Source organism: Amblyomma americanum, chromosome 1, assembly GCF_052857255.1.
Source record: "Amblyomma americanum isolate KBUSLIRL-KWMA chromosome 1, ASM5285725v1, whole genome shotgun sequence".
NCBI classification, from domain to species: Eukaryota; Metazoa; Arthropoda; class Arachnida; order Ixodida; family Ixodidae; genus Amblyomma; species Amblyomma americanum.
This window is the reverse complement of record NC_135497.1, coordinates 183,535,371-183,607,459: the sequence shown is the minus strand read 5'-3', so window position 1 is coordinate 183,607,459 and position 72,089 is coordinate 183,535,371. Positions and strand designations below refer to the sequence as shown.

General features: G+C 48.5%; 1 protein-coding gene and 1 pseudogene across 1 annotated transcript; one reads left to right on the top strand and one right to left on the bottom strand.

Moving 5' to 3' along the window:
• Positions 1-33,631: 33,631 nt before the first annotated feature.
• Positions 33,632-33,729, bottom strand: LOC144116701 (U2 spliceosomal RNA; annotated as a pseudogene).
• Positions 33,730-38,591: 4,862 nt separating this feature from the next.
• LOC144094045 (uncharacterized) lies at positions 38,592-62,821 on the top strand. The gene is made up of 4 exons (XM_077627905.1): positions 38,592-38,747; positions 47,109-47,244; positions 58,914-58,961; positions 60,983-62,821. The coding sequence occupies exons 2-4, from the start codon at positions 47,133-47,135 to the stop codon at positions 62,788-62,790; spliced, it is 1,968 nt and encodes a 655-aa protein (XP_077484031.1). The 5' UTR covers positions 38,592-38,747; positions 47,109-47,132; the 3' UTR covers positions 62,791-62,821.
• The last annotated feature ends 9,268 nt before the right edge of the window (positions 62,822-72,089 follow it).

Below are 72,089 nucleotides of genomic sequence, written 5' to 3'. Positions count from 1 at the left end.
TTGCATCCCAGTTTAACCCTTTGAAAATTCATACTTTTATAAAAGAATGCCCCAATTCCATCCCCATTTCTGTTGCCCTCTGTTCTATTGCAATATTGCAAACTCCATTGAAAGGAACGACTCTGGCGGCTACGACTGGCCTAACCTTTATTAAAACTGCGAATGTGTAGTGGGTGCCACAAGATACACAACACGCCCCTTTCTGAGTGACAACACTCCAATACAAAAATAAAACACGCACTTCATAACGTTCAGTTCTGGAATCTGGCCGGTGGCCGTATGGCTCTTCCAGCCCTTGTCCCGTATGTCGCCGCATGTCTTGCTTCTTCAGGATAGTTGTGAGGTGTAGCATTGTTGGCACTTGTTGGCCGCGATTCGTCCAGGGTGTAGTCTTCTGCTGTTGGAGTGGCTTCCCGGACCACCTGAGTGCATGGCCTCAGGTGCCCACAGTTACGCACATAAATTGCTCCACTTGTGGATTGCACTGTATAGCGCCTTGGTTGAGGACCAACCTGTGTGACAACTGCTTTTTTCCAGTCATTCATGTGCCTCACCCATACAGGTTGATGTTTCTTCAGAGGTGCAAGTTGCGAGGGTGGTTGTCTCCATATCTGTGCTGTGCACTCTGTCTGCGTTTGAGGAGCCTCTGATGTGCACCTGTCGGGTAGTGTGGTTTCAGGTCATGGGGCAAGGTCGGTATGAACGCTCTCAATTTTGTTCCCAATAACAACTCTTCTGGGGAACATGCTCCAATGGTAGGGGTGGCGCGGTAGTTGAGGAGAACCAAGCAGATCTTTGCCATCGCTGTGCGACTTGATCAGCATGGACTTAACAGTCTGTATTGTTCTCTCGACCTGCCCATTGGACCTCGGGTAGTGGGGTGATGACGGTTCATGAGTAATATCCCATTCTTGCAGGAATGCTCTGAATGCCTGTGAGTCAAACGGTGGTCCCTGATCAGAGATAAGCACATTGGGGAGTCCAAAACGTGAAAAGATGTCCTTCAGGACCAAAATCACTGAAATTGCCATAGTGGTTTTCATGCGTTTCACTTCAACATGCTTCGAAAAGTTGTCAACAACAAGGATATATGTATTGTCTTTACAGTGAAAGAAATCGACGGCCAACTTTTCCCATGGTCGAACTGGCAGATCTCTGTCAAGCAATGGTTGCTGAGGATTTGCCTTCTGGGTGGATTAGCAGGTGTCGCAGCTTTAGACAAGGGTGGCAATGTCCTTGTTGAGTGTGGGCCAATAAACACTCTGGCTTGCTAGTCCTTTACAAGCCACAATGTGCCTGATGGAGTTTCTCAAGAACATCAGCCTGGAGAACTGCTGGAATGACAAGCCGTTGACCACAGCAAATGAAGCCGTCTGTGGTATACAGTTCACTCCGTATGTGAAAGTATAGTCTAGCCATTGGATGAACATCACTAAGGCGATCAGGCCAACCTTGTTGAATGTACTTGGTTAGTTGCTGCAAGACTGGATCCCGACCTGTTGCTTCTTGGATCTGCTTGAGCTTGGTGTGCGACGCTTGAACCAGACTGGACACCAACAGTCCTGGATCACTGTCTGTAGTTTCCATCTTGGATTCGGGGTTTGGGGATCTTGACAGTGCATCAGCCACAGTAAGTTGTTTCCTCGGTACATGCACAGGTTTAGTGCTGTAGCACTGTAGCCGGAGCAAAAGTCTTTGCAGTCTTGGTGACATTTTTCTTAGGTCCTTTGTCTGGAGTCCAACAAGAGGTTTGTGGTCTGTTTCCGCTGTAACAGTGCGGCCAAAGGTGTAATAGTGGAACCACTCACATGCGAACACTAAAGCTAAACTTTCTTTCTCTATTTGTGCATAATGTTGTTAAGGGTGCGTAAGAGCTGCAGAAGCGTATGCGATTGGTCTGCCTTCCTGCAAGAGAACTGATCCCAGGCCATATGAGCTGGCATATGTTGAAAGTGTGATTGGCTTGGATGGGTCAAAGTAACGCAACACAGGTGCTGTTGTGAGCTTCTGTTTGATGAACTTGAAAGTCTCTGTGTGCTGGCTTGTCCAGTGCCACGCTACATCTTCCTTGAGAAGCTCACGCAGAGGACTGGAAGTTGCCGAAAAATTAGGGATGAACTTCGTGAGATACGTCACCATTCCTAAGAATCTTTGCAGTTCTGACTTGTTTGATGGAAGTGACATGGCCTCAATCGATCTGACCTTGCCAGGGTCTGGGGACAGCCCATCTGAGGAGAGCTGGTGACGCAGATATTTAATGGCTGCAAGTCCTAACTTCAGTTTTGATTTGTTAAGCTTCAGGTTGTTTTGTCTACCTATGATCAGAACAGTTGTGAGATGTTCTTCCGAAGTCCTTGAGGCAACCAGTATGTCATCAAAATGCGGCTTCACAATGGCCTGTCTTCCAAATACCTTGTCAATGGCCTGCTGGAACAGCTCGGGGGCTGTTCTAAGCCCAAACGGTACTCGAAAAAAAACGGTAACGGCCCCATGGCGTTGTGAATGAACAAAGCCGTGACATTGGTTCATCCAAAGTAAGTTGCCAAAAGGCACTCTTGGCATCAAGGACAGAGAAAACTGTTAAGCCATTCAGGCTTGCTAAAAGCTCTTCTGGTACTAGTATGCGGTAGTGTTGCCTTTTTATTGCAGCATTGAGGTTCCGTGTATCAAGGCACAAACGAACAGTTTCGTCTTTTTTAGTTAACACCACTGTGAGACGGACCCATTCACTATGTTCTGCCTCTTGCGTGATTACGCCATTCTCCTTCATGCGCTTCAGCTCTTCTTTCACCTTATCCTCGAGCGCACTTGGTACTCTGCGAGGAGCACAAACTGCCGGCACTGTATCTTCGCGCAGCTTTATGCTATAATATCCCGGAAGCTGGCCAATTCCTTCAAATATGTCAGGGAAATCATTCAGTACCTCCTGAAACTGTTCTTGCAGCACTGTGTCATTTGACTTTGTCGTTGCTTGAAGGGTCTTCACACGGGAAAGCAAGAGCAGGGTTGTGCATGCAGCAGCTCCTAGTATCGGCTTGAGTGACTCCTTCACCAGCAGAAATCTCAGTCGGCACTCCGTGTTGTTCGCCGCACAAGACAGTTCACATTCACTGTCTATAGGGAGCTGGTGGCCACTGTACGTAGTCACTTTAGCTTTGGATGGTTTGGTTGCTGGTCTGCATGGCCACTGCTTGAACATCTGTTCTGGAATTATGTTGACGTCCGAGCCGGTGTCTAACTTGAATGTCACCTCGTGTCCATTAGCACTGACAGTTTCGTTCAAGTCTGTTGCGTTGGCACTGACACTACCCTTAGTCACGCCACCCAAGTATAATTCCTCCTGCGAGTCTTGTGGTGGATGCTCATGAAGCTGTCCGACTCGCAGCCGATGCGCTGCTGTATGCTGACGTGGCAGCTTGCACAGGTGCGCGAAATGGCCAAGTTTGTCACAGTTGTAACAGTTTTTGCCAAATGCTGGGCATTGTTGTGGAGCGTGCAAGGTTCCACAGCGAGAACATTCGCGATTAGACCTTTGAGACGAGCAATGATGCTGAGGCTTGTTGATACCTAGCGGAAGACCAGCTGTCTTCGTGTGTTTCCGATTTTATGTGTGAACGGCATTCTCATCTGGCTATTGATCACTGGTTACAATCTCTTGCACGTTTCTTTGATATTTCCGCTGCCTTACACGCTGAGACGATTTTTTCCAGAGTGAGGTCGCGCTCCCGAAAGAGCCGTTCGCGGAGAGCTCCATCGCGGATTCCAACCGCCACGCGGTCACCGATGAGTCTGTCGCACTTGTCACCGAAGTCGCATTTCTGGACCTGTCGTCGAAGGTCAGTAACAAAATCGTCAATTGACTGACCTGGCTTTTGTACCATAGAGTTGAACACTGCCGCTGCTTGTAGGACGTTCTTGTACGGGCAATATAACTCGTCAAACTTGCCAAGTATGTATTTCACTGGGTCTGCGTCTTCGTTTACGGCGGCAGGGTGGAACGTCTGTGCGATACGACAAGCATCCAGGCCAAGTACATGAAGCAACAATGCCTTCCGCGCTTTTTTAGGCTTAGTGTTGCACTCACAAGCCAGTTCATATACAGTATTGTGCGCTTTTATCGTGAACACTTAAAAAAATTTCCCCGCCTCGACCGCTCGCTCATTTGCGGTGAACCTGCATCACAGAGCTTACGTATTATGGTAACTTTTGTATCGTAGCAAGTTTGACAACGGTACTTACTTAGCTGAGCCGTGCATGATGCAAAAAAGTAACCGCCTACGTAGGGATCGGCGAACCAAAACCCGCAAACATTTTTTCGCTGAAGGGCGGCAGTGGCGCCATCTGTTTTCGGCAGTGCAAAGCGTCACAACAAGGCCGTCGAGGCGAGCATTGCAAACAATATTCTTTGAAAGGTAAAGCCTTGTTAAATCAGTTGTGAAATTTCTTTCCGCTCAATTAGCAGAAAATGTTGTAAGCGCTTCAGTTGAAGCAGACGAAACGGCCGGAACGGCATATTCAAAGGGCCTGCGCTTCTTCCAAAGCTCGCCTCGGCAGCCTTGTCGTGACGTTTTCCATTTCAAAAACAGATAGCGCAATTGCCGCCCTTCAGCAATAAAAACGTCGTTTGCGGGTTTTGGTTCGCCGATCTTGACGTAGGCGATTACGTCTGGAGCCCGCACCATTTTTGTACCCAAAAAGACAAATGCGGCCGACCTGGGAGACTTTGGACCGATCACAGTGTCTTCTGTATTGGTCCGACAGTTCCACAAGGTCTTGGCGAACCGTCTCCCCTCAATGATTGATCTTGACTTCAGACAACGTGCATTATATCCAGCGGATGGATGCGCGGAAAATGTCTTCTCACTGGCAGGTGTCCTCCACGAAGCGCGTCGTCATTATCGGCAGCTGCACATGGCCACACTAGATGTGGCGAAGGCCTTTGATAGCGTCACGCTCGACGCTATTCTTGAGGGCCTCCGAAGAAAAGGTGTTGCCGATGACTTTGTGTCCTATGCGGAGGGATTCCACAGATTGGCCACTACAGTTCTGAACTTTGACGGACGCATGCATATTGTCCACCCCTCCCGTGGAGCCAGGCAGGGAGACCCCCTGTCCCCTCTGCTATTTAATTTGGTTCTAGATCACTGGTTGAAAAATTGTCAGGAGGGGATCGCTTTTTCCAGTCGGGAGTTGAAAGTCAATGCGATGGCCTTTGCCAACGATCTGGTTCTGTTTGCGACGACACCACATGGCCTCCAGAGGCAGCTCTATACCCTGGAGACGTACCTGGCCGAGAGAGGTTTACGTCTAAACCCGAAGAAGTGCCTGGTTGTGTCAGTGGTTGTCGACGCCAAGAACAAGATATCGAAAATCCCGGTGGACCAGCAGTTCTTCATCGCTGGAGAGCGGATTCCCCAGGCCTCCGCAACAACATCTTGGAGGTACCTGGGGCTCTTATTCACTCCGACTGGAATGGAGACGCCCCAACTGATCCCGGTAATAAAAGTCTATATCTCCAAATTAACAAAAGCACCATTGAAGCCCCAGCAACGACTAGTTGCTGTGAGGTAGTATGTAATCCCTCGCCTGCTTCATCAGCTAGTGTTGGGACCAATCTCGGCAAAGCTCCTCCTCAAGTGCGACAAACTCTTCTGGTCGGCCATCCGTCAATGGCTTCGCCTTCCCCACGACTTCCCTTTGGGGGCATTTTATGCCTCTGTTAAGTACGGGGGTTTGGGCATTCCGTGCCTCCGAACTTCTGTGCCGGCTCAGCGCATCAAGCGCATCATCAAACTTGAATCCTCATCAAGTGAACCATGCCGCATCATTGCACGGATGGACTACATTAAATTCATGAGTGGCAGATCATGAGTAGCAGTTTAAAAATTTCCCTCATGAGGAAAGTGTACAATAGCTTAATCTTACCGGTACTCACCTACGGGGCAGAAACGTGGAGGCTAACGAAAAGAGTTCAGCTTAACTTAAGGACAACGCAGCGAGCCATGGAAAGAAAAATGATAGGTGTAACGTTAAGAGACCGGAAGCGGGCAGAGTGGGTGAGGGAACAAACACGGGTTAATGACATCCTAGTAGAAATCAAGAGAAAGAAATGGGCTTGGGCAAGGCATGTAATGCGAAGGCAAGATAACCGCTGGTCCTTGAGGGTAACGGAGTGGATTCCAAGAGAAAGTAAGCGTAGCAGGGGGCGGCAGACAGTTAGGTGGGCGGATGAGATTAAGAAGTTCGCAGGCAAAAGGTGGATGCAGCTGGCAAAAGAAAGGGTTAATTGGAGAGACATGGGAGAGGCATTTGCCCTGAAGTGGGTGTAGTAAGGCTGATGATGATGATGAAATCCATGAGACAACATGCGGAGAAGATGTGCAACTTCCGCAGCTTCACTATCGACTCGACGGCAGCTAATAACTTCTGGAAAACATCTCTTCACAATAGTAATGATGGCTCCCCTTGCAGGGGGTCTCCTCAGCTCCTAGTTCATCAGCGTGGATCGCCGAAGAGACGAAACTTCTCCGAGGACACGCCTTCATCGATGCAGATAAAGTTCGGTACAACGCAATGACCAATCTCACCCGAACGAAAAGGAGTCAGGATGTACCCAAGCAGTGTAGAGGGGGCTGCAACTCCCGAGAAACACTGACTCATGTTCTTCAGAAATGCCACCGTACCTACGGGGCTAGAATTCATAGACAGAACGTTTTGGCAGCATACCTGGCCGGTAGCCTCCGAAAGAGGGGCTACAAAGTCCTGGAAGAACCGATCTACGCCACCTCACTCGGGGACCGAAAACCAGACTTGGTAATCAAAAGGGATGATCAGTTGGTGGTCCTCGATGTGCAGGTGGTGGGTAGTGGTATAACGATGTCCCAGGCACACCAGTGCAAGGTCTCCTTACATGATGCACGACCTGTTGCGCCAAATTTTTCAAGATCATGATAGCCTCAAACCTATAGTGACTTCTTTGACAATAAGCTATGGGGAGGTTTGGGGTAGAGAATCTGTAAAATCTCTAAAATTTCTAGGTTGCCAAAAGGACTATTTTAAAGTACTAACAGTACGATGTCTCGAGGGTGGGGTCCGGTGCTTCAGGATGCACCAGCGTATGACGGGCACGCTGGTGTCCTGAGGTTCGGGCCCTCCGGCTGCAGCACCGCGCCACTATTAACCCTGTACCACTGCGTTACAGTGGGAATCCGCTCTTCCTTGTAATCTCGCGCGCTAAATTAGTAGAACAATATTCGGCTAACGCGGCCCAGTTGTCACTCCGAAGTCCCCCAATGATCACAAGCTGATAAGGCCAGCCTGGCCTAGGGGGTTTCGTGAGTGACCGCGTCGGGAGGTGGGGAGGACCGCAAAAAAAGGCGATTACGTTTTCGCATCATGCACGACTCAACTAAGTGTCGTTGTAAAACTTTATACGATGCAAAAGTTACCATAATACGCAAGCTCTGTGTGCAGTTTCACGGCAAATGAGCAAACGATTGAGGCGGGGAAATTTTTTATAGTCTTCACGATAAAAACGTACAATACTATGGTGAATGCTTCCCGCCCTTCTTTCCATGCGGCCTGAGTGTGACCAGGTTCGAAGTGAGCCGGGGGCCGGATGAAAACGGCCATTTTGTTGATTTCAGGCGTTGCGGGGACGATCTGCTTACACTTCTGACACCATGTTATGTCGTTTGTGTTAGTTGCGTCAGGTTTAAAGATGCGGCGGCACGAAGCCGCGAGTTAGACTCCATTGAGAGGAACGACTGTCGCGTCTACGACTGGCCTAGCCATTAATAACTGTTAATAACAGTTTTAATAACTGTCGAATGTGTAGGAGGCGCTAGAAGATATACAACAACGCAGTGAAAAGGACCAGGCCCACATGGCTTGGCCTTTGTGACTTTTTGTGAAAAAAAATTGGGGGTCAGCATGGTTTACCTATGCAAAATTTCTTGCGTGGCTTGGGGATGACCGGTTCCTCTGCACGTCCCCACCGCTACCCTCCAAAAAAAACCGCCCTGGAAGCTATTTATGTCATAAAAAATATTTCTTGCAAAAGCATGCCTTCAGTATGTCCTTTTGATGAAAAAAATTCTTATTCACCCTCCCCATGTTTTGTGACTTTTTTCTATTCATGTTTTGTTTTTAATAAAGGAATGCATTTAACATCTATTCTTCTGCTTATGGCATCTGTCATGCCAGTGGTTTTCTCTCTAAGCACAAGTTTCCAGGCTCAGATTGGCATTTAATAATTGCCAAAGAACACATGGAATGAATTTATAAGCATGCACAGTATGCATGGCCGCATACACTGCATGCATGATCGCGATGGCAGCGATGGTAAGTGGACTGGACGCCCATGCTATCCGAGTAGACTTTGAAGAAAGTAAAGAAGGGAAGCACAACAGAAAAATGTTCGACAGAATGCATTGTTTTCTACAATAGCTCTGATGTGAAGGAGAACAGTACTCGCAAAGTTTGATGAGCAGCCAAACGACATAGTAACTACGGTCAGTGGTAATGACACTTCCTGTGAAAACGCCTGCGAAATCATCCTACTATGCAGCCAACTGAAATAACGACTGAGCCACTGCAGCAGGTCATGATGGGAGAAGGGTATATGAAGAGGGCAGGCGCATGCATTCCTGGAGCAGTCCCACCCAAATTCACGTTTAAGACTGCAAACATTTAGTTCAGATTACCCAGCCAGTAAAAGGCTGCCATCAATAAGTTTACGAAAAAGGTATTGCATTTTATGTTTCCTAAAAGTGCATCTTGATTTGCCACTTTTCATCAAAGTGCACAACCAACTTTGTTATTGTAGTATGGTGCGAACAATGATCCAACCTCTGTCCTCCCTTCCTGCCAGTACTTTTTAGTTTGATAGTGTTAAGGGTTCCGTGTCACAGAAAAGCCAGCATTATCGTTGTTGGTGGTGAGCAAAAAATACTGATAGACGCAAAGAATTAATAAACTCAGGCATAGGTCAAAGAATGTTCAGACTGATGCCAAGCTTCTTAGGGAGGTTCCTGTAACCGAAGGAAAGTAATTGAGCTGAAAAGAATATTGGTTTAGCTTAAGTTTGGATGCGAATCGAACCCAGGACCTTCGGATTGCGAGAAGGGCATGCTAATCAAGATGCACTTTTAGGAAACATAAAATGCAATACCTTTTTCGTAAACTTATTGATAGCAGCCTTTTACTGGCTGGGTAATCTGAACTAAATGTTTGCAGTCTTAAACGTGAATTTGGGTGGGACGGCTCCAGGAATGCATGCGCCTGCCCTCTTCATATAACCTTCTCCCATCATGACCTGCTGCAGTGGCTCAGTCGTTATTTCAGTCGGCTGCATAGTAGAATGATTTCACAGGCGTTTTCACGGGAAGTGTCATGACCACCGACCGCAGTTACTATGTCGTTTGGCTGCTCAACAAACTTTGCGGGTACTTTTCTCCTTCACATCAGAGCTATTGTAGAAGCCCATGCATTCTGCCGAACATTTTTCTGTTGTGCCTCCCTTCTTTACCTTCTTCAAAGCCTACCCGGATAGCATGGGGATCCAGTCCACTTACCATCGCTTCCATCGCGATCATGCATGCAGTGTATGCGGCCATGCATACTGTGCATGCTTATAAATTTATTCCATGTGTTCTTTGGCAATTATTAAATGCCAATCTGAGCCTAGAAACTTGTGCTTAGAGAGAAAACCACTGGCATGATAGATGCCATAAACACAAGTATAGATGTTAAATGCATTCCTTTATTAAAAACAAAACATGAAAAGAAAAAAAAGTCACTAAACACGGAAAGGGTGAATAAGAATTTTTTTTATCAAAAAGACATACTGAAGGCATGCTTTTGCAAGAAATATTTTTTTATAATATAAATAGCTTCCAGGGCGGTTTTTTTTGGGGGGTAGCGGTGGGGACGTGCAGAGGAACCGGTCATCCCCAATCCACGCAAGAAATTTTACTTAGGTAAAACATGCTGACCCCCAATTTTTTTTTCACAAAAAGTCACAAAGGCTAAGCCATGTGGGCCTGGTCCTTTTTTCTGCGTTGTTGTATATCTTCTAGCGCCTCCTACACATTCGACAGTTTTAATAAAGGCTTGGCCAGTCGTGGACGCGACAGTCGTTCATCTCAATGGAGTCTAACTCGCGGCTTCGTGCCGCCGCATCTTTAAACCTGACGCAACTAACACAAACGACATAACATGGTGTCAGAAGTGTAAGCAGATCGTCCCCGCAACGCCTGAAATCAACAAAATGGCCTTTTCATCCGGCCCCCGGCTCACTTCGATCCTGGTCACACTCAGGCCGCATGGGAAGAATGGCGGGAAGTATTCACCATAGTATTGTACGTTTCTATCGTGAAGACTTTCAAAAATTTCCCCGCCTCAATCGTTTGCTCATTTGCCGTGTAACTGCACACAGAGCTTGCGTATTATGGTAACTTTTGTATCGTATAAAGTTTTACAACGACACTTAGTTGAGTCGTGCAAGATGCGAAAACGTAATCGCCTTTTTTTTGCGGTCCTCCCCACCTCCCGACGCGGTCACTCACGAAACCCCCTAGGCCAGGCTGGCCTTATCAGCTTGTGATCATTTGGGGACTTCGGAGTGACAACTGGGCCGCGTTAGCCGAATAGTGTTCTACTAATTTAGCGCGCGAGATTACAAGGAAGAGCGGATTCCCACTGTAACGCAGTGGTACAGGGTTAATAGTGGCGCGGGGCTGCAGCCGGAGGGCCCGAACCTCAGGACACCAGCGTGCCCGTCATACGCTGGTGCATCCTGAAGCACCGGACCCCACCCTCGAGACATCGTACTGTTAGTACCTTAAAATAGTTCTTTTGGCAACCTAGAAATTTTAGAGATTTTACAGATTCCCTAGCCCAAACCATCCGATAGCTTATTGTCAATGAAGTCACTATAGGTTTTGAGGTTATCATTATCTTGAGAAATTTGGCGCAACAATCGTGCATCATGTACAGAGACCTTGCACTGGTGTGCCTGGGACATCGTTATACCACTACCCACCACCTGCACATCGAGGACCACCAACTGATCATCCCTTTTGATTACCAAGTCTGGTTTTCGGTCCCCGAGTGAGGTGGCGTAGATCGGTTCTTCCAAGACTGTAGCCCCTCTTTCGGAGGCTACCGGCCAGGTATGCTGCCAAAACGTTGTGTCTATGAATTCTGGCCCCGTAGGTACGGTGGCATTTCTGAAGAACATGAGTCAGTGTTTCTGGGGAGTTGCAGCCCCCTCTACACTGCTTGGGTACATCCTGACCCCTTTTCGTTCGGGTGAGATTGGTCATTGCGTTGTACCGAACTTTAACTGCATCGATGAAGGCGTGTCCTCGGAGAAGTTTCGTCTCTTCGGCGATCCACGCTGATGAACTAGGAGCTGAGGAGACCCCCTGCAAGGGGAGCCATCATTACTATTGTGAAGAGATGTTTTCCAGAAGTTATTAGCTGCCGTCGAGTCGATAGTGAAGCTGCGGAAGTTGCACATCTTCTCCGCATGTTGTCTCATGGATTTCATCATCATCATCAGCCTTACTACACCCACTGCAGGGCAAAGGCCTCTCCCATGTCTCTCCAATTAACCCTATCCTTTGCCAGCTGCATCCACCCTTTGCCTGCAAACTTCTTAATCTCATCCGCCCACCTAACCTTCTGCCGCCCCCTGCTACGCTTACTTTCTCTTGGAATCCACTCCGTTACCCTTAAGGACCAGGGATTATCTTGCCTTCGCATTACATGCCCTGCCCAAGCCCATTTCTTTCTCTTGATTTCGACTAAGATGTCATTAACCCGTGTTTGTTCCCTCACCCACTCTGCCTCCTTCCGATCTCTTAACGTTACACCTAGCATTTTTCTTTCCATGGCTCACTGCGTTGTCCTTAACTTAAACTGAACTCTTTTTCGTTAGCCTCCACGTTTCTGCCCCGTAGGTGAGTACCGGTAAGATTATGCTGTTGTACACTTTCCTCTTGAGGGAAATTGGTGAACTGCCACTCATGATCTGCGAGAATTTGCCATATGCGCTCCACCCCATTCTTATCCTTCTAGTTATCTCCCTCTCATGATCCGGATCAGCTGTCACTACTTGCCCTAAGTAGACGTATTCCGTCACAATTTCTAGGTTCTCGCTGCCAATTGTGAACTGCTGTTCCCTTGCTAGGCTGTTGAACATTACCTTGGTTTTCTGCATGTTAATTTTAGACCCATGGATCTGCTCTGCCTGTCTAACTCATTGATCATGATTTGCAGTTCACCTCCTGAGTGACTCAGCAAGGCAATGTCATCAGCAAATCGCAGATTATTTAGGTATTCTCTATTTATTCTTATTCCCAACTGTTCCCAATTCAGGCCTCGAAATACCTCCAGTAAACATGCGGTGAACAGCATTGGCGAGATCGTGTCTCCTTGCCTGACGCCCTTCCTTATTGGAATTTTATTGCTGACTTTATGGAGGACTATAGTAGCTGTGCAGTTGCTATATATATCTTCCAGTATTTTGACATAAGGCTCTTTTACCCCCTGATTACGCAATGCCTGTATGACTGCTGAGGTTTCCACTGAGTCGAATGCTTTCTCGTAATCAATGAAAGCTATATATAGAGGTTGGTTATATTCTGCGCATTTCTCTAGCACCTGATTGATAGTGTGAATATGATCTATTGTGGAATATCCTTTGCGAAAGCCTGCCTGATCATTTGGTTGATTAAAGTCTAACGTTGCCCTGACTCTATTAGCGATTACCTTAGTAAATACTTTGTAGGCAACGGATAGTAAGCTGATCGGCCTGTAATTTTTCGAGTCCTTGGCGTCTCCCTTCTTATGAATTAAGATAATGTTTGCATTCTTCCATGCTTCTGGTACAGTCGAGGTCATAAGGCATTGCGTATACAGGGTGGCTAGTTTTTCTAGCACGATGTCCCATCCATCCTTCAACAGATCTGTTGTTACCTGATCCTCCCCAGCTGCGTTTCCCCTTTTCATTGCTTCTAAGGCCTTCTTTACTTCATCTTTCGTTACTGGCGGGATGACGCATTGCTGTGCACTGCTGTCTTTCTCATTAACGCTCTGATTACATTGGCTGCTGTACAGGTCTGTGTAGAACTCTTCGGCTACGTTAACTATCTTATCAATATTGCTAATGACATTGCCCTGCTTGTGTCTTCATGCATACATCTGGTTTTTACCTATGCCTAGTTTCCTCTTCACTGCTTTTAGGCTACCTCCGTTCTTTAGAGCATGCTCGATTCTCTCCATATTAAACTTCCTTATGTCGGCTACCTTGCGCTTATTTATTAACTTTGATAGCTCCGTTAGTTCTATTCTATCGGTAGGGTTAGATGCCCTCATGTTTTGGCGCTTCTTAATCAGATCTTTCGTCACCTGAGATAGCTTCCCGGTATCTTTTCGAACTATCCTACCGCCTACTTCTACTGCGCACTCCGTAATTATTGATGTCAGATTATCGTGCATTGAATGAACATCAAGATCATCTTCCTCAGTTAAAGCCGAATATCTGTTTTGCAGCGCTATCCTAAACTCCTGTGCTTTCCCTCTTAAGGCTAACTCGTTAATAGTCTTCTTCACTAGCTTCTTCCGTTCCCTCTTCAAGTCTAAGCTAATTCTAGACCTTACCATTCTGTGGTCGCTACAACGCACCTTTCCGAGGACGGCCACATCCTGAATGATGTCAGGTTTAGCGCATAGTATAAAGTCGATTTCATTTTTAATCTCACCATTGGGGATCTTTTAGGTCCACTTCCTGTTTTCTCGTTTGCGGAAGAAGGTATTCATGATCCGTAAATTATTTCTATCCGCGAATTCGACTAATAACTCTCCCCTGATATTTCTAGAGTTTATCCCATAGTCACCTACCGCTTGGTCGTCAGCCTGCTTCTTGCCCACCTTTGCATTGAAGTCGCCCATCAGTACAGTGTACTGCGATTTTACTTTATTCGTTGCCGATTCTACGTCCGCATAGAAACTTTCAACGGTCTGGTCATCATGGCTGGATGTGGGTGCGTAGGCCTGCACCACTTTCAGCTTGTACCTCCTATTCAGCCTAATTACTATAGCTGCTACCCTCTCGTTAATACTGTAGAGCTCCTCTACGTTGCCAGCTATATCCTTATTAATGAGGAATCCAACACCTAGTTCTCGTCTATCCTCTAACCCACGATAGCACACTATGTGCCCGTCCTTTAGTACTGTATACGCCTCACCTGCCCTCCTGACTTCGCTAAGCCCTATCACATCCCATTTAATTCCCGCAAGTTTCTCAAACAGCACTGCCAGGCTAGCCTCACTAGCTAAAGTTCTAGCGTTAAACGTTGCTAGGTTCAGATTCAAATGGCGGCCTGTCCGGAGCCAGAGATTCTTAGCACCCTCCGCTGCGTCACAGGTCTGACCGCCGCCGTGGTCAGTGGCTCTGCAGCCGCTAGGGACTGAGGGCCGAGGGCTAATTGGTTTGATCATAGAAGGTTGTGGCCAAGTACTACACCAGGGTGGCCAAATCCTGGTCTGGTGAGAGAGTGCGTTGTCGGTTCTGGTCACCGAGATCAGGCCGCACTCCAGGCCTGGTTATGCAATTCCATCGACACGCGGATTTTTTTTTTAACCCGGTGGAGAATTGCGCGGCACCAGGATTTGAACCCCGGTACTCTTGCACGCGAGGCGGATGTTCTACCTCTACGCCATCGCTGCATCATTGCGTTGTACCGAACTATAATTGCATCGATGAAGGCGTGTCCTCGGAGAAGTTTCGTCTCTTCAGCGATCCACGCTGATGCACTAGGAGCTGAGGAGACCCCCTGCAAGGGGGATCCATCATTACTATTGTGAACAGATGTTTTCCAGAAGTTATTAGCTGCCGTCGAGTCGATAGTGAAGCTGCGGAAGTTGCACATCTTCTCCGCATGTTGTCTCATGGATTTAATGTAGTCCATCCGTGCAATGATGCGGCATGGTTCACTTGATGAGGATTCAAGTTTGATGATGCGCTTGATGCGCTGAGCCGGCACAGAAGTTCGGAGGCACGGAATGCCCAAACCCCCGTACTTAACAGGGGCATAAAATGCCCATAAAGGGAAGTCTTGGGGAAGGCGAAGCCATTGACGGATGGCCGACCAGAAGAGTTTGTCGCAATTGAGGAGGAGCTTGGCCGAGAATGGTCCCGACACTAGCTGATGAAGCAGGCGAGGGATTACATAGTACCTCACAGCAACTAGTCGTTGCTGGGGCTTCAATGGCGCTTTTGTTAATTTGGAGATATAGTCTTTTATTACCGGGATCAGTTGGGGCGTCTCCATTCCAGTCGGAGTGAATAAGAGCCCCAGGTACCTCCAAGATGTTGTTGCGGAGGCCTGGGGAATCCGCTCTCCAGCGATGAAGAACTGCTGGCCCACCGGGATTTTCGATATCTTGTTCTTGGCGTCGACAACCACTGACACAGCCAGGCACTTATTCGGGTTTAGACGTAACCCTCTGTCGGCCAGGTACGTCTCCAGGGTATAGAGCTGTCTCTTGAGGCGATGTGGTGTCGTCGCAAACAGAACCAGATCGTCGGCAAAGGCCATCACATTGACTTTCAACTCCCCACTGGAAAAAGCGATCCCCTTCTGACAATTTTTCAACCAGTGATCTAGAACCAAATTAAATAGCAGAGGGGACAGGGGGTCTCCCTGCCTGACTCCACGGGAGGGGTGGACAACATGCGTGTGTCCGTCAAAGTTCAGAACTGTAGTGGCCGATCTGTAGAATCCCTCCACATAGGACTCAAAGTCATCGCCAACACCTTTTCTTCGGAGGCCCTCAAGAATAACGTCGAGCGTGACGCTATCAAAGGCCTTCGCCACATCTAGTGTGGCCATGCGCAGCTGCCGATAATGACGACGCGCCTCGTGGAGGACACCTGCCAGTGAGAAGACAATTTCCGCGCATCCATCCACTGGAAGGGATGCACGTTGTCTGAAGTCAAGATCAATCTTTGAGAGGAGACGGTTCGCCAAGACCTTGTGGAACAGTCGGACCAATACAGAAGACACTGGGATTGGTCTAAAGTCTCCCGAGTCGGCCGCATTTGTCTTTTTGGCTACAAAAATGGTGCGGGCTCCAGACGTAATCGCCTACGTCAAGATCGGCGAACCAAAACCCGCAAACGACGTTTTTATTGCTGAAGGGCGGCAATGGCGCTATCTGTTTTTGCAGTGGAAAACGTCACGACAAGGCCGCCGAGGCGAGCTTTGGAAGAAGCGCAGGCCCTTTGAATATGCCGTTCCGGCTGTTTCGTCTGCTTCAACTGAAGCGCTTACAACATTTTCTGCTAATTGAGCGGAAAGAAATTTCACAACTGATTTAACAAGGCTTTACCTTTCAAAGAATATTGTTTGCAATGCTCGCCTTGACGGCCTTGTTGTGACGCTTTCCACTGCCGAAAACAGATGGCGCCACTGCCGCCCTTCAGCGAAAAAATGTTTGCGGGTATTGGTTCGCCGATCCCTACGTAGGCGATTACGTTTTTGCATCATGCACGGCTCAGCTAAGTAAGTACCGTTGTCAAAGTTGCTACGATACAAAAGTTACCATAATACGTAAGCTCTGTGTGCAGTTTCACCGCAAATGAGCCAGCGGTTTAGGCGGGAAATTTTTTTTAAGTGTTCACGATAAAAGCGCACAATACTGTATATGAACTGGATTTTGAGTACAACACTAAGCCTAAAAAGCGCGGAAGGCATTGTTGCTTCATGTACTTGGCCTGCATGCTTGTCGCATCGCACAGACGTTCCGGAACCTCCAGACCCTGCCGCCGAAAACGAAGACGCAGAGACGCAGACAAAGCGAAATACATACTTGGCAAGTTTGACGAGTTATATCGCCCGTACAAGAACGTCATACAAGCAGCGGCAGTGTTCAACTCTACGGTACAAAAGCCAGGTCAGTCAATTGACGATTTTGTTACTGACCTTCGACGACAGGCCCAGAAATGCGACTTCAGAGACAAGTGCGACAGACTCATCGGCGACCGCGTGGCAGTTGGCATCCGCGATGGAGCTCTCCGCGAACGGCTCTTTCGGGAGCGCGACCTCACTCTGAAAAAAATCGTCTCAGCGTGTAAGGCAGCGGAAATATCAAAGAAACGTGCAAGAGATTGTAACCAGTGATCAATAGCCAGAAGTGAATGCCGTTCACACATATAATCGGAAACACAAGAAGACAGGTGGTCTTCCGCTAGGTATCCACAAGCCTCAGCATCATTGCTCGTCTCAAAGGTCTAATCGCAAATGTTCTCGCTGTGGAACCTTGCACGCTCCACAACAATGCCCAGCATTTGGCAAAAACTGTTACAACTGTGACAAACTTGGCCATTTCGCGCACCTGTGGAAGCTGCCACGTCAGCAGACAGCAGCGCATCGACTGCGAGTCGGACAGCTTCATGAGCATCCACCACAAGACTCGCAGGAGGAATTATACTTGGGTGGCGTGACTAAGGGTAGTGTCAGTGCCAACGCAACAGACTTGAACGAAACTGTCAGTGCTAATGGACACGAGGTGACATTCAAGTTAGACACCGGCTCGGACGTCAACATAATTCCAGAACAGATGTTCAAGCAGTGGCCATGCAGACCAGCAACCAAACCATCCACAGCTAAAGTGACTACGTACAGTGGCCACCAGCTCCTAATAGACAGTGAATGTGAACTGTCTTGTGCGGTGAACAACACGGAGTGCCGACTGAGATTTCTGCTGGTGAAGGAGTCACTCAAGCCGATACTAGGAGCTGCTGCATGCACAACCCTGCTCTTGCTTTCCCGTGTGAAGACCCTTCAAGCAACGACAAAGTCAAATGACACAGTGCTGGAAGAACAGTTTCAGGAGGTACTGAATGATTTCCCTGACATATTTGAAGGAACTGGCCAGCATCCGGGACATTATAGCATAAAGCTGCGCGAAGATACAGTGCCGGCAGTTTGTGCTCCTCGCAGAGTACCAAGTGCTCTCGAGGATAAGGTGAAAGAAGAGCTGAAGCGCATGAAGGAGAATGGCGTAATCACGCGAGAGGCAGAACATAGTGAATGGGTCCGTCCCATAGTGGTGATAACTAAAAAAGACGAAACTGTTCGTTTGTGCCTTGATACACGGAACCTCAATGCTGCAATAAAAAGGCAACACTACCGCATACTAGTACCAGAAGAGCTTTTAGCAAGCCTGAATGGCTTAACAGTCTTCTGTGTCCTTGATGCCAAGAGTGCCTTTTGGCAACTTACTTTGGATGAACCAATGTCACGGCTTTGTTCATTCACAACGCCATGGGGCCGCTACCGTTTTCTTCGAGTACCGTTTGGGCTTAGACCAGCCCCCGAGCTGTTCCAGCAGGCCATTGACAAGGTATTTGGAAGACAGGCCATTGTGAAGCCGCATTTTGATGACATACTGGTTGCCTCAAGGACTTCGGAAGAACATCTCACAACTGTTCTGATCATAGCTAGACAAAACAACCTGAAGCTTAACAAATGAAAACTGAAGTTAGGACTTTCAGCCATTAAATATCTGCGTCACCAGCTCTCCTCAGATGGGCTGTCCCCAGACCCTGACAAGGTCAGATCGATTGAGGCCATGTCACTTCCATCAAACAAGTCAGAACTGCAAAGATTCTTAGGAATGGTGACATATCTCACGAAGTTCATCCCTAATTTTTCGGCAACTACCAGTCCTCTGCGTGAGCTTCTCAAGGAAGATGTAGCGTGGCACTGGACAAGCCAGCACACAGAGACTTTCAAGTTCATCAAACAGAAGCTCACAACAGCACCTGTGTTGCGTTACTTTGACCCATCCAAGCCAATCACACTTTCAACATATGCCAGCTCATATGGCCTGGGATCAGTTCTCTTGCAGGAAGGCAGACCAATCGCATACGCTTCTGCAGCCCTTACGCACCCTTAACAACATTATGCACAAATAGAGAAAGAACGTTTAGCTTTAGTGTTCGCATGTGAGTGGTTCCACTATTACACTTTTGGCCGCACTGTAACAGCGGAAACAGACCACAAACCTCTTGTTGGACTCCAGACAAAGGACCTAAGAAAAATGTCACCAAGACTGCAAAGACTTTTGCTCCGGCTACAGTGCTACAGCACTAAACCTGTGTATGTACCGAGGAAACAACTGACTGTGGCTGATGCACTGTCAAGATCCCCAAACACCGAATCCAAGATGGAAACTGCAGACAGTGTTCCAGGACTGTTGGTGTCCAGTCTGGTTCAAGCGTCGCACACCAAGCTCAAGCAGATCCAAGAAGCAACAGGTCGGGATCCAGTCTTGCAGCAACTAACCAAGTACATTCAACAAGGTTGGCCTGATCGCCTTAGTGATGTTCATCCAATGGCTAGACTATACTTTCACATACGGAGTGAACTGTATACCACAGACGGCTTCATTTGCTGTGGTCAACGGCTTGTCATTCCAGCAGTTCTCCAGGCTGATGTTCTTGAGAAACTCCTTTAGGCACATTGTGGCTTGTAAAGGACTAGCAAGCCAGAGTGTTTATTGGCCCACACTCAACAAGGACATTGCCACCCTTGTCTAAAGCTGCGACACCTGCTAATCCACCCAGAAGGCAAACCCTCAGCAACCATTGCTTGACAGAGATCTGCCAGCTCGACCATGGGAAAAGTTGGCCGTCGATTTCTTTCACTGTAAAGACAATACATATATCCTTGTTGTTGACTACTTTTCGAAGTATGTTGAAGTGAAACGCATGAAAACCACTATGGCAATTTCAGTGATTTTGGTCCTGAAGGACATCTTTTCACGTTTTGGACTCCCCAATGTGCTTATATCTGATAAGGGACCACCGTTTGACTTACAGGCATTCAGAGCATTCCTGCAGGAATGGGATATTACTCATGAACCGTCATCACCCCACTACCCAGGTCCAATGGGCAGGTCGAGATAACAATACAGACTGTTAAGTCCATGCTGATCAAGTCGCACAGCGATGGCAAAGATCTGCCTGGTTCTCCTCAACTACCGCGCCACCCCTACCATTGGAGCATGTTCCCCAGAAGAGTTGTTAACGGGCAGAAAATTGAGAGCGTTCATACCGACCTTGCCCCATGACCTGAAACCACACTACCCGACAGGTGCACATCAGAGGCTCCTCAAACGCAGACAGAGTGCACAGCACAGATACGGAGACAACCACACTCGCAACATGCACCTCTGAAGAAACATCAACCTGTATGGGTGAGGCACATGAATGACTGAAAAAAAGCAGTTGTCACACAGGTTGGTCCTCAACCAAGGCGCTATACAGTGCAATCCACAAGTGGAGCAATTTATGTGCGTAACTGTGGGCACCTGAGGCCATGCACTCAGGTGGTCCAGGAAGCCACTCCAACAGCAGAAGACTACACCCTGGACGAATCGCGGCCAACAAGTGCCAACAATGCTACACCTCACAACTATCCTGAAGAAGCAAGACATGCTGCGACATACGGGACAAGGGCTAGAAGAGCCATACGGCCACCGGCCAGATTCCAGAACTGAACGTTATGAAGTCTGTGTTTTATTTTTGTATTGGAGTGTTGTCACTCAGAAAGGGGCGTGTTGTGTATCTTGTAGCGCCCACTACACATTCGCAGCTTTAATAAAGGTTAGGCCAGTCGTAGCCGCCAGAGTCGTTCCTCTCAATGGAGTTTGCAATATTGCAATAGAACAGAGGGCAACAGAAATGGAGATGGAATTGGGGCATTCTTTCATAAAAGTGTGAATTTTCAAAGGGTTAAACTGGGATGCAAGGAACATTTATGGCTAAAAGGAACAGTGACAGCAAGCAAACACACCTTGGCTTTGTATACCTGTGGACAGGAGCTAATGCCAAAGAGGAAAACAGGAAAATGTTAGAATGTATTGCAAGCGACATTGATGAGCTAGGACAGGGCGGAGATAATTATATTAGGCGACATGAACGCACATATAGAAACCTGGATGGGTACACGGATTCGACAGGAAGCATGCTGCAGGACGTGTGACAGGCATGATTTAGTTGTATGCAACAGTACCGAGAAGTGTGAAGGACTCATAACATGGGAGGCGAGGAGTGTGCACTCGACGATAGATTATGCACTAATGTCACAGGATGTATAATAGATTAGGGGTAATGAGCATAGATGAACGTGGTTCCAGAAGTTTAGGTAGTGACCACAAGCGTATCAAGTTGAGCTTCAGAAGAGAAACCAATGTAGGACTGAAGCGAGATGAACAGAGGGGAATTCTTACTCAGAAAAGCAATTGGAAGCAGCAGCCAAACAACTTGAGAAAGTAATTTTTGAGGATAGTGAAACAGAATGGTCTTATACCAAATTAACTCGATTACTGGGGCTAGAGCTAGCTAAGGTGCAAGTAAAGCTAAAAGGAAAAAGACGCAAACCCAAGAGTTGGTGGGATGAGGAGGTCTAGAGGGCGATAGAGAAACGTCAGGAAGCGTCCAGGGAACACAGATATTCCAAGAAGAGGGGGGAACCAAAATTTGATGTAGACAGAAAGTGGGATACCTTCATAAAATGTAGAAGGGAAGTATCCTATTTGATTAATGAGAAAATTGGAAGAAATGGTGCCCAATGGATGTCAAAAGTAAATAAGGATAGAAAAGCAGCTCAAAAATTCTAGAAACTTCGAATTGCAATGAGTAATAAGACTAGGCTAGAACAAAGGTTTATTGTTACAGATGAAGGTATTCAACTAGAAGGGGATGAAACAATAAAACACATAGGAACAAAGATGAAAGAAAAATTTAAAGAAAGGAATGTCGTACATAATATATCGAAGGAGGATAGACCGGTTACTGCAATAGCTTCACTTGAGCAAGGAGAGTGGGAAAGGGCAGAGAACAAGGTTCCCAGTGGCACATCAACAGGACCAGATGGTATCCCGATTATGTTGATAAAGAAGCTAGGACCAAAATCCAAGCAAACATTAATACAGGTAGTGAACAAAATGATAGTGGATGAGGAAGTCCCCGATGAATGGCGATTAAGTAGACTGAACGTGATACATAAGGGAAAGGGGGACAAAGCTGACGTAAGTAACTATCGTCCCATAACAGTGACATCTGTGGTTTACAGGGTTGTGATGCAGATTATAAAGGATAGATTGCAGGCTTGGGTGGAGAACGACGGGGTGCTAGGGGAACTGCAAAATGGGTTCTGGTAAAAAGGAGGTTGGAGGACAATCTGTTTTCATTAACGCAGAGTATAGAGATTGCTGAAAAGGAACACAGGCCCCTATGGCTAGCATTTATGGATATTAGGGGAGCCTATGACGTTACTAAGGAGTATTTGTAGGACATACTGGGCACATTGGATGTGGAAGATGGAGTAATTAATCTTTTAAAAGATATATATATATATATGTAAAGGTAACAGAGTGCTCATAAAATGAAAAAAAAAATGTGTCAGGGCCTGTAAGAATACAGCGGGGGCTTAGACAAGGATGTGCTCTGTCACCTTTGTTGTTCATGTTGTACCTGCAAGGGTTGGAGACCAAGCTACAGGGGAGCGGAATAGGCTTCAACCTTTCTTTTTTCAAGCAAGGGGAATGGATTAAACAGTCATTACTGGGACTAATATGCGCGGATGATATAGTGCTAATGGCTGACAACAAGGAAGACTTGCAGAAGTTGATAGACATATGTGGTACAGAGGGAGATACATTAGGACTCAAGTATAGTAAGGAAAAATCTGCAGTCATGATATTTAATGAAGAGGGTGGCGAGCATAGAATACAGGAGTTCATGCTAGAAGTAGTGGAGGAGTACAAGTATCTTGGGGTGTGGATAAATAACAGTGCTGAGTATCTGACATAGCATGAAAATTATGTAATGAATAAAGCTAGTAGGAATGCAGCTGTCATGAAAAATAGGGCACTGTGGAATTACAATAGGTATGAAGTACGTGGTAAGAGGGATCTGGTAAGGGTTGATGGTCCCTAGCCTGACTTTCGGTAATGCGGTCCTGTGCATGAAACCAGATGTTCAAGCAAGGTTAGAAATTAAACAACGGGGTATAGGGAGGTTAGCTTTGGGAGCACATGACAATACACCAAATCTGGGGGTACAGGGTGATATGGGATGGGTGTCTTTCGAGAGCAGAGATGCTAGCAGTAAGATAACCGTTGAGGAACGATTGAGAAAGATGGAGGAAAAGCAGTGGGCTAGGAAAGTTTTCAGATACCTGTATTTAAAGAATGTTGACACGAAATGGAGAAAGCGAACTAGAAAATTGACAACCAATTATCTGGACAGCAGTAAGGGGGCAAATCAGCAATAATCGGTCAAGAAAACGGTTAAAGGAAAAGAGAGAGCTCTGTGGAAAACAGGGATGCTGACGAAACCGGCACTGGGAACATACCGGACCTTTAAACAGGAAATTGCCAAAGAAAATATCTATGATAATTGTAGGGGAAGCTCTTTGTTGTTTGAGGCCAGGACTGGAGTTTTGCGGAAGACGTATAGAGTCAGGTACCAAGAGATAGACACATTGTGCATAGCGTGCAGAGAGGAGGAGGAAACGGCTGAACACTTGATACTTTTTTGTAAATGGCTTCACCCTACAGTGGAAAGCAGCGGGGATGATTTACCCAAGGCATTGGGGTTTAAGGATAGTAAAGGGAAAGTAGATTTTAAGCAGGTAGAAGTAACCAAGCGAAGGTTATATGATTGGTGGCTAAAAGCAATACAGGAGTAAAATTTCAAAAGTCGTGGCTAGGTGGCTTGAGCCACCTAGCCACGACTTGAGCCACCCTCCAATTTAGAGGGTTCAGCCGCATCCATCCATCCATCCTTCCATCCATCCATCCATCCATCCATCCATCTATCCCTCCATCCATCCATCCATCCATCCATCCATCCATCCATCCATCCATCCATCCATCCATCCATCCATCCATCCATCCATCCATCCGTCCGTCCGTCCGTCTATCCGTCCATCCGTCCGTCCGTCCGTCCGTCCATCCATCCATCCATCCATCCATCCATCCATCCATCCATCCATCCATCCATCCATCCATCCATCCATCCATCCATCCATCCATCCATCCATCCATCCATCCATCCATCCATCCATCCGTCCGTCCGTCCGTCCGTCCGTCCGTCCGTCCGTCCATCCATCCATCCATCCATCCATCCATCCATCCATCCATCCATCCATCCATCCATCCATCCATCCATCCATCCCTCCATCCATCCATCCATCCATCCATCCATCCATCCATCCATCCACCTGTGACATTCCGTGTGTGCTACGAGGATCCACGTTCAACGGCGCGGCGTAGACGGAGACCCGTGACAGCGGCATCATCAATTACCCAGCCATGCTCTTTGAGTGACGACCAGAAAAACCGGACCCGCCGCCGCCCCGGGGAAACAGGCTTTATCCTCCCCAATTTCCGGGCCCATTCCAGGACAAGGGAGCTGTCAGCGGGCCAGAGCGCGCCGTACCACAGCCGACGCTATGCGCTACCGCGAAGACAACATTCTTTCCCTCCCCCCCCTTTGTCGTGGGCTATCGCCGGGAAGGCACCCACAGCTTCCCAGAAGGGCCGTGACGGACACCTGTCAGACAGACAGGCAGTACTCGCCAAGAATGTGGAAAGACAGGCGCTAGTGAATTAGCTCCGAAGAGAGAGCCTGTGTATACTCTCACTTGAGAGAGAGTGGTGGCGTTTTTGTTGTTTATTTAGTTTGTATTGTTAACAGACTCTGGGTTCGAGGCTAAGCCCAACCCAAGGGGGTTGTCCCCATCTCGCATGTTATTTTGGATTGGAGAATTGATGCTTTGGGCGGGCCACTGGAAATGACCGCCCTTAGTCCTTTGTTAATCAAGTGCTTAAACGCGCATGTAAACGGATGCAGTCCAGTCTGAGCTGGGGCTCCATGCTTAGCATGTAATGTGATGCTACTTAGGCACTAACCTGCCCGGTCGATGAGTAAAGTAGTGCAAAGTTTGTTCTTTTGTAAATTCAGTTCTGCTTTTTCCAGTTTAACTCTCTGTATATGTATGTTGTAAAATTATGCTCTGCTGTCATCATCTACAAGCTCGCCTCCTGTTCATCTTCCAAGCCGAACGACACTAGAGGAAGGGTTTGTGAACCATCCTCGAAGAAACGGACGACTATTGAAATTCTACTGCATACACGCTCAGGACGACATCGTTCGCCAAGAGGGCCTTCAGCGCCGAAGCCCCGACGGCGTGCAGCTTCTGCCAGCAACCGCTCGAGCCCAACTCCGGAGCCACTCCATCGCCCCCATGAAGTCGTCGGCACGTAAGCTCGGACGCCCCAGCCTCTGATGTATAATCTTAATCATGTGTAATTATTGAATATACCTGTTTGTTTAAACTGAGCCATACGGTGTCTCTTTGCCTCTCCGTCCCGTGTGGACCTGCGCAATATGGGGGTCATCACACTGGTGTCAGAAGTGGGGTCTCAAAAGCAAATGTCCTCTGAATGCGGTGACATTCATGACTTCAAAATTGTAATCAAAAGGGAATCACGGGACTGATTGTGGGACTTTTACCCCCATTTGAGAGGCTTGAGGCACTGGAGGGCTTGAAAAAAAAAAAGACTGTATCTGAGGGAGCTCCCACTCCACAGCCGTCGCTCGGAGCAAGCATGCTGGCATTAGGAAGCGTCATTCCGACGTTTACGGGAGATAAGACAGGGGTTCCAATCTGCGATTTCTTTTCCATGCTAGAAGAGATTGGGAAAATGGGGGGATGGTCCGATGCTCAAATGCTGGGAATGGCGAGGTGTAAGATGGCAGGAGCTGCTCATGATTTTGCATGGCGAGACGAAAAAGTAAAATCCAAAAAATCATTTGCGGAATTTAAGAAGCTCGCGTTTGAGCATTTCGACACGGAACCACGTCACGTGCGGGTACAGAGGTTCCGTGACGCCGGACAGATGGTAGGGGAGGACGTGCGAACATTTGCGTCGCGGCTTCAGCGCCTAGCGCACGATACGTTAAGCAGGGAGGAGGAAGGAGACCAGCTTAAGAAGAAATACGCGGAGGATATACTTAAAGAGGAAATGACCGCTTTGTTCGTGGCTGGTCTGCAAGACCCCGTGCGCCGGTTCGTGCTCTCGCGCAAGCCGAGCAATTTCGACCAAGCCGTGGAGGCCGCATTGGATGAGGAACAAAATGAGGCGTTAACGACAGCCGCAGCGAGAGTACGCGTCATAGAGAGAGCGGTGCTCAACCCTGAGGTTGCTCTCTTGACAGAGCGGTTAGATCGCTTAGAACAGCTGCTATCTCAGCAGGTAGAATGCCAGGTTGAAGCGCGCGCTCAACAGCGCCCATTCGCTGGAAACCGGAGACCGCCACAAAGCTACAGGCGCGGTATGCGAGATTTTGAAGAAATCGTATGCTTCGCTTGCCAGGGTCGCGGACACATCGCCAGGTTCTGCCAAAACGTGCGCCGTGGGGAGCCACAAAGAGAAGCAGGCGAGACACGCCCTAAGCAAGCCTACAGCGGGGCTCCAGATACCGAGTCAAAAAACTAGTTAGTCCTCCCCAGCCTGAGGAGCGTGGGGAGGGAGCAGTAGATGATGAGGTGGTGGTAGTTTGTGTGGCCGACGAGGCATGCCCTGTTGTGCGTTGCAAGTTAAATGGTTGCTGCATGGAATTGTTGATAGATACGGGGTCAAAGGTGACATTGCTTAAGGAGAGCAGTTTTAACACGCTTCGAAGGAAGGGGGACCGCGAGGTGTTGGAAGCGTCGGGTGGTATGGCAACCAAATTTGTAGGCATAACGGGGGATCCTCTTGGCATAAGTGGACTCTACCGGTTACACTTTTCTCTCGGCGGAATTGCATTGGAGCACCCCTGCTACGTATGCCCGGACACGGTGTCTCTGCCAAACGGAGTGTCAGGTTTATTAGGGCAGGATTTTTTGAGAAAAGGGAAGGTAGTAGTCTCATTCTCTGAGGAAGAGGTTAATGCGGGCGGCTCCAAAGTTCTGTTTTTGAACAGGAGAGGGGCTGAGATTCGCATTACCGATATTGACACCCGTCAAACAGTGGGATCATTGGAGAAGGTATATTCGCGGGTTGCCGTCCGGCTGGTCGAGGAGGCGGTCGTCCTTCCTTGGTCGGAGCACATTTTGTACGCGTTTGTGCCTTCAGATGTAGAGAGCGGCGCCGTGGGAGTGCTTGAGCCGGTCGACTCTCTCAGCAATGGCCTGAAGGCAGCCGCTTGCCTCGTGACAGTTAATGACGCCCACAGAGTGCCCCTACGGGTGGTTAACTGTAGCCAGCAGCCAATGAGCCTTCCCAAGAACAAAACATTGGCTTTCTTCACCTCTGCGATAGTGCAACGTGAGCCCACCGATACGGTACTCGCAACTGTAGAGCATGCTAGTCCTTCGGCTGCTCCAAAGGTGTCGTTCGATCTTTCTCACGTAAAATCCAGGGAGAGGGAGGCTCTGGCTGGTTTGCTGAACGACTACTCGGAGGTATTCGCCGCGTCCAACCTGGATTTGGGCTGCTGTGGCGTTATAAAGCACAGGATAGAAACCGGCACTTCATCGCCCGTTTACCAGCGTGCGTACAGGATTCCTTACTCCCAACGTAAGGAGATGGAGCGGCAGGTGCAGGACCTGATTGATCGCGGCATTGTCGAACACTCAAAGTCACCCTGGGGAGCACCAGCACTATTGGTGGAAAAGCCAGATGGCTCGTATCGATTGGTAGTGGACTACCGCAAACTAAATGCCGTAACTCGCATCGATCCATACCCCATCCCCAATATACAGGAGACGCTTTCTCAGCTGGGCTCTGCCAGGTACTTCACGGTAGTGGACATGGCGGCGGGATTCTGGCAGATAGCAATGGATCCGGCAGATGCCGAGAAAACGGCATTCAACACGCCCTCAGGGCACTATGAATGGAAAAGAATGCCGATGGGTCTGGCCAACAGCCCTGCTGTCTGGCAGAGAACCGCTGACGTTATCCTGGCAGGTCTTCTGGGAAGGCTGTGCTTCGTGTATATGGATGACATTATCATATACAGTGACAGTTTTGATAACCATTTGCGCGATATTGAGCAGGTTTTGGTGCGACTAAGAGCAGCGGGTCTCAAGCTGAAGCCCTCTAAGTGCCAATTCCTCAAAAACGAGGTGAAATACCTCGGGCACGTTGTTTCAGCTGACGGCGTGCGACCGGACCCTGAGAAACTAAGGTGTGTCTCGGATTTTCCATCCCCGACTAGCGTCCGCCAGGTCCGGCAGTTTCTCGGCCTGATCGGTTACTACCGAAGGCACATAGAGGAGTTCGCCAAGCTCGCTAAGCCGCTCACCACCTTAACAGCCAAAAATGTCGCCTTTCGCTGGGACGAAAACGCGGAGAATGCTTTTGCGGCCCTGAAAAGGAAGCTAATGAGTGCACCGCTGTTGCGCCACCCAGATTTTAGTTTGCCCTTCGTTATGACCACAGATGCGTCAAAGTTCGCAGTTGGTGCCGTGCTATCTCAGGTTATCGAGGGCAAAGAACATCCCGTTGCTTTTGCTAGCCGACAGCTGAGCCCCACAGAGCAAAAGTACGGAGCTACGGAAAGGGAGTGCCTCGCCGTTGTCTGGGCAGTAAAGCACTTCAGATGCTACCTTTACGGCCGCAAATTCAAGCTAGTCACAGACTGCCATCCTCTGAAATGGGTGATGAGTGTCAGGGACCCTAGCTCGCGACTCGCTAGATGGAATCTACACCTGCAGGAATACTGCTTTGAAGTTGAGCACAAGTCAGGAAAGACACATCTGAATGCTGATGCACTCAGCCGCACAGCTGCCGTGGCAGCTATAGATGAGTTTGTCCCCGTAGTCGACCCCGCCAAATTACGCACAGAGCAGTACAAAGATCCTGACCTGAAGCGAATAATCGAAAGCTTAAAGGGCGCACCGTCTCACCCCGAACAGCTAGGTTATTTCATTGACAAAGACGGCACCCTGTGTCGGCGCACGAGGCCAACCAGGAAAGGGAGACCAGAGAAAACCGCTTGGGAGAGAGTCGTCATACCTCGGTCGTGGACAGAAAGGGTTCTTCGCGCGTTTCACGATGCGCCATGCGCCGGTCATTTTGGCGTAGCGAAGACACGCAGGCGTGTGGAGCGTTTATACTTTTGGAGTGGCATGCGACAGGATGTTAGAGACTACTGTGCGAAGTGTCATTCCTGTCTCGAAAGAAAAACACCCAAGGGACGAAGACCAGCTCCAATTCAGCCGTTCCCTGAGGTTTCGGCTCCCTTCGAGCGGACAGGTATGGACATAATGGGCCCATTGCCCACGACCACTTCCGGAAACAAGTACATTTTAGTATTTGTCGATCACCTTTCAAAATACGCGGAAGCGGTAGCACTCCCAGATCAGAAGGCAGACACGGTTGCAAGAGCATTTGTCGAACAGATCGTGCTCCGACATGGACCCCCGAGGCAACTCTTGACAGATCGGGGAACGAACTTCGTGTCGCAGCTAATGAGGAGAGTTTGCGAGCTGCTTAAGATCGCTAAGAAGCAGACAACACCGTACCATCCGGCTTGCAACGGCGCGGTGGAGCGACTGAACCAAACCGTGGCCGGGTTCCTGTCGCATTTTGTTTCGCGCGACCAGCGGGACTGGGACTTGTGGCTCCCGTATGCAATGTTTGCCTACAATTCCGCAGCACACGAGAGCACGGGCGAATCGCCATTCTTTCTTCTCTACGGCCGAGACCCGGACCAGCCTAGTGAAGTGCCAGAGGGCCCCCGTCGTGTCCCATACGCTTCACTGGACGACTATAAGGTTGAGCTAGAATCGCGCTTGCAAGTGGCGAGGGACATCGCAAAGGAGTCCTTAAAGAAAGCGGCGAAGCGCAGGAAGGAGGTGCACGATCGCAGTGCTAGAGACGCGCCGTTTAATGTGGGGGACAGCGTGTACATTGAAAACTGCCAAAGGCAGATTGGGCTAGCTCGTAAGTTCCAGACGAAGTGGAGAGGACCGTGCGAGGTTGTCGAGAAGCTTTCTCCGGTAAACTTCAGAGTCCGAGACGTGAACCGGCGCTTGATAAGGATACACGCAAATCGCCTCAAGTCGGCACCGGTTCAGTATTCACGAAATGAGGAAAGGGAAAGCGCGGATTTTGATGGGGACAGAAGTGAAGCGGAGCGCGCAGATAGTTCGCAAAAAACGCCCTCTCCTGCATTTGTTCGGCAGGCGCCAGAGGTGACGGCCAGAATGCCACCGGATTTACTTCATGCATTGCTAGAAGAAGAAGCGCGCGAGGTTGCCGCGCAGATAACGCCAGGAGAGGCTCCTGCCACGAGCCCTCGCGAGTCCCAAAGCAGACAAAGGGGCACAGACTTACTTAGTATGACTCATGAAGGCCGATATCCGCTGCGAAATCGGAAAGCTAAGTCGGACTAATGGCGTAAACAGAGCGGAGTTGTGAACTGGTTAGAATTGTGTAATGCCGCAGCTCATAACATTGCTATATGCGTATGTGTTAAGTTATCGGAGTTAATAGTTAAACCTTTCTGTCATTAAGTAACACCTTCACAGGAGAGCATGCGGAGCGCATGCAGAACCTGCCCTTCTTCCTTTCGTTATCTATATTTTTGTCTGTGCCGTGATCGTGCTAGAAGTGGGAGCTCCTTTGTAACTGTGGTAAATTTATTTCGTCCAGTTTGGACTAGAAAGGAGAGGCTTGGGTGCTGAGTTTCATGTTTATCTGTAAAAGAAGATCAGTGCTGCCCCTGGAGACGCCAGATGACAGCGGAGGCATTGGTGTTGTGCAGTGGTGTTGAGTGCAGCGAAAAGTGTTTTGTCGGACGCACTGTGCGAGGCGATTCAGAAAGACAAGGGGAGCTGCGTGGACTCAAATGTTCGGAGAACATTCTTCTGGAGGGTGAGCGAGTGTGACATTCCGTGTGTGCTACGAGGATCCACGTTCAACGGCGCGGCGTAGACGGAGACCCGTGACAGCGGCATCATCAATTACCCAGCCATGCTCTTTGAGTGACGACCAGAAAAACCGGACCCGCCGCCGCCCCGGGGAAACAGGCTTTATCCTCCCCAATTTCCGGGCCCATTCCAGGACAAGGGAGCTGTCAGCGGGCCAGAGCGCGCCGTACCACAGCCGACGCTATGCGCTACCGCGAAGACAACATTCTTTCCCTCCCCCCCATTTGTCGTGGGCTATCGCCGGGAAGGCACCCACAGCTTCCCAGAAGGGCCGTGACGGACACCTGTCAGACAGACAGGCAGTACTCGCCAAGAATGTGGAAAGACAGGCGCTAGTGAATTAGCTCCGAAGAGAGAGCCTGTGTATACTCTCACTTGAGAGAGAGTGGTGGCGTTTTTGTTGTTTATTTAGTTTGTATTGATAACAGACTCTGGGTTCGAGGCTAAGCCCAACCCAAGGGGGTTGTCCCCATCTCGCATGTTATTTTGGATTGGAGAATTGATGCTTTGGGCGGGCCACTGGAAATGACCGCCCTTAGTCCTTTGTTAATCAAGTGCTTAAAAGCGCATGTAAACGGATGCAGTCCAGTCTGAGCTGGGGCTCCATGCTTAGCATGTAATGTGATGCTACTTAGGCACTAACCTGCCCGGTCGATGAGTAAAGTAGTGCAAAGTTTGTTCTTTTGTAAATTCAGTTCTGCTTTTTCCAGTTTAACTCTCTGTATATGTATGTTGTAAAATTATGCTCTGCTGTCATCATCTACAAGCTCGCCTCCTGTTCATCTTCCAAGCCGAACGACACTAGAGGAAGGGTTTGTGAACCATCCTCGAAGAAACGGACGACTATTGAAATTCTACTGCATACACGCTCAGGACGACATCGTTCGCCAAGAGGGCCTTCAGCGCCGAAGCCCCGACGGCGTGCAGCTTCTGCCAGCAACCGCTCGAGCCCAACTCCGGAGCCACTCCATCGCCCCCATGAAGTCGTCGGCACGTAAGCTCGGACGCCCCAGCCTCTGATGTATAATCTTAATCATGTGTAATTATTGAATATACCTGTTTGTTTAAACTGAGCCATACGGTGTCTCTTTGCCTCTCCGTCCCGTGTGGACCTGCGCATTATGGGGGTCATCACACATCCATCCATCCATCCATCCATCCATCCATCCATCCATCCATCCATCCATCCATCCATCCATCCATCCATCCATCCATCCATCCATCCATCCATCCATCCATCCTTCCATCCATCCATCCATCCATCCATCCATCCATCCATCCATCCATCCATCCATCCATCCATCCATCACTCGCGGCTTCGTGCCGCCGCATCTTTAAACCTGACTCAACAAACCAAACGACATAACATGCGCCTTCCGGATTTCAACCATATTTTTCAGGCAGAGTTTCTGGCAGTAGCAGTGGCAGTAATTACCGATTTTTTGTCTGTGTTCGTCCCACGCCGCACATGTTGACGGTCCCACTTTAAACACATTCTCACTATATACACACCATACACCATATATAGGGCATACACCAGCATACACAGATCAACGTCGTCTGCTCTCGTTGCTGCAATCTGCTCAGCGAGGTCTCTAGTCCTACTTCCACAGGCGATCGAAGTAGCAGTTCTTCCTTATATGTGAGTGACTGGTGCCGCAAAAGCGTTAATAATAGTAACGCAATTATCCTTCGGTATAGGTAGGGTCCGGTTACACTAGGCCGATGCGACGGCGATCGACGGTAGGTTGGCTGGACGGTGCACGTGCAGATGCCGTCGCTGATGCACTGGTCTGTCAAGCTAGAGCGACGACGACGCCAGCACGACCAACAACCACGTATTGCAGTAGTGTAAGGAGTGAACTTAGTGGGAACTGGCAGAGTGTTGTGGGGCACTATAGTTGGTATGACATTCTATAAACTTCAGAATTTAAAAACTTATTGTACCTGATGCTGGCTACGGCGACATACGTACGCGATGTGCGTGCGAAGATGTGCTTTCATGCGGTGCCTGCGCATAGGACTTATTGGCGAGGCAAGCCGCACGACAGTGCCGCTCGCCGCTCGTCGGGATAAATTTGGCATGACGTAAATCCTGAGGTACAATACCCTTCTACCAGAGTTTATCATTGAAGTAGTCAGTAATGGCTTGGATATGCGCATGACTGAGGTTACGAAGAATAACGTTTTGATTTTATCCGCTCCAGGAGCGGTGTTTCGCGGCGATGCATAGCCTGCGGGTTGTACCTCGGCTATTGTTATTGGAGCATCAAGCGTGGGGTTTTGAAGGTCGTTGTAGGTGGTTGGACAAGGTGGTATTGGAGGGCCGCCAATGTAACGTGACCGCAAAGCGTCCGTGATTTCCTTGTCGGCCCGATTGAATTGTTGAAGTATTGTTTAGAGTGTACGATTTGTGGCCGATTTAGCTTTGTCGGGTTCAATGAGACTGCGGAGGATGGACCAGGTTTGCTTGCTTGCTTGCTTGCTGTTGTCAGGAAGAATGAAAAGTGAAGTGCAAAGGCCTGCCCACTGGCTCAAGCTGAGCCACAATTGCTACGACGTTCTGAAAGTAGGACAGTTGAAAGATAGGATAGAAAAGACGCGCGCTATAATGTCCCAGGCCGATCCCCGAGGCAGTGCAATACTGGACCAACCTGTGGCAGGGGTGAAGCAAGCTTCAAGCACTCCGCCATATTTCCAAAAATAAGTTTAATATCTGGGGTCCAAATGGGACCAGGTTTGAACGGTACTGAGGGTTCCTTTCAAGGCGGCACAGAATTCGAACTGTACCCAATTTTGTTGGGCAAGTTGGATGGAATATTGCTGAGCTTCCTTCGTGGTGGAAGCAATGCGCAGGCGGAGTTGTTTATTGAGTCTCTGCTGTTTCCAACATCTTATGACTTTCTTTCTCGTCTCCCACAGCTGTAGAAGATGTCGATCAATTTCCGGAGTGGCGGCCGTGCGATTTATTGTTTGAGTAGAGGAAGCATGAGTATCATGTATGTGTCGTGCCCACTCTGTTATACTCGTGATCCTTCCTTCGAGTTGGGGGAATTTACAAAATGCTTTCCAATTAGTGATCTTCGAATCTGCAATGAAACGTCTGAGCTTGGGAGCGGAGATTGCTGTACTCAGGATGTAATGATCACTCCCTAGGGTCTCACCGAGGTTTGTCCATGTGACGTTAGTAGCGTTCTTTGTAAAAGATAGATCGGGACTGGTGTCTGCATACGCTGTTGCTGATTCTGGTAGGTGTCGTAAAGTCCGTGGCTATAGCCTAAGGCCTTCCCTGTCCACTACTGCCAACATGGAGGTGCCTTTTCTGGTGTCCTTTGTATACCCCCAGGTCGTATGGGGCGCGTTCAGGACGCCTAATATTTCAAGCTTGATTTGATTTTGACTGCTATTCGAACACATTCCTGGAGTATGGTCCCGAGTGCTGTGCTGTGTTGAAATTATTCCGGGGCCCTCCACAATAATAATAATGATAATAATAATAATAATAATAATAATAATAATAATAATTAATAATAATAATAATAATAATAATAATAATAATAATAATAATAACTGGTTTCTGGGGAAACGAAATGGCGTAGTATCTGTCTCAGATCGTTGCACACCTGAACAGCGCCGTAAGGGAAGAGATGAAGGAGGGAGTGAATGAAGAAGGGTGCCTTAGTGGAGGGCTCCGGAATAATTTCGACCACCTGGGGATCTTTAACGTGCACTGACATCGCACAGCACACGGGCGCCTTAGCGTTTTTCCTCCATAAAAACGCAGCCGCCGCGGTCGGGTTCGATGGAACGCCGGCGCCCGTTTGGCGCTACGAGTGGCCCGTTGGACATATTAAGGAAAGGACGCCTGTCTCACATATCTCGGTGGGTGCCGGGATGTCAGGGAAGGAAATTGAAATGAAAAATGATTTTAAGGAAAGGAAATGACGCTTGTCTCACAATTTTCGCTGGACACCCGTACCGCGCCGTAAGGGAAGAAAATCCCTTCCCCTACGGCACGGTTCAGGTGTCCACCGAGGTGCGCCATTTTTCGCTCACGGCCAAAGACGACACCGGTTTTTCTGCGACAGGAGCTCCTTAACTCTATCGCGTTAAAACAAGAAAGTGGTACCACCTGGGAATCTTTAACATGCACTGAATTAGCGTTTTTGTGGAGGAAAAACGCTAAGGCGCCCGTGTGCTGTGCAATATCAGTGGACGTTAAAGATCCCCAGGTGGTCGAAATTATTACGGAGCCTTCCACTACGGCCCCTCTTCCTTTCTTTTTTCACTCCCTCCTTTATCCCTTCCCTTACGGCGCGGTTCAGGTGTCAAACGATATATGAGACAGATACTGCGCCATTTTCTTTCCCCCAAAATCAATTATTATTATTATTATTATTATTATTATTATTATTATTATTATTATTATTATTATTATTATTATTATTATTATTATTATTATAAAGAACAATTGGTTTGTTAAATCAAAAACCAAGTGGCAGTCAAGGTGGTGATGCCTGTAGGAGCAGTTCTGTGTTCACCGATGCAATGTAAGACTGAGTAGCTGCAGAAATGAAGCAGTGTTTCCTCATAATGCATATTTGTTTGAAGTGCGTTCTTTATTACGTGCCCTTTATGTGCCCTTACCTCATAACCCGCTACAGAAGCAGCCACGGTTGCAGAGTTGTTTTTGTTGTCCTCAAGAAGATTATAGCCCGTGCCCTCTGCGGGGGATTGGTCAACGTACAGGCGCCGACTGACAGGTGCTCAAAACGTTTTTTTAACGAATGCAGACTTGGTGGTTTAAATTAAGAACAGATCAAACACTGTGAAATTGGTGACTGAAAATCTGAATGTGGCTAAACGTGCAGTGTTTAGGAACTTTTGGCTACAGTTGAATTTTGAAAAAAAGAAGCCAGAAGATGGAATTCAGAAAGATGTTAAGATGGCAGCCGTTTCGTGTCTAGAAGGAAACTTTGAATGGGGGAGAGCACATTACTGTTGCTGTTCCCAAGGGTGCAAGCACCATGAAACAGAACAACCCCAGCAGACAGACTTAGACCGAGCTGTCGTATCGGGTGTTCTAGCAGGCGCCTCCGTGAAGAGAAGCGGCGGCAGGTATATAGACACTCCGCGACGTCACGAAGATGCGGTGGAGCCGATGTCAGCAGCGACTTTCGCTTGGTGGGCAAAACAGGTTCCACCTGCCCGTGCCTACCGCAGCTGCCACCGCTACCAGCGGCTGCATCATGCCTGCGTACTGCAGAAGCAGCATGTACTGACCAGCTGCGTCACTGTTCGATCCGCGTAGTAGCATAAAAGGAAATTTAAATAAGTCTCGACAGGTTTCTCGCAGATAAATGCCGAATTTGGAAACTGGCTAACAGGGAATGGGCTGCGGTAGTAAAGCGCGAAGCCTGGGAGAAGATCGACACTGCCACTCGATGTAATTAATAGCATGCAAGTTACTGAGTCCATTCACCTGAACATCAGCATAGTGCGCTTATAACTTATAGCTTATAGCTTATAGAGGAAAAAAAGCACATATGTAGCTGCGCACGTGTTTATCACCTTGAGCCGGTGTGCACGGGGCGCCGGCAGATTAACTCGCCCCCAAGGATGTGTTCTCTTGTTAATAGCACAGCACGTCTTAATGGAGCGGTTTATGGTATTTAATATTTACTTGAAAGTGTTTTATAATATGACAGACGTAATTATTTGATTCGAGTAGAAAAATCTGGTAAGTTCTTGCGCGGTCACGTTGGCGTGCTTAGAATAGTGTACATAACGTGTGCTAAAAGACACATGTTTTTTCATTGAATCATGCATGCGTCATGTTTCATGAAGTAGTCCATGATCGCGATGCTTGTTTGGAAAGAAGCAGCCGCGGGCGTGCCACTAACACACACGTGGCGAGATTGAGATGGTTCGCGGCAATGAAAAGTGCTTTCGTTATATATGCATTCGATATGTAACTAAATTTGGTGCAAATATGAAACTGCTACGCTAGTTTCAGTAATGCGTTTTATTTTTAGCTATACCTGGCGCAGTTCTTGGGTAATTATAATCAACACCCTCGTCAAGTCACCCCAAAATCTTAAATAATTGAGTAGAAAGTGCTCAATTTTTTATGCCAGCATGTTAATAATATTAATAATAATAATAATAATAATAATAATTGTTTTTTGAGGAAAGGAAATTGCGCAGTATCTGTCTCATATATCGTTGGAGATCTGAACCCCGCCGTAAGAGAAGGGGAAAAGGAGGGAGTTAAAGAAGAAAGGAAGAAAGAGGTGCCGTAGTGGAGGGCTCCGGGATAATTTCGACCACCTGGGGATCTTTAACGTCCACTGACATCGCACAGCACACGGGCAGCTTAGCGTTTCGCCTCCATAAAAACGCAGCCGCCGCGGCCGGGTTCGAACCCGGGAACTCCGGATCAGTAGCTGAGCGCCCTGACCACTGAGCCACCGCGGCGGGTGGACACGACGTACGCTGTTCCCACTTTTCGCACAGCGCACACACGTATGTCAGACGGTGAGCACACGTCTGCTCCGCCGAAACAACGCCAGCACTTCCTCTCAGTACTGTCCCGAAGTTAAATCATTCTGGCTAGAGCAGAGCGTCAAAAACTTCCTATTTTATTCAAATGCCTAGCGTAGAAATCAACGCCAGAAACGCTTTCTGTTTACTACTAACCATATATATATACATACATACAATACACAGTGGCGAACTATTTCTCTGATTACCCCGCACGTGGCCAACGCGAGCTCGTGTACCTCGAGAAATTTTTAAGTTGAAAGCATCAACCATTGCTGTGATTCGCAGAAACTGACAACGCGCCTATAAGCACTGAAACCCCGCGCTCAACTCCTTTCCGCGACGCCACTCCCTGGCCTTTTGCCTACCGCGAGCCCGCTAGCGACTGGAACGCCACCTCGTTTGTTTGCAAACATGAAGGAGGTCTATATCCTCTCCGTTGTAAAACAACGGAAAGGCTGTGCACGAGTCAGGTCGCAATTTCTTTTCCGAGAGCCGCCGCGGTGGCGAAGTGGTTATAGCGCTCGGCTGCTGATCCGAAAGACGCGGGTTCGATCCCGGCCACGCCGGTCGCATTCCGATGGAGGAGAAATTCTAGAGACCCGTGTGCTGTGCGATGTCAGTGCACATTAAACAACCTCAGGAGGGCAAAATTTCCGAAGCCTTTCACTACGGCGTCCCACCTAGCCAGAGTCGTTTTGGGACGTAAAACCTTCATAAGCCATTTTTTTTCGAGAAAAGAAAAAAAAAGTGTCCGTCAAAATGCCCCTTCATTTTGTCTTCCTACTTTTCGGTTTTGTATAAGATGTAATAATGAACAACGGAAAAAACGCAAGTGGGAGGCCCTTGCGCTTCACTGCGTGCGACGGGAAAAAGTGCAGGTCACACTGCACAGCTGCGTACGCCACCTAGAGGGCGCCACTGTGAATCAAGGAGGAAGAGCACAATGCGCGTTCCATATGCGCGTTCGGGCTCGCGTGCACGCAGCCGGACCCTGCAGCTCAGTCGGAGCTGGCCTGCTGCCGCGAGGGGACAGCACTGCGAGATCTGTCTTCGTGGACAGCCATCCATACGAGCACCAGGCCTCTCGGGCTGACCTTGAGTGAGCGCCGGCACTCTCGAGATTGACCTTCCGCGAGCAGCGGAACCGTTGAACCTCTGCGAGTAGGGTGCTATCCCTTAGGCCTCTTGGTAAGTGGGTTTTCTTTTCGCCCTACTGGAAGCGCTGACGTAGGCCTACGCATTACCACATAGCACCGCATAGCCGCACGCCGTGCCTCATTCGAGAGCAGCGAGGGAAACCGAAGTCTGAATTAGGCAACCTTACTGCTGCCAGGTGCCTTCTGGTAGACACCGTGTGCCGCGTTTGTTTTGCTCGTTTGAACTTCGGCCGTGGCAGAGGCGGCCTTGAAGGAAAGGGTCAAGCGTTGCGCGAGTTGATTAGTCACCGAGTCTGTTCTTTCGCGCTGGTGGGCGTGCTTGTTTTTAGTTTTTCCGCTCGGACGCCAAACGCCGCCAACCGCTGACTGGCGCTCTGATATCGACTGCTTAGCGCGGGTTGCTATACGGTAACCCGTCACCTTACCTGTCTTCATCTATTTTTATAGCTTTAAGCCTTGCGGCGCTGTACTCGTCTTGGGAAGTTTCGCCAGATGAACGAAGCATTGTTCCGAGCATTTCCGTACGCGTCTTTCTGTAATCTAATTTCGCTGACAGAAAGCAATTGTACTTTTCCTACATGCTCTTATCCACAGTAGCAGGCTCCGAGACGGTTGGGTGAAATAGCTTTTTCTGGCCCTGCGTCTTTTATATAGCGTTCTTTTTCAACTGTATACTCTTGTGAAGGTACCATTTCGTTGGCAGCAGGTGTCGCAGCGCCTACGTATTTCATGGTGAGCATGACTGGCGCTTTCTCGAGGGTTGATTTGATATCCGCGCACCAGCGTCCATGGCACGCCTATTCGACTGCATAGAGGACTACTTTAGCGAAGGGCTTTTTTTTCAGTAACTATCCCCTGCAATGACTCAGTGGCTATAGCATTCGGTCATGGAGCCTCGCGGGGTCGAACCTCAGCGGCGGCAGTCGCACTTAGATGGAGGAGAAATACAAAAACGCCCGTATACTATGCGATGTAGTGCACGTTAAAGAACCCCAGGCGGTCGAAATTTACCTATAGCCTTCCACTACGGCGCCGCAAGGGGTCACGATGCGTGCAGGATTGTTGACGAACTGCGTGCGTGTGCGTAAACGAGTGGTCATAACTATGTAAAAGCATATCATTGTTTCGATGTTCACAGGCGTCTAGAGCGAAGGAGAGATGTTTCGTGGTTTGAAACTTGATTGGTCAGTAAGCAAGCGTTTTGTTATATTTTTTTAACCACCACTAGTCGCGAATTGCTATGCGCGCCGTGCACAGCCGGACAGAGCGTTTCGGTGGCGGGCAAAAGCGATGAAGCGCCCAACGGCGCTACGCCATGCAGGGCCGGATTAAGAAAAATGGAGGCCCTGGGCTAATGCGCATGCAGGCCCCCTTTCCCTATACTGACTCCCCTCTCCCATGTCTGCTACGCTACTGGAAATATGCCATGTTTCATTTTAATTCCACAAAATTAAAAAGAACGAAGTGCGATCAACGAGATTATTATTATGATGATTATTATAAGGGAAACAACAAAACGCTTGAAACGCGATTTTTCGGAGCCCTGCACTACGGCACCCCTTTCTCCCTTTCTACTTTCGCTCCCTCTTTCATCCCATCCCTTACGGCGCGGTTCAGGTGTCCGCCAATATGTGAGACAAATACTGCGCCGTTTCCTTTCCCGAAAAAACCAACCAACCAACCAACCTTGCTTGAAACGCGTGCTGTTGTAAACACCAACACACATGTTCAGTTTGCGATTAATCTGCATTCTGTTTTCAGTAAAAGCTAGGCTTTAAGGAAAAGTTTAGTGCACTCAAGATGGACAAGAACGTGGAAAAGACAACACAGCTCAGATATCGATCCTTCTGAAGCTAGGCTTTGTTTGCTTCACTAAGTGTAATCCAGTGGGGAGGCGCATGGTTGTATCCAAAACATTCTTTATTAAAATTCAATTATCAGACTGCAGTAATCGCTATACACGAGACTCTATAAATATGCAATAGATATATACTATACTTAAGGCAATACAAACACCATAAAATGCACTAGAATACAGATGAAAATTACCAACTGTAATTACAAAACTTTATTTCAAAATGTTTTTGGTAATTGTAAGACTTGCAAGGACGACACCAAATAAACGTGGCACTATCAAAAACAAGCATACAGTTCTTTATAAGCACGCTAAATATCACATGAACAAACAAGAGACGAACGACGAAGATTTGTATATCTTGAATTACACTGCTCAGCGTTTCATTGGCAACGTGGCGGCTGGGAGTAATAATAATAATAATTGGTTTTGGGGGAAAGGAAGTGGCGCAGTATCTGTCTCATATATCGTTGGACACCTGAACCGCGCCGTAAGGGAAGGGATAGAGGAAGTGAAAGAAGAAAGAAAGAAGAGGTGCCGTAGTGGAGGGCTCCGGAATAATTTCGACCACCTGGGGATCTTTAACGTGCACTGACATCGCACAGCACACGGGCGCCTTAGCGTTTTTCCTCCATAAAAACGCAGCCGCCGCGGTCGGGTTCGAACCCGGGAACTCCGGATCAGTAGTCGAGCGCCCTAACCACTGAGCCACCGCGGCGGGGCAACACAACGAATTTATTGGAACTATTCACGTATACCGCAAACAGTCCTCTTTTAAAATTGCATCTTTAATAAATAATAGTAATAAATTGGTTTTGAGGGAAAGGAAATGGCGCAGTATCTGTCTCGCATATCCTTGGGCACCTGAACCGCGCCGTAAGGGAAGGGATGAAGGAGGGAGTGAAAGAAGAAAGGAAAAAAGAGGTGCCGTAGTGGAGGGCTCCGATATAATTTCGACCACCTGGGGATCTTTAACGTGCACTGACATCGCACAGCACACGGGCGCCCTAGCGTTTTTTCTCCATAAAAACGCAGCCGCCGCGGTCGGGTTCGAACCCGGGAACTCCGGATCAGTAGTCGAGCGCCCTAACCACTGAGCCACCGCGGCGGGTCAGTGGCATGTTTCGCGCCTTCGCTTTGGCGAAATCAGATAGTCTGTTCGAAGGATAGATCGCTGAGGAGGTCACTTTCAATGGACATGATAGCAAGCGAGTTCACTTTGTCGTCAAGGAGGATCGAACGAAGGCTGATTTTTTATCAGCGACAGCTTGGAAAACGATCGTTCGGTCTCACGGTTTGCCAGGGGTATGCTAACCACATTCGCAAAGCAATAGAAAGGTTCGGAAACACATCAATCAGCACTCTTTCATGCAGCAACTTCATTATTTTCAGGGGACTGGTGTCCTGCACACAAAGTTGTGCAGAAAGTTCGCAAACCAAACGATTTCAGCGGAAAATGCTGGCTACAAATCATTTTTGTAGGTCTTCAGCAAGTTCTCAGCCTGCTGTGCCAGAGAGGCCTCGCTCCCAACTTCTGTCAGCAATTTTAAGAATCCGAACCTTTCGCAGGGTTCAGTGTAGGCAGCCTTTCGCACTCGCGAAGCAGAGACTATACTGTCAAGTACAACATTGTAGGTCTCTACGATAAACTTTTTTCTACCTTGTAGCGCGCTATCGCTTTTTCCGTCCGGGTGCTTACTCAAAACGATGCGTTTGCCCTCATCCTAATAACATTGATTGGTACTTATTAGCGTGCGTGCTCTTTTCGAAGGTATCAAAGAGAGGTCGCAAAGAATTAACAAAGCCTTCTAGAGAGCTCAGCAGGTCTACAGCAGTTGAAATGTCTAGGCCTGGTTTCTGAAGTGCTACGCTCGTTTTGTCAAAGCGATTCAAGATTTCTCACTAGAAAATCGCCATGAATGCAGTCTCTAGTTTTGTCATTTTCTTCAAGAGAGTGCGCTTCGTTCCTAGTATCACCGTTTTCTTCCTAGTTCTTTGATATAGCTTCAAGGCAACACAAGACTACATTGAAATTTTTCAGAATGGCCTTATATGATTCAGCGTGTCTCAGATACTTTTCAAAACAAGCTGCTGGCCAGTTCCGCCCATGCTGTCCAAAAGATACCTTCATCGCTTAGGTGAGGCAGCAAAGGACACATAGTCTCTGAATTACATTGAAAAGTTTGACTGCCTCAAGGCAACTGTCAACGCTACACACGCCAACTAAGTTTAGTGAATGACCAGCACACGGGACGTAGACTGCCAATTCGTTCAGGCGTTTCATTTGAGCTTGCAGTCCTTTGTATTTTCTTGACATATTACTCGCATTATCATAAGCTTGGCCCCTACAATCATCACTTGAGATGCCATTGGTCGTCAAGAGGGACATCGCGGTATCGAAAAGATACAAGCCGGTATGCTGTTAGATTGGAACAAATCCAAGAAAGCATTCGTACACTTTCTCATTTAAATAGTATCGTAAAACAACTGACAGCTGATCAACGTGAGTAACGTCTGGAGTCGAATTAACAATTGGAGAATAATTTTTTTTGCGCGTTTCACTTCGTCAACGAGACGTTCCTTGGGAGCCTTTGCCATATGCTCTATAAATTCATCACAAATGGTTTTTGACAGATACGATGGGGGACCTTTTCCTTTGTTCCCGTGGCGTTTGATGTGCTCCTCTAGAAAAGGATTAAACTTGGCAATGGCCTCAAGCACTCCCATATAATTGCCATTTCTCGGTGAACCAAAAATCTCACTGCCCCTAAACGCTAGGTTGCGCTCAGCTAGAAGTTAAACTACAACGACTACGCGCTTCAACACCTCTGTCCAGTGAGCGGTCTCTGTGACAAGATGCTTAAACAGCTCCTTGACAATTGTGCTGCTCGAGTTAGAGCTGGCGAGTCTTGCTGCCACGCAGTTCCGCTGCTCGACGCCATTTTCATGTGCGCAAACCTTTTCTTCTGCTCTTTTCCAATCAGAAAAGCCTTGCGGGGTGAGATCACTGGTGTTGCTTGAAATAGAAAATAGTTTGCCCATGAAACAGTAAACGGAATCTTTGGACTCGAAGTACATTAACCAGTGTCGCTCGTACGCCTCCACCTTTACAGCCTTTCGCACGAAAAGATGAGGTGGCATGTAGCGTTTCTGAGTTTTGTATTGCCTTTCGGAAGACGGAAAATTTTCTGCCCGATTTTGAAAATAAAATGACCCTTTTTCAAGTCATACACTCCGAAAGCTGTCAGTAATAACGTCCGGCCACTTAGCAGGGCCACTTCGGAGAATCTCGCAACGTACCTCTTGCTGAGGGGATGTCTCTACTTCTCTGTTTCCGCAACGAGAAGCCGTCTCATTCGTCCTCACGAGGCACACATGTGGGTGGGAACATGATTATTTGAAGCCAAACTAACAGGAAACAAGTGAGTCGGTTCTTGGAGTGGTGTTTCCTGGCGCTCGTCAGTAGAAGGAGGCTCATCGGGGAGGTTTGGCACCTGTTGATCAGCAGTAGTAGAAATCTGGCGTGGCGGACCGGACACCTGGAGCTCTGTGGCAGGGGCCCGGCTGAGTAACATAGACGTTGCAGACTCAGGAACAGGGCAGGGCTCGGTTAGCGTCGGTTGCTCAGAAATATGGACGACCGAGGTTGGCACCGTTTTCACAGAATCCAGACAAGCAAGATGAGTCAAACCTTACTTCTTGCCAAAAAAACCGTGATGATGGAGTTGGCAAGTCCTCCACAGAAGCATAGTCGGTACTATTGGGAGTTTGACATTGACTCTATGTAGACAGATTATACTGCTCCGCGGAAGCTGCATTCAGTAGGTACTTTGTCATCTTTGGTAGGTTTTTTCGCCCTCTTCTCTTTCCAACTTCGCCTTTCGTTGATGCTTCCAACCGAGCATTTTCGCATGAATGGATGCTAACTGTTCACCGCACCGGGCACTTCGTCAGTCCGACCCGACCGCAGGTGTCTAATGGTGGCCGTCCGATGACTGGCGCACGCTGCCTGGATGGTCCGTGGCTGGCCGAAAGTGTTGCGTCCCTGGGGATCTCCTCAGCGGGCGGGCTTATGCAAGCTGAATAGCAGGCCGCGATAAACTTCCTTTCATAGACGCGCGCCGCGTCTGTCTGTTACTAGCGCCAAAGAAGGCGGTCACACACATAGTTCCTTGTACAAATTCCCTCATTCTCAGTACAAACTCACTTCTCCCGTTCCGGTCTCGTCTTCTTATTGGCTAGGAGCAATCGTCTGTTCTGGGAGGTTCTCGATTTTTCTTTCGTCCCGTCGACGCCGAGGGCGAGAACGAAGGGGAGAGTGCGACTCCTAGCGCGGGCGAAGTTACGCGCTCTCCGTCGCCTCTGAGTCATCTTTTTCTACTTCTTTCTGGAAAGTTCGGCTGCCAATCTGACCTAGTTTTTCCGTCGAGCGCGCGCGAGGGTTCGCAGCCACTAGGCAGGAATGGGCCCTGGGGACAGGCCTCTCGGTCCAGCTCTCCAACTTCCCCAACTTCCCCCTTCACTCTTCCACGACCCTAGCCCGAACAATGAACATTCCATGTCCCACCGCACACGGACAAAAGCACGTGTGATGTCTTCTTTCCTTTCCTGCCTAGACTCTGCCATCGGACTCATCATCTGCTATCGAACTCATCGTACCCCGCCCAAATTACCATCACTGTAAAGAAAAGTCGAATGGGAGGCACTGTTGGGTACTGCAGCACATCCTTTCTATGAAAAGGACAGCGACGGAACTATTTGAGAGGTGGAGAGTGGCGTGGTGGTGACGAGGGGCAAAGGAGATTTAGGTACTCATCCCACTTTACATGTTTTAGGTGTTTCCCCTTGCCCCTCCTCTCCAGACAGCACTGGAAAGACGGACTGACAGGGAACCACGAAAACTCTCCCAAGCAAACGCACCTCACTTTGTAAGAAAGGGGGCCCCGCCGGCTTGGTGTGGGATTCCTGTTTTTGCAGCTCAAGCTCTCCCCAAATGATCAGTATAAACGCATGCTCTTACATTAGGCGGGGGGCCCCGTCTGCTCGTTCTGGCTTTCTCGCTTCATACATGTCGCTCGAAGTTGCGTTGCCCATGGTTCCATATACTAAGCAGGTTAGAATAAATGGGACCCCTTCTACTGTCCGAGGTGAGGCCCTGGGTTGCAGCCCCCTTAGTCCCCCCCGTCCCCCTTAATCCACCGCTGACGCCATGCCTGCTGCTTGCTTCGTGATAAGTAGGCCGAGTGCACCTCCGGCAGCTATCTGCATGCGCAAACAGCAGCTGGCGACCAGTGGCAGTCGAAAGAATACGACACGCTCGCCATGTGCTCGGAAACAAGCTATTTCAATCCCAGAAGCCAAAGCAAACGTAGATGTCACTAATGCAGGGCAGGAAGCCGCGCGAGCGGAGCCTCGTGCGGCTTCCACACTTGTCTACAGCTGTAGCAAGTGTTGACCATCGTCGTTAGCTTAATTACCACTTCGTTCGCAGCAGAAGTCTCCTTGTACTCTTGATAGGCCGTAGTGCTTACAAAAAAGTTTGTAAATCCTTGTCACTTGAATAGAAGGCGGCTCGTAGTGGCTTGAAGAGCCCTAGTCACGATGGTCAATAAAAAAACGCGTCGTCGGACGATCATAAAAAAGTTCAGAATATTTGCAGCCCGAGACAGTCTTGTGATTATCTTGGACAAATTTTCTTCACGGCGCTACATGCGTACGTTGGCGTAGTTCTGCCATTTTCTATGCACACAAGATATGCCGGTGATAGGTTTTACCTTTGGTATAATCGAATTGCCTTTAAAGATAGTCAGCCCGCCTTCGTGTCACCGACAGCTCTCGGTATACTATAGTGTGTAGGCACAGCCCGAATACTCTGCCAGAGGCATGATGGTGTGAACCGTACAAAGCTTCTGAGGCTATAAAAATAAGGAAACCTACGCTGCACACTCCAGCAACACTAATTCTTCGAGCCAGACATGGACTGGCAGCCGTGACAAGCTCATCCTTTATGAGCGATCGAACACCTCTTATGTTTGACCTCCTCTTCAAACAGTGGTCCTCCAAACAGTGGAAGACACTTCACTTAATTATTAGGCTAAGCCTAAGTCGCACATTTTTGCAGCATGCTGTCTGTTAGCACTAGAGTCCACGTCTTGGACGTTTCGCAAAGCTCTTCAATAGGCTCGCGAAAAGTTGTGAAAAAGCTAGTAATAGCTTGCCAGTTTCGTAGAAAGCTACAGCTATTTTTACTGGCTATAAGAAGGTAAAATAAATATAGTAGCAAGGCAGTATAGGAAATAGTGAATAGCTACACAGCTACACTGCTTTTGCCTGTATTCGAGTATCACCGAGTCTTCAGCCTCGTGTTGTTCCAGGTTTCTGCGAGCCACCCGCGAGCTCCAGCTTCCTTCTTTTGGTATTTCAATTTGTCACTGTTGGCGCCAACAGTTGTGTTGGCATTTTTGTTTGCGTGAGCTCGTATCCTGGCATGTACGTCTGTCAATCGCAGACAAAAGAACTTTGATACCGCTACCGCAGGCTCCCAGGAAGCGTATCCGGGACATGGACAGTGATTCGTCTGAAGAGGAGCAGTCCTCCACCGACCAAAAGGCGGCAACCAGCAGGAAGGCGCCTAAGATGATCGACAAGATCGTAGATGCTGTTAACAACTGCGGTGAGTGCGCGCCCTCTTTGTCTGCCTAGTTTGCACTTAAATGTAAAATAATGGATTGTTCTTCAATACATTGTGCAATGACACTTGCTCGGCTGAATTGCAAAGCTCCATCATACTCTTCTATATATGGGCACTGAGGGCAACACAATCACTTTTTTTTTTCTCGGCTAGAACCTGTTCTGTGGCTCTTCTGTGGCAGTGATGCCGTTTGTTTGGCAGCAGACACCACACGCATTTTCCCACTACTCTCAAATTTGTGACTTCGAGACCTAAAGGGACTCTGTGATCACTGCTTTTGGCAAACGTCACTGTAACCTGGCCTCAGGGATCCTCTGCGGTAATTCTCACCTGGGAATAATGGGCCACGACGGTGTCTGTAGGTACAGGACTTCCATTTATTTTCAGTGCCCCTTTAAATACAGTTAAACGCTGTGAACGCGAGGAGGCTCGTCGAGCTCAAGTGTTTGAGGCGCCACAGTCCGTCTTCCAGGCGCCTGTAAGCAACTGCGTTTTTAGACGAACGAAGCAAGCGCTACAAACAAGGCAGCGGCACGCTTTGCGTTTGCAGATAGCCAGCACTGAGCGATATTTCAGCGCGAGCGAGGCTATTGTGAAGGCAAACGATTTTATCCTTATGTGCGTCGCATTAAATTTCAGATGTCGATGAAGGGTATCGATACGCTTTATCCAGTTGGCTGGATCCAGCAAACTGTTTTGTTGCAGTCGCGGTTTGGCAGAGGTCATCGTGGCAAGCTAAGCGATTTAACTTCGAGAGCCAGCTATTCTCGATATTTGTATTCATTGTTCTGCCTTTATCCTTCCCGATTCCAAAACTTCCGGTAGACAGAACATCGGGGGCCGCCGTGGTGGCTGAGTGATTATGGCGCTTGGCTGCTGGCCCGAAAGACGCGGGTTCGATCCCGTCCGCGGCGATCGAATTTCGATGGAGGCGAAATTCTAGAGGCCCGTGTACTGTGCGATGTCAGTGGACGTTAAAGAACCCCAGGTGGTGTAAAGTTCTGGAGCCCTTGACTACGGAGTCCCTCATAGTTTGACAGAAGTACTTGCTGTTGGGCTAGTTCGTTCATCATAAAGTTGAATGACGCAAGGGAACGAACACAGGAAGACACAGGGCCACTTTACAACTTTATTATAAATTTTTTATTATTTATGCGCTTTATTATTTAGGCGCTCTTTATGTCTATGTGTCTTCCTGTGTTCATTCCCTTGCGCCATTCAGCTTTATCATAGCCTGAGTCGCTTTGGGACGTTAAAACCCCATAATCAAATCAGACAGAACGTCGGAAGTGCTGCTTCCTGGTATTTTTTTTTCGTAGCCTGGAAAGGAGCACCGCCTCACTGCAGCCCCGGGGCTTACTAGAAGCAGTGCACGCGTGTATATATAGTCACCAGCAGAAATCGGGACTCGACACAAGTCGTTTTCTAACCTTCCCACGGGACCAGACATTGCCGGTGCCTGCGCCTTTTACTCGCGCAGCGGATCTGCCGGCGGTAGACGATCGTTCTCGGGACACTCAGAGTAAGCGCAGACCGGATGCACTGTCGGCCAGCGAAGTGCAAGGCGCAGTACGCTCTGGCTCGGTGGTTTTTATTCCTCCTGATAACTCGCTATCGGCGATTTACGTAAATACACGTGTTACCTGCACACCGGCGCACGACTGTTCTACCCTGACTATCGTTCACATTTTGAAGTGCAATAGCTTTGTTTTTCCAGCTCAAGCCCGAGCAAACTGCGGTTGCGCCCTCACTTCGTAGGCGCGTCCGAAGTCGAATATGCGAGTCACGGGCGCTGTACGATCACTTTTTTTCCGCATGCGCACGCGTCCTTGCGGCCATGCGCACGGCCGCGTGAGGGTGCGTTGCGGATGAGGTGTTGTACGATCAAGTTTGCTGCATGCGACCGAGCGGACGACTCCGGCGTTATGATTGGCGCGCTCGTCAGTGCCGCCCGTGCGGCAGCACAGGCATGTGCCGTAGCAAAACACGAAAATATCTTGCCGTACGAATACACACACATTGATATGGTGGCTCACCCGAGACATGTTTAGCAGTGAGATTTTTCGTAGCAGGTAAAACCGCGATCGGCTGTGATAGCCATGAATCTTGGCGCGGCCGATTCTGACGTCCACGAACGAAGTTGCAACAAATTTTGCAACACCGCAGGCGAGGTTCTAAAACAGCGCCGCGGGAAACGATTAACGTTTGCGCTATTTCTACTTCAGAAAGTGATAACAGGCATCACACCGCGATCGCGACACAACTCGTTGGACTGCTAGTTGGCTAGACTCCGCTGAAGACCGGAAAAATCGGAATTTATACAAATTAGACCTAAAAACACCCAGCAGACGCGCTCCCCCATCCTCAACCTGGGGATCAACGGAAGCCAGGTCAAACAAGGAGCTCAGGGTGCTAGGCATGCTAATTCAGGAGACGGGCAGCGTATCGTCAACGCTAAACACTCAAACACACGGCCAGGAGTGTATCGAGACTCGTAAGAATCGCCCGCAGTAAGGACGGCATGAAGGAGGACGACACTAGGAGACTGGTACAAGCCTTCGTCACATTACGTACGCTCTGCGATACCAGCTTTCACGCAGATGTGAAGCAGAGCAGGCCAACGTACTCATACGCACTGCCTACAAAGCTGCACTGGGCCTCCCTGACTGCACTGGCAGAGAGCGTCTGGAGAGTCTGGGTATTTACATTACATACGATGAACACGACGCGGCAGTCTTGAACGCGCAGAGAGAGAAACTCGACTCGACAACCCAAGGTAGAGCTTTACTACACAGACTTCACTACCCCTTGGCACCCCAATCCTGCGTGAAGGAGACACACCAAATACCCTGACGAGACAGGGAACGCATACACGTGGACCCAATACCCAAGAACATGCACCCCATGTTTAACGCCGGCCGCAGACGAGCGAGAGCGGTGGCACTCGAACGGTTACGCAACGACCCAAACACTCACTACACAGACGCAACTCCCTACCCCTTGAGGCTGAGAGCATTTGCTACGGTTGTCACTAGAGGGAACCAAGCAATCGCGTCGGCGACAATCCGCACCAAGAGCATGGCCGTGGCCTAAGCGGCAGCCATAGCACTAGCCATACGAGCGGCAGAGGGCAAGAGGCAATCTTCACGTGTTCTCACGGATTCGCAAGAAGCTTGCCGACTGTTTATCAGAGGCGTCCTTCCTCGGAGCATCCTAGGCATACTAGGAACCAACCTTCGAGAAGATCACATCATCACATGGTGCCCGCTCACGAAGGTGTACAGGGAACGAACGGGCGGACCGCCTGGCTCTAGGACTAATTTTCTGAGACGCGGACAAATCGACCTGGGAGGAATACCTCACACCTACGCTGCCACAAGATATCCTCGACAGCCAAAGACGCGCCAGGCAGACAATGGCACAACCCCATCCTAAACTTACACGCTGACAATCTAGGGACTGGAGACTCCTACAAACCAACACATATCCCAACGTACACACACTCGGCAAAATACACCCGTCCTAATACGATGACTGCTGTCATCCGCAAGAACCTGTCTGCTATTTTAATAAAATGTTTATTCCTCCTCCTCCGCTGAAGATCACCCATATATGCCTCCGTTCCAACCACGATCTAAGGTTTTTGCCTCCTAACATTTGAAGAGAGCCCTCATTGAAAGTTACACTATACCCTAACATGCAATAACAATTTCAGAACGACGACGCGATTCGTATCACGAATTCTCGGAGCCAAGGATATGGGACTAGAACAAGCTATAGGTTAGCAGTACATATTCGATCGCTTGTCATTATGACAGGGAAATTCACATAGCTGAGACCAGACAGAGGTTAAGTCATCAGTTATTCAAACTAGCAGACTGCAGTCTTTTTACATGTATTTTAATTGCCTTTATTTTGTATCTTTTTAATTCATGCGCACTTTAGCTGACAGTAACAATGTCAAGTAAACAGGCCTCCTTGCTGTCTCCCCAATTAACTGTTATTGTAAAATACATTTATTTATTAGTCAATATATGTATTGTGTATCTGAATCGTGCATGTATTAAAAATTCCATATTTTAGTACTATGCTGTCGAACAAGAACCCAAATATACAAGAAAATTATGACATTCCCAGTAATTTTTAATATGTAAAATCAGTTGTAACTGCAGCAGTTGTGCATTTCACAGAAGAGTGACCGTGCAACAGTACTGCTTTCTCTCTGTAAGGTTTTTCGGTCCGTTAGAAAAGGCAAAATTGAAATAGCACAGTGTGGTGACAAAGGGGCTAAGCCATCTATCACTGCGCTGAAATGCACAGCTTTGTTCTTTGCAGAGACAGCGGGCGACCAGTTTTATTTTAGCAATTCCTTAGCTCATATTGCAATGACAATTGCACAAGCTAGAATGCAGCAGTGCAAACAAGCCTGGAGAATTGTGCTCAGAGCCAGTCAATGGCGACACATGCAGAAACAAGCTGGCACGTTAACTGTACAACTCCAAAAAATTCTGAAGTGCCCATGTGAACGAAAACAAAGTGGTTGATTAGTACTTAGTAAAAGGTCATACATGCCTTTTCCTTCAGTGTAAACATAACATGATGTGGGAGTTGGTAAACTGGCTTACATCTGGACGGCTCCTGGTTGAGGTTGGGAAAGAATACTTCATATATTCAGGGAAACAGGATGCACTGACCATGCAGAGTGGTTGTCTCAAGCAGAATTTGTAGAAATATATTTACTAGGTGAAAGCTGCGTCCATGAAAAACGCAATGAAATAAAAAATAAGCATATAAGTGTGTGCAGGGCATAAATACGTATATCCTCTCATATAGCTTTGCAGTAATGTTTAAGACCTTTTCTGGGCAGAAAAAAAAAGTGATCGTAACAGTGATTCTGGTTCCAAAAACAGCCGATAAATGTGAGCATTTTCTGCACAACTTGTCATGTATAAAATTTTTGACCGTGCTAGCTGTTATTAGCGCAATCTTCTGCAAAGCAAACCTTATTTCACTGCCAGTTTGGTTTTCAAACTGGCAAAGTTGCCTTTAGGCATACCTTATGTGAAAATGACTTAGTCGTAAACTTAACTGCTTGAAGATCTTTGCCTAGGCTATGCCCACTTTTCGGCTTCATACAATGAGTGTATGTGAATTTAAACAGTCCTAGAAGGGCTGCATGTATTAGGCAAACAAATATCTTGTTTTGTGGCCTCTTTTTTCAAAATAATGCACCAAAATGATAATCCTCCTTAGGGCCTTATATGAAAACTCTTGTTACAAAGGGAAAGGAAACAGCAACTGTATGACTGAGTTAACATTGAGTAGAGGTTTGTGCCTTTCCATGTGTTTCACTGCCGTCAATGTAAGAAAATTACATTCACACGCAAAATTCACAGCAGCTGTAACCTGACTCCATTCATGACAACAGAAATACATGTGAAATTCAGCTTTATTATGGAGGAGGAGGAGGAGGCACCATTTTATAAACATTGTAAATGCTGGCCCCATAACATACCTGGCTTGGCATTCCAGATGAGGATAAGGATCAAACGACACACGCACATAAGTCACACGAGTAAACACATGCGCCTAGCATTTTAACCACATCACACTATCGAAATCTCCGCGTTGCTTCGCTTGAAACAGTGTAGGATACTAGCAGAAAGCAAATACTGACACACATCAGCTCGCAGTGGAGACAGGTATCGCTGACAGCAAAAACTGTTAATGTAGTCCTTTTAAGATTGCCAAACAGGCCATTCCCGAGCACGCAGATGGTTGTTCTGGAGGGTTGGTATGTTGATATTGATAGTGGAATGGCAGACCATATAGCAATCAATGAAGACTAGTTAAATTAAACAGTGGAAGGAAGCAAGGCAACAATGTGGGCTAGTTGGTTGCACATTTGATGGGTATAACGTGCTACACACGGACATGAATAGACAACTAAAAACGGCGGACACAGGACAGGTGTGCACTAACAACTAAAATCTAACCTGGTACGAGGGCACATAAATGCATTTCATGCACATGTTCAAAACAATCAAATTCATTGCCACCGGCTGTGTCCCACGCTCCTTCGTTTCTTGATTAGATCTAAATCCTCACTTGATAACAACACCGAGGGTGTGCTTACGCACTCATCTTCACCGGCTTCCCGTATCTCAAAGGCTTCTTTTTTTCTTGTCCCTTGCACGAGCTAAAATTGTAGTCTGTTCAAAGTAAGGTGAACATTTGGGATTTGCGCAATGGGGGGCATGGGGGGGGGGAGCTTGTCCTGTGTCCGTTGTTTCAGCTGTCGGTTTTTCTCCGTGTGTAGCGCATTATTCCCATCAAGTGAAAGGAAGGTCATTAATGAATGTAAGAAAAAGGGAAGGGCCAAGTACAACACCTTTGAGGTTGCCCGAGATTCCAAAAAAGAAAGGCAGGATGACCAAGAGTTAGCATGGGCTAAGTGCTGTTAACTATCTAGGATCACTTAAATCCCACACGGAACAGCACGATGCAAGACATTATTTTATAAAGGATTTTACCGCATGCTTTCTCAAAGAGACTAAGGAGCAAGTGTACGTCACGAAAAACTAAATGTTGGCTATCACAGGAATGCTTTTCAAAAAGCGTACCGATCTGGAAGGCACAATTTAATGGGCTACAACAATTCAGCAGTGTGAGAGTATATAGTGTTTTTCACGATTAGGAACCCATGCTAGTCATAGAAATGGTGCGATGATTTGGTGCTTGTGATATTATTAGAACTAAACATTTACTACATTTTACTGTATGCAGCCATGCCTCGTTAATATCCACCTTGTGATATGATGGCTTGAATTATGGACAGTTTCTTTGGGGTGAAACTTCATCAAATCACGCATGCCTTAGCATGGAAACTTGCTGTTTGGACAAATGACAGAGCTAAAATGCACAAAGCCAATTGGGACCGGCATATTTTTGTCGTGTAATATAGACTGCAATGCGAACGTCTGGACTGTGGTAACCAGATACTATAACGTAGTGCAAGGACTGTTAGAAGTGTTTGGCGACAAACACAGACTGAATCATATGGCTGTTGCACCCTGGAATTGCCCTCATACCACTTGCAGCGTAGCGTGCAGTTTTCGTTAAACATTGAACTGCCAGGCACGCCGACTGTCTCCGCTTGCACTTTCTGAATGACGAAGCACTTCTCCTTCTGGTGTCGAAATCAATGGCACTGAAAGGCTCGGCGACTCATTTCCTGGCGCACTTTGTTCACTGCAGAAATTAATTAGGCCGCTCGCTGACTGTGTAACCTTTTTGTTATAATCTCAATGTTTACTTGCAACACTAATTTAATGATTTTTTTTAAACAGAGCACATGGCAAGAAGAAAAAAACTACTCGAGTTAAAGCATGTTGGCCACGAGGGGAACTCAGCACAGGTGTAAAGCTGGGAATATTCAAATACAATTCAAGCAGTAAGGAAATGGGTTGAAATTAAATGTGATCTCAACCTCGACAGGTCGATGGCTGCACCGGCACTGTAGGGCTTTCAGAAACTGCTTAATGTCAGCATTGCAGGGCCAACCACAGTGCAATAGCGCAAAACACGCTTTTAAAAATCAAAATAAACCTTGTTAACGTGGTTGTGGCAATATGCACAAATGTGGCCCTGTCACGGCCGTACGACAAATGTGAACAGATGCGGCGGTCGAATTTCGATGGAGGCGAAATTCTAGAGGTCCGTATGCTGTGCGATGTCAGTGCACGTAAAAGAACTCCAGGTGGTCGAAATTTCCGGAACCCTTCACTACGGCGTTACTCATAGCCTGAGTCGCTTTGGGACGTTAAACCCCATAAACCAACACCAAATGTGAACAGATGTGTGTCTATGAAAACCTATAGCTGAGCATTGTGGAAGGTGCAAACAAGCATCTACATTCAGGCAAACAAATTTAGAAATGCAGCAAATGCAATGAAGGCGAAGGAATTCTAGGAAGCAGTCTACATTTGTGACAAATTCCCAAAGGCCCACCATCGCCTTCATCCAGCAGGCAAATAATGTTCACTGCAGGCAGTCACAGGTAAATAAACTCAGCAGATGCATGTGCATTGATGACATATGCTTCTAAAGGCTTCGAGGATATCTCACACAAGCTGGTAGAGCTTACTTAGGAAGCGCTAGTTAACATGTGTTCGACACCAATAAAGCCAAGTTGTTGAGCACCTCGGAGACAGCAGTGTAGTGAAAGCAACAATAAATGTGGGATCAGGCGCTTATTAAGAGTACAGTTTTTATCCTGATTGTCATGGCTCATGAAGTACTTCGAGATCGCTGCATTTTACCAATAGCCATGGCAACCATGATAATGGACTTAATATTGCAAGCATTTGTCTGAAACGCAACTTCACTGCGTGCTGCTAAGCAAAAAATAAATTGTAATCACAGCAGTTCACTGAAAATGTTTCATTTTTAATCACGATTCACTATTATGGAAACTCCGTATGAACAGTTCTGATCCAGAACCAAAGTGTTCATATTAATAAGGAACAACTGTATATGGGTTACTTGCTTTGAGAAGCTTAAGCATCTGTTGTGGTTGATTATAGATTTTGATGTTGGTCTTTTTTGGCATCAGATAAAATGAAATGCTCATGAAAAAGAGCTGCACTAGTGGGCCCATATTAGAGACTTCTGCATCGTGAAACACCGGTGCATGAGTCGTGACAATGGTTTTTGTTTGTACATATGTGTTCCTGATCTGGTGATAAGTTGCAACCCAAACTTAACACTAATGCTTCGGCTCAGACCGTGATATCACTCACATGCAGGGGAAGCTGGATTCATTCAATTTGTTACGCAAATATTTACTACAGATATGGGCCCGCGCAGCCAGCAGGGAATAAAGACTCTCCATATGTGAGAGCTGCTATGCACACCGATGTTTTCACACAGATTTCACAGTGCAACCGGCATACCATCGTAATCCGGCCACTCTTAGTCGCAAATTGCACTTCATGGAGCACAATGCCGCAGAATGCTGGCGAGGCTTCTGTAGTCCCGACAAAAAGCAGCCCAACGGCTTTGCAGCCGAGGTCCTTTCGCATACGCAAAACACATATTTCAGAATGGTCTCGTCGCACTCACGGCGGTTGTCTAAGGCGTGGCCCGCATGGAGCGTTTTTTGCCGGCGAAATCGCGCCGCGCGCCCGACGCCGGCGCCGACGAATTCACTCCCGCATGGTCAGTAGCCGAGCGGCATTTTTTTTTGCTGCCCAGTTGTGCGATGCGCGCGCCCCCATTCATACTGAAAGCAGACGGATGCGCAGGAAGCGAAGCGAAGTGAAGCCGCTGGCAGTCGCGCGCGAAATGCTTGCGAGCGCGCATCCACCATGCGAGAGAGTCTCCTTCGGCCGGGTAATTGTAGCCGGGTTCACCGGCGCGGCCCCGTCCAGAATCACGTGACGCCCGCCCCGGATCTCATTGGCCCTCTGTCGCTGCCCTCTCCCGGCGTCGGCGATTTTATCTGTTCCGCCATAACGCGATTTGACAAAAACGTCCTCTCCCGCGGCAAAAAAAAAACAAAAACGCTCCTCTGCCGTCGACGCCGACGAATCGCCCGGAAAAACGCTCTATGCGGACCACGCTTAACGCAGTACACACGAACTACGATCGATATCGGTGATGGATACGCCGCAGCACGACGCCTTGTGCTCGCGATCACTGCAACCGCTGCAACTAATGCGGCTCGCTGCAGAGCTCGAAGTTGGCAAGCACTTCGTCACGTCGCACTCACGGCAGTTCTCAAACTCAGCACACACGCGTGCACCCGAACCAGGATCGGCTGTACCCTGTACAGTTCTAAGTTCATTTCAGCACTCGGAAAACAAGGCGTACGTAGTAAGCTTTTCAAACGTAATTATACTTGCAGGCGATACCACTGACTGACGCAAAAGCACTCGTTCTTACTGCAATCACTTTCACTACACTGACGCTTCTCACTGCGCTGTGAAGCTTGCTGTATGCACAGGAACTTCACCCTGGGGAGCTGCTTCTCGCTGGTGTTCGTGAAGATGTCGCGTGAATAAAGAACACTTGAAGCTGTCACAAACGGTTCCAAATAAACACATCGCGACACCGGCACTGTTACATCTGGCGTATCTGCTCGGCCAACTCAGTGCAGATGGAGACAAAACAACTTGGGGGGAAATGCCGCTTGCCGCTGTTGCACGCAGTGAAGCTCGACGTCGCTGTCAACGCTCGTAATAGTCACGCGCAGCCAATATGTGTTCCTCGGCAGAGGTACCACCTACTAGGCCCGGTTTCACTCCGCTTCGCGGGCGGCCATCTTAAGCTGGATCCGCATGGCGCGTTTTCCGCGAGCGAAAAACGCGACGCGCGGTGGACGCCCACGTTGCCGTCAACGCGCGAGCACCCGCACGAGAAAAGGGAAACGGCGCCTTCGCGGCGCGTTTTCCGGGTTGCCAGACAACGTAACTCCCAACGACATGAATTGTCCCTGCCGCAGAGCTACTGTCCCTGCTACCGCATATGTAATATGCACTTAAACTTACACAACACTGCAATAGAAATAATCTTAGTGTAATTACATAACGACATTTTTTTCCGAAGTATATTTATCAAGCTTAATTTCAAGCAGAGTGTGTGCGAAACTGCGACTATGTACTTTCTGCATGCCAAGAGGCCGCTGCTTGTTTACAACTCGACATAGAAAATGGAGTGTCGGGCGCTTACTACAGAGCAGAAGAGGTGATTGCTACTGTTAAGAGGGATGCTGATTCTGAAGCAAGACTGCTTTCTCCATTTTCGATGAACACGATGCGCGCACGAAACAGTAGCACGTGTTTTTCACGTGCGCGCCGGTTCTGCAGAGCGAAAAAAAATGCGCCGAAGAGGCTCCGTCGAGATGCGCAGAGAGTAGGGCCATCTAGTGGCAAAACCAAAAACCAAAAATGCCACGTGACCAAATACCACGTGACTTACTTGAAATCTGATTGGCGGAGGCGCCCCGGACGCGCCGCGCGAGGCGTTTTTTTCTACTCCGAGCAGCAGCACGCGGCGGCGCGATTTCGTGGTGGGCACGCGTCAAAACGACGCGCGCGTCCCAGTATCCGCGCGTCAATCGCGCCTGAATCGCGCCATGCGGTTCCGCCTTTACTGAGGAGGCGTGGCCTGGTGCCGGTGCGCTGCTACATCACGGGACAGCAGCCAATAGCGTGATGCGACCATCCGCTAGTGCGGAAAAAAGTAGAAGTTGAACCAACTGCGGAACCAAAGTGATCGTACAGCGCCATTAGTCTCCTCACGACCTGGGTGTTCAGCTCGCGAATAGCGAGTGCCCTGCAGCGTTTTGCTCTGAAGCTGCGTGTGTGTGCTGTGTGTGTGCTATAGATTGTCACGGCAGGAGTGTTGCGATGTTCTTTCGAACCTTTTCAGCTGGTGATCGGAGCGTAAGCTGCATGGAAAATTCGCGCGCGTAAATTGCAGTCGAACAAATCTACCGTATTGGCGCAGCGAACTGTCGCGGCGCGTACTTGCCTTAGTGCTTCAGCATAATACTAGCTATGCCTCTTTTGTCACGTTTGTCATTTATTGATTCGGGAATGGACGTACCTGTACCGATTGTTCATTTCCTTTTTGCTGTTCTCTTGCAGCTGACCCTAAAGGTGCGAGCCCCGCGTTCATCCGAAACTTCATTTTCGGTAAGCTGTATTTCAAGCCAATATTCACGCCCGTGTCTTTGTCTCTCTGTGCAAGCACCGACGTGGGAAGTGATGAGTCATGCATGGCTGCCAAGTGACCTGCGCTTGATGTGGGGCAAACGACACAGCGCAATGCACTCATTGAAAGGCTGAAGTATGTCATAGAATAGAGCTTGATTTATGTACGCACGTACCCGCTTTGGTTCTGTAAAATCATAAGAGGCATTCGTAACACGCATTGGTAGGACATTGGTTGGAGTTTCTTCCTACTAGCTCAAAAGATGTAGAAAATTGCGCACATAGGTGTAGATGGGCATGTACCATGTACTGAAGTATTAAAAAAAGTACAAGGCCGGGACCCCCCCCCCCCATTTTTTTTTCCAATAGACTGCACATGTCGCTATTGACATTGTTGCATATGATAAACAGAATATTTCGGGTAGTGGGGATAGCCCCTGCCTGGCGGTTTACTCTTCGCGTACCCCTTGAAAGAGTTAGTAGGTGTACCCGTCATTACTCACCTATGGGGCCTAAACTGGAGTTGTCAGGGTTGTCTAATATTTTGCGATTTTGTTAGATGTTTTTCCAGCTATATTTCGCTTCTGGCGGATTGGAAACGAGTTGCTAGTCAGCGCGTTGTGCCGTCGTTTTTTTTCCGTCCCGTTTTTGTGCGCTGTTTTTCCTTAAGTATGATGTACCAACTTGCCATGTCTCCGCCTTAACGCAGAAATAAATATACCTGTTGAAATGCTATGCGATCCTGATGAACACGTCGGCAACGTATGCGGGCGGTGCAAGATGCTGGTTGCACATACAAGTAAAAATTTTGCATAGCGTGAAAATGGCTTCTTTCAGGTAAAGGCTTGTGCAGGAGGAGAAACCTTGCGGCGAAATTTTATTGTCAAGCGCGTTAGAATTTGTCATAAATTCTCCATCATTGGCATGACAAAGATGAAACGCATTTTCAGTGTGAACAGAAACTCTAGGCTGCGCCTGTGCGTGCGGGAAAGTTTCAGCTGCATTGCAGGGACATTGAGAATAACTTCGTCCAGTTTTTGGTCTTAGTAAAAATCAACCCTATGGCTCTTTCGGTCTGTGCAGGTGATTGTTCGGAAGCAAGACTCGTTTATTTCAGAGAAAATTGGATGTAAAAATTTCTCGCCACTCGATTCAAGTGCGTTACCTCGAAACCGAACTGGACACAGTGATTATATAACACTAAAGTGGACGGCGGTGTAGCCTGGCCTCCTAGATCCACGCGCTAAAGAACTGTCTCGACGTGACCGCGGTTTACTCGCAAAAACTGCCGATGGTGGCGATACCTTCATTTCAATTCTTCATATTTTCTAGCTTAAACCTTTTTCGATGGAAGTGGCCTTATTACGACGCGGCAATCTATTGATGCAGGCGCATTTCATCTAGCCCTCAGGGTCCCTTTACGAGGCTCAGCGTAAATCTTGTGGGCTGGATGAGCAAAATCGCGGCGAAGACGAGCAGTCTGTTGCGAAGCTGGTGACGTATTTAAGAAATGTATTCAGATGAAAATCACAGTACTTGTTCATTCACATCTGCGCTGAAAGTCCGCCAATTCCTCCCTCCGAGAACTGCGACGAAAATTACGTACTCTGTATATCTCACACAGCGCCTTTTATTCTTCGCTTTCTTCATGTCAGTAAAGCTGCTTTCGTGATTAAAAGTTTATTGACACCAAACCACTGATAGCTGTTCTTGGGCACGGATTATTCGGTTGTCGCCTCTCGAACCACACACCTTTAGTGGGGTAATGCTGCGAAAGTGGCAGCAGCCGCTGGTGCATTAAAGGAATAGTTCCATTTTACGGTTTAGGTTAAGGTGAATTCGCTTTGCTGGTGTGAAATATGCTAAAAACTGGCTTTTCTTGGAGCGCTTTATAGTACATCGGTAAAAATAACGGCTGGTGGAGGCAGCGCGCATGGTTCTGTGCGGCGCATGCATGCGCGATCAAACTTTTGAAACTGCCTTCTGTGTTTACTTTGCCACAGGAAAGTACCCCGACGTGTATGGTGCACGTTTCAAGACAAGCTTCAAAAAGGCGTTCATAACGGCCATCGAAAAAAAAGTACTGGTTCGTACGAAAGCAACAGAGGCCGCGGAGGGCGTGAGCGGACGGGTCAAGCTCGCGACCAAGGCGAAACGTAAAGAGAGGGCTGCGGCTCCAGCCGCCCAACCCGAGTCGGATCGATCTAAAAACCGGAGACCATCTACCAAGACCGCCTCCAAGAAGTCTAAGAGTAGCGAAGCCGTAGCCACCGAGGGCCGAGCCAAAAGCACCAAGGCAAGGAAGCCTCCCGGATTAGAGAAAAAGGCTGGTGAAAATGCAAAGCCTGCTGTAGCAGACATTAAAAGTAAAAACACGACTGGAAAAAAGGCCGCGAGCACTGGCGCAGTAGTTAAAGCTAGAAAGAGCACTGGCGTAGCAGCTAAAGATGAAAAGATCACTGGCGCAGCCGCTAAAGCTGGAAGGAGCACTGGCGCAGCAGCCAGAGCTGGAAGGAGCACTGGCTCAACAGCTAAAGCTGGAAGGAGCACTGGCTCAGCAGCTAAAGCTGGAAGGAGCACTGGCATAGCAGCTAAAGCTGGAAGGAGCAGTGGCGCAGCAACCAAAGCTGGAAGGAGCAGTGGCGCAGCAACCAAAGCTGGAAAGAGCAGGGGCGCGGCAACCAAAGCTGGAAAGAGCAGGGGCGCATCAACTAAATCTTTAAAGTCAAGCGGCACAGCAGTCACGGTAGAGAAGGGGAATGCCGTAGAAGGGAAGGCAGACGAGGAAAATGTCGTAGAAGGGAAGGCAGACGAGGAAAATGCCGTAGAAGGGAAGGAAGACGAGGCGAATGCCGTAGAAGTGAAGGTGGGGAAGAGAAGAGGCGTACCAGCTAAAAGGGTAAAGGACAAAGCTTTCGATGACGAGAACAAGTTTCTCGATTTGGAACTCTCCAGTGAAAACGGGACCTCGGTCGCTGAACCCCGGAGTGAAGGCAAGAACTCGGTCGCTGAACCCGAGAGTGATGGTGAGAACTCGTCCGCTGAGCCCCTAAGTGATGGTGAGAGCTCATCCGCTGAGCCCCAGAGTGAAGATGAGAGCTCGGCCGCTGAACTCCAGAGTGAAGAAAACACGGCCGCTGAACCCCAACGCGACAAGGGCTTTGCTGAGGACGCTGTCCGCTTAGGCGACATAGGAGATTCTGTTGAACAAAACATGCAGGGGAGCAAAGGTGAGAACACGGCAACGGAAAAGCGTGCAGAGTGTGGGAATTCTTCCTCCGAGAGCGAAGACACATCCGGCGAATCTGATGAACCCTTGAGCCCGATCCACATGAAAAAGGAACCTGGCAAAAAAGTTGCTTCAAAAAAGCTTATGGGGCTTAAGAAAACCGCCGAGTCTAATAGCGCCCTCCAAGACGACTTCTCTGGCACTGGAGAGCTTGATTCTTCAGCGTCTTCTGCGTTAAAGATTTCAAAGCTCTCTGTGCCACCTCAGGATGTCGGCACAGAGAGCTCTGAGAGCGAAGACACATCTGGTGAATCTGATGAGCCCTTGAACACGATCCGCATGAAAAAAGAACCTGGCAAAAAAATTGCTTCAAAAAAGCTTACGGGGCTTAAGAAAACCGCCGAGTCTAATAGCGCCCGCCAAGACGACTTCTCTGGCACTGGAGAGCCTGATTCTTCAGCGTCTTCTGCAAAGCTGTCTGCGCCACCTCAGGATGGCCCCACTGGTGACTCCGTTGAGCATGACGAGGAACCCAAAGCTAAGAAGCAGCGCCCGAAGCCAGCACGTCGGGCCAAGAACTGAATGGCAAAGTGACAAGCTTTTAATGTGCATGCAGTTTTTTTATTTCTCTGTGCTGCATTTTATTCTTGTAGCTACCAAGTGCACATGACTGTTGGAAAATTAAACTGTATGTCGGACTCCTACTTTTTGTTATTCTTGCGTTGCTGCGATAAACTACGCATCGCGTGCCGTCGAGCGATGGCATGTGCGGGCGCCGGATTTTCAAAAAGCTCTATTGGTATCAGCCGCAAATTGGTGGCATAGCGGCTATGTTTGGCTGCCGAACGCGAGCCCACACTTTCGGTCAGTTGCAGTTCTGCCACACTGCTGTTGGCACGCATGATGGTACTCCAATTAGAATCTCGCTGATTAGCACGCCTCTAGTCCACTTCAGATTACCGCAGTCTTCCAAATAAGCTAACGCCACACAAACATCACCCCCTCCGTTGTCCCTGGTAAACGTCATCGTGCCTACGTGGCTTAGCCTGTATCGTGCCTGTCTGACGACCGAAGGGTCGAGGGTTCGAATGCCGGCCGAAATTTGACAACTTTTCTTTGGGTGAGCCGCCGCGGTGGCGCAGTGGTTATGGTTCTCTGCTGCTGACCCGAAAGGCGCGGGTTCGATCCCGGCCGCGGCGGTCGAATTTTGATGGAGGCGAAATTCCAGAGGCCCCTGTACTGTGCGATGTCAGTGCACGCTCAAGAACCCAGGTGGTCAAAATTTCAGGAGCCCTTCGCTACGGCGTCCCTCATAGCCTAAGTCGCTTTGGGACATTACACCCCAATAAACCATAAACCAAACATCAGGCGCCATAGAACCCCCCCAAACTAAACTTGTCTTTAAATAAAATAAATCTGTTAAGTTCAGGCTTTGCAAACATGCGCCGACCTTTATTTCACATTAACAGCAGTCTTTTCAATCATTTTCATTCCTGAAATACGCGTGACCTGACTTTCTAGACAAAACGCTGCTTGGACGACACCGCGGGCTTTCCGATGAACGGGGATCTTAACGCTTTCTCATGAAGGCTGCGATTTACGTTTAAAAACACCGACCCCGAGGTCAATGCCTTCATTCGGAGCCCTCCTCTTATGCATGCCATTCATTCTAGCGTTGCCTTGCCGCACACGTAGTACTTCGAAATATGGTGCATCCTCTACATCATCAACTTAGTCCTCTTGTGCACGGGCCTTTAATTAATCCTGCCCTGTGCTATCTGCGACTACCCCATACCCGCAAACTATCTACGCATCTAATTTTCTGCCGCTCCTTGCTAAGCTTGCCTTCCCTTGGAACACAGTCAGTTACCTTTAAGGACCGTCCACTGCCTGTTCCCTGCATTACGTGTCCTGCCATGTGCATTTCTTACTGGTCTATAGCTCCCCTCCCCTCCTATACCTGCTGCCCCCCGCCTAACGCCACTGACGCTAGGATATCTAATTTGTTCCGTACTCAAATCTGCTCTCTTCCAGCCACGTAATGTAGCCTCATTTTTTTTCCATAGTTGCTTCATTTTTTATAGCTCTGGGAAGGCTGTCCATCGACTTCTGGGGCCAGATTACGCAACTGTGACAAATTGTCACAAGTTATTGACAGTGACGTCAAAATGACGAAACAATGAGACGTCACCACGTGACCCAACGAGGAATCAGCCAATTACAGCAGGGCAGCGTCCCGAGAGCATTCGAGGGACTGTCTGCTTAATTTTTTGTAAAAGGAAATAAGAAATGGGCAACGATGAAAATACCTAATATTTTATTTTGCCCAAACATTCTGTTTGAAGTTTGAAAATATTAAGCAAAACAAAAAGCGTTCGAAATTGTGCTATTAAATTGGCTGGTGGGTAACTTTCGGTGCCACGGGGGTGTGCTGACGGCAGTAAAAGGGCCGCTTCGCACGAAAGCAGCTGTTTCACGCCGTTATTGTTTTTTTGCGCGGCGTGTGGAATAGAGCTACCATGCGGTTGACCTAAGTGCGCAGAAAAATTTCAACGAATGTAGTGAAGGCTACGTGACTACCGAGCAACTTGCAAGGAGCGCACGGAACGAAATCGACGAAGACAACTTGCTGAAGTTTGTGTTGTTCGGCTCTTTCGATCGATGACAAAAATTCCAAAAGGTGAGGTGTTGCAGTATGTGACGAGTGGCTGTTTGTTTCTTTCCCCTTGGGAAACAGAAGACGACCATGAAGTGCCATTTGCTGGGAAAAATAAAGTGCTTTTCCCGCATACGCGTGTCTTATATGTAGCTGTGTGTCACAGCTGACGACGACGGCATCCACCTCTTCTGCGCACTAACTTTACAAATTGCCTCCAACACCCGCTGTACACATTTGCTCACCGTCGGTTGTGCGATGCAGATGTACGCCTCATTACCAACGGCAGCCTGAAAGCATCCCGTGTAAAAGAACCGCAGTCCACATAGCACCTGCAGCCGCGCCGAAAGCGCGCTCGCACGCGCACCTCACAGTTCATCGGCGACTTCGTCGCGTAGCCACTCCACAGTCTGCTTCTCCAGTCGAAAAAGGCGTCGAAACAACTCGTCCGGCAAGCCAAACGCGTCCGCGTGAGCCCTCCTTCGCCGTTGCTCGCGCCAGCGCAGCCGCCTCAGTCGTATCGCCGCGTACACCGCCGCCATTTTGTCACAAAGGCAATGGTCAAATTCGCGGCCTCAAAACTGTGGCAAAAAAACTGTCAAATAGCGGCTGCATAATTAGTTGTGCAACGTCATCACTTCTGCCGTATCGGTGATGTCATCTGAAGCCACCCATGACGTAAAAAAGCAATATGACCTCCGGCCACGACCGACCAATAGGAGCGAAGCTTTTTGACACCTTTGTGACAAGTTTTTGACAATTTTCCCAATTGACAGTTATGTAATCTGGCCCCTGGTGAGAGCTTTATACCCCGACGGCCGTAGCGGTGACCAGTCCATGCTTATATAGCGCTGACGTTGTAAACAAAAATGGACTGGCTTAGCTAAGGTTAAGCCTAGGATGCGAAGCATCCCTGTCTGTAGGCGGCATCTCGCTGTATGACTGCCTCGGCGTGAGGAGCGGGGCTCTTTTATACAATGCCGCGACGACAATCGCCCCCTAGCAGGAGGAGCGGTAGTTAGCCTTGGTGGTCACGGCCGCGCGGCGACCGCGCGAGTTGAGCCCCGTTTCTCCACAGCCGTCGTGACGTTAGACCACGTGCTCGGCTGCAGCGCCCCTAGCGGGAGGAGCGGGAGTTAGCCTTGGTGGTCGCAACCGCGCGGCGACCGCGCGAGTTGAGCCCAGTCTCTCCTCAGCTGGTGTGACCCTCAGACCACGTGCTCGGCTGCAGTGCCCCTAGCGGGAGGAGCGGGAGTTAGCCTTGGTGGTCGCGGCCGCGCGGCGACCGCGCGAGTTGAGCCCCGTCTCTCCTCAGCTGTCGTGACGTCAGACCACGTGCTCAGCTGCAGCGCCCCTAGCGAGAGGAGCGGGAGTTAGCCTTGGTGGTCGTGGCCGCGCCAGGCTGGGCTATGGTTGAGCTAAGTAGTGTCCCTATTATGCTTCGCATAAAAGGTTATTCATACCAAGCACAGCGCAGCACGCACGTCCCGCATACTTTGTCTGCGCGTCTTGTGGTGCGCTTTTATTTTACATGGGAATAGAATACTAAATTTCGTAGGAGAGCCTTCTGCTTTTAAAAACGGGACAAGCATCGAACGTCAAGGCGTCGACGGTAACAAGGAAAGCGGGTATGCAAGATATGCGCCATTATGTCAGTGAAGCTTCTCTAGAATTTCTCGTTATAGTTCAAAACCTATGTCTTATGCACTGACCCCATTGGTGCATCGAAGCAGCACTCCACCCCAACATAAATTTGTGTCGTCAATTAGCTTACTCGCGTCAAGCGACCATCCTCCTAGAAAACCAGAGGAAAAAAAATTCCTGATAACGTTTATTTACCGAGGTTTGCGATAGATTACAATAAAGGGAAGCGTTACTAAGCAGAAGAGCATGCAACAAAAAGTTTCGAGTCGCTTTTAAGATGAGTTAAATCTCGATGACGGTTATGTAAAGGCATACTCTGAAAACCACCGCGGGTGTTGGCAGACCCATTGGTTTTGTCCGTCTTACGCATGTTTAATCTCCGGGCGAACAAAATGCTTGAAAAATGCTACAATCCACTGCGTTGGGGGAGTTTGAAAATTTATTTTAGACCACGCCTCCCTCAGTTGAAAGCATTTAATTCTCTTCACTTCTTTTGTAGTTAATTTCAAACTACCAAGTTGATTAGAATTGCTGAAACGCATTGGGTGATTTCTGTCCAATCTTGATTGGCGCTCTTTTTTTAAATTTTTAGCTGTCCCAATACAAGTGAGTGCAATGGATGGGTAAGAAAACTGAGCAGATGCGGTCAACTACATAGCGTCTTTTGTCGCACGTTTTGAAGAAACAAAGATTATCAGCACCAGTAATGAAATACAAGCACTCGCCTGTTCGTCTGGGTATACCTAGATGAACACATAAACTGTTAGCCGAACAGACACGGAATCACTTATTCAGTGATTGTGAAAACACACAAAGTTACCAATATTTCTCTTTATGGGAACGTGAACATTATTGCACTTTTTGAAAGTATAGACATCTATGTTAAATAGATGACTGTATAATTGACAAAACAGTTGCGATTGCGTATATACATAGATGCCGAATTCAGGCTTCGAAGCAAAACATTCGCGGAACTCCAGCACAAGTTTTGCTTCTTCCATCTGTCCGCGCAGTTTTGTTCTAAGCTCTTGTCTTCGAAATGAGCATGCAGATGAATTTGTTATTGGAATTAGCCCCACATTTCCTGCTCGAGAATGAAAACAATGAACACAGCACACAAGAAAACAAATTACTCCAAATATATCAGTCGAATTACTCGAATGAGCGCCCCAATCTGCACATAACAACATATTCTGTTTTCTCATTTACTGACTTAAAGCGGCGTCCTTGGACGAAGCATCGGGCTAACAGTGTTAGATGCGGGCCCCTTGTTCGGCTGTGCCGTCTCTCGCCAAGGTCGGTGTCCCCGGGTTCCGGATCGGGAGACTGCTGTAGTGGGGTTAACGAAGAGATGAGGGGGTCTTCGAGGTAAAGAAGAGACTGAAGGGTTTATTTACATTTATACAAAGATTGAAAGAGTGAATCGGGAGCTCTCGAACACACGCCAGATCGCTGCTTAAATAGGATCCGCTGTCCCCAGGTCCCTAGTTGGGGAATCTAGTTCATTAAAAATGCGTCGAATCACTGTGATGTAGATCACGTGTCCAGTCTTCCGGGTCCGCCCCCAGCCACACACTCTTGCCACTTCTGGCAGATTAGTGTCCGCGCTGTCCAGGCTTCAGTGATGAATAGCCCGAAGGGGGTCCCATTGAGAGCGTCGAAGGTCAGTCACCTGCACTTCACAGCGGTAGCGTGGGGGCGAATGGATCCCACCGCAGTTCGCAGAAGCTTTCACGTAGAGCGTGGGAAAGCACAGTCTAAGACGAAGTTGTTTTCGAAGCACGAGGATTCCGGAGACGTTGGCTTAGTCAAACCCGGCCGCATTTGTCACGGCTCATTTGCAGTTCCGCCGCTCGCCGGCTCCCCCGTCGTCCCCTCCGGGAGAAAAATGTCCCGGGTGGGTCCGGCGTTGAGAACAAAAGACAGGTTCACCAAAGCCGTTCTCAGACAGCGGGGAGCCGTTTCACCCCGTAAACAGCAGGGGGGGGGGGGGGGAGGACCCTTGTAGACGCCACCACCTGCACTCGTAGCGCTGCAACCACATCGACGGCCCTTTGAAGCCTCGCTAGATTGATGATTCCCAGTGGCTTGAATATTCTTGGCATGTTGGCGTCTCCAAACGTAACAACAGGCAGCGCAAGCTACCCAACGCGGCACAAGTGTCAAAAACTAAAAAAAACTTACGTAAATTGATCCCTCTTGGTTACGAGACGACCCAGATGTACAGTAATTGCGACAGCTTACGTATGTGCCCTCGCTTGTTCTCGTACTCTGTGCCTTGATTCGTGCCGGCCGCGGTTCGCTGACAAGGGCCTCGTAAAGGGACTTACTTTCTAATGAACAGAAGCGGCGAAAGCACGTTTGGTAAGCATTCACGAGCGGAAACATCGTGTCATGCAATTTCGGGTGCAAACAGGCAAGCGGCAGGCAATGGCCGGTTCGGCGCTGAAGCGTGCGTTTTTTTACACCGAGCAAGACGAATAGTGTGGAAATGACATCTGACCAATACAAAAGTTGTGCACTTAGCTGGCTAAACGCAAAAGCGGTAATTCGCAACAAAAACAGCACTGCACAAAAATGCGGCACGTACACTACAGACACATGAGGAGTTCGTCGGTTGTCACTTCTCGCGCTTGATCCGCACCAGCCACAGAAGCCTCCTTTATCTCATCCTTATCTCATCCGACCTGAACTGGACAACGCGCGTTCAGTATGTAGCAAATAAGGAAATGAACAAGCTGTTTTTTCTCAAACGTGCCTTGAAAAACTCGCCTCCCGAGATAAAGCTTCTGGCATACACTACACTTATACGCCCGGTATTAGAATATGCTAACATTACATGGTTCCCGTATACAGGCACTAGCGTAGCCGCGCTGGAAAGTGTGCAGCGAAAAGCTGCGCGATTTATCTATAACCAGTACAGGCGCACAGATTCACCTACTGAACATTTGCATCGCGCAGGTCTTCAGCCTTTATCTAACCGATCGAAACTGCACCGCTTGAAATTGCTATACTTTCTTCTGCACAATTCATTTAAGCATAACTCTGAAGACTTCGTCAATATGAGCCACTCCAGAATCACCCGCCAAAAACACCCTCTTACACTTGAAGAATTTTTTTGTTGCAATAGCACATTCTATTTTTCCTTTTTTCCGCGAGCAGTGCGCGAATGGAATGCCCTTTACGCTTCGATTGTAATGCAGCCGACAGTCCTCAAATTTTTAAAGCTTGCCGAGCTGAGTATGCTGCCACAAAACTGACTAAATATTCTTAAAATGTTCGTGATATATACTGTGTTCTGTATAACTGATTACCCCGAATTTGTTTGTTCTTGTCTTGATTTAAGTAGACCCATCCTTATTATTGTACAACTGCTTACTGTTCTATAATTGTTTTTATCTGGAAGATGGGTATTTTTTTGACATCCACCCACCCCTGTAAAAATCCCGGTTGGGGTTGACAGTATGTTGAAAATAAAAAATAAATAAAAATAAAAATGGAACATCCTCCAACCATTTATCGAATGGTTGGATCACTGAGGAGCACAACATCCAGGCATTGTGTCCTTGGCCTTTTCTGCGCATGTAGTAGTAGCAGTACAGTATGTTGCATGGCTTGATGAACACGTCACAGCAGCCAGGAGGACACTGACTTTCAGTAGCACCATTCGACTTGCGCACGGCGATTGGTGTGCAGGCGCTGTCGTGGCTGGCTACATGCCGCCACCGCAAGCACATGCAGATAGGCAGGCACCGCTGGCTTCGTCGCTTGTGCATTGCAGCTTTCTTGGCTTTCAAAGCCGCATTACTCTTGAGCATGCACTACTTTCGTCACACTGTCATGTGGGAACAGAAGGGAATCAAGTGGGTGCTCGAGCAGTGCCTCTCCTCTACGCCAATTCTCGTTCGGAGAGAGAGCCAGATCGCGGGAAACGAGTTGTAAACTCGACTAGCCAATGTGAAATAGCACTTCATTTCGCTCGGTGCTCGTCACCAACAAACCAGAGCCCCTCGCAACCACTTCGCGTCTCGCCACAATAAACGTGCTCTAACGCATCTTTGGTAAATCTGATCTTGTCGCTGTCACGCACACGACGGCACGACAGTATTTCTATAATTCTGCAGTAAAACAATTACCCTCACCAGGAATCTGTCGTATACGACACATCCCACGATAGGTATCTGTCGCGCGACCCAATCCTCGACAGGTATCTTTCGCGCGACACATCCCACGACAGTCATCTGTCGTGCGGCACATCCCACGACAAGCTGTTGTGTCGCGTGACAGGCCGCACGACATGCACTTTTGTCGCAAGAAAATAGGCTTGCTAGAAGTCTGTCGCGCGACTGAACCCACGACAGGCAACTCTGTTGAGGCACGCAGTCTCTCGCGCGGCACGACTTCCGCTGTCGCACGACAGTACCTGCGGCAGAAACGTATCGCGCGACAAATGCTGCCACAGAGACCTTCTTCGCACAACGAAATACAGGAAAGATGTATGTTGTGCGGCAGAACCTACTACAAACACCTTTGTCGCGCGAAAGAACCCACGACACGAACCTCTGTCGCACGACACAAGGCACAAGAAAGCTTGTCTTGCGACACAAGATTGTGTCGTGCTACAGATGCGCGACAAAAAATTCCGTCGTACGTGCGTTTTGTTTGGGCCGGACATGCGGCGTTGAATAGTTTTCTCTCGCACAGCCCTCAACGCGAGCTTCGGAAATAGAAATAGGTCTTTCTCCGCTATTTCCCTCTCACACATGCTAATATGCTCGGTAACTAGTAATTCTGGCAGTCTCTGACTTTCGGGCTTGTCGATTATAGCGGCAAGATAATAATCGAAACAGAATTAAACGGTTCGGCAACGGTCACATAATCTGCACAGACATACGACGCTCTTGTGTGAAGATGAGTTAACGTTGTGGTGGCGAGCATCGCTCCGATGGCAGGCACAGAGCGGTCTCCCTACACACAATGGTCGCACGCAGGTGACTGAAACCTTTACTGAACCCATATTTCTGGTCCCTTGTGCTCGCATACTGCCGTAGCCGAGTGTTGCTATGCACGCGATGGCACTGAGTTCACAACAACCATTTATTCCGGCGCGGTCAGACGGTGACAGAGGAACAATACATACGGTCGTTCCCTACTCATTAGCTCCAGCGTGTCTGTAGCCCCACCCGCGCGTACGACTGTTGTCACGACCACTTGCCATGTGTTGTCGCCATGGTCGGTGTTCTTTAGTCCACGGCACCCCCATTTCTTCGGAAAAGCAGGCTACAGGTCAAGACGGCTTGGAGGACGGCACTGACGTCCGCTTCTTGTGGCTGTCACGGGCTGCACGTGCTTGCCTGTGCGCCGTGTCAGCCCTGTCGATGTCTGTACCAGATACGACCTTGGTTGACACGCTGGTTGTGTTAAGGTCCCGTAGGATACTGCTCCACTTCGGATTCGCACGGCTGTCTTCGGAGAGATGCGTTCCTTACTTCGTGTTCTATGCCGCATACTGTAGGTGCGGTGAACTTGGGAATTGTACGCTGCATTCTTGCTTCTGAACTCACTGTCATCCCACTTCGGC

What these genes read in the sequence shown, in the direction of transcription:
- LOC144094045 (XM_077627905.1), top strand. Translation starts at nt 47,133, where the DNA reads ATGGACAGTGATTCGTCTGAAGAGGAGCAGTCCTCCACCGACCAAAAG. An exon ending in AGATGCTGTTAACAACTGCG is followed by an intron (nt 47,245 to 58,913) that starts GTGAGTGCGCGC and finishes GTTCTCTTGCAG; the next exon opens with CTGACCCTAAAGGTGCGAGC. An exon ending in CATCCGAAACTTCATTTTCG is followed by an intron (nt 58,962 to 60,982) that starts GTAAGCTGTATT and finishes ACTTTGCCACAG; the next exon opens with GAAAGTACCCCGACGTGTAT.